Consider the following 72,089-nt stretch of genomic DNA (forward strand, 5'->3'; position numbering starts at 1 on the left):
GTCCCACTATAAATCATTGATCACCACCATTACTAGTATAAGAAAAAATCCAGTATATATATATTGTAGTTTGTAGATGCTATAACCTTTGCGCCAACCAACATATCAACATATGATTATTGGGATTTTTTCAAACCAAAAACATGTAGCAGAATACGTTTTGGCCTAAATTTATGAAGAAATTAGATTTTTTTTTTTTTGGGGATATGATTTCTAACAGAAATTTATTTTTTTTTAAATATCGATCTTTTTATTATTTATAGTGCAAAAAAAAACCCTGAAGTGATCAAATACCACCAAAAGAAAGCTCTACTTGTGGGAAAAAATGACATAAATTTAATTTATATAATAGAGTGTTGCATGACCGCGCATTTGTCATTTAATGTAACCCAGTGGCGTATAGCAAAAAATAGCCTGGTCATGAAGGGGGGTGAATCTTCTGGAGCTGAAGTGGCTAGAGATGGCTGATGGTGCGAAGTTCTCAATGGTGAGCACTTTGGCAGTTCATTCATTCTTCCTGCTGTCAGGTAACTGCCTGCCAATACAAGGTATACTGAGAGTATGCAGGAGCCTGAGACTGAATCTGCAATCTGCTGATTGTGGGTGCAATGCTCCTTAGAAAAAAATGTGCATTTATTATTTTTTTGAAAAGGTGAACCTATCCTTTAAAGCCTACTTTCATCTTTTTTAAAAAAAAAAAAAGTGAGGCCCAATATATACAAAAAATAAAAAAGTATCTCTGACTGCAATACTCACCTTCTGTTGTTTCTTGCAGTACCTATTCTCCCCCACAAGATGCCAGGTTTTGGGACTAAATACCATCTATTGTCATTCAAACCACTTCCTGTTAGCCTAGGCTGTCATGGACACACCTCCAGGAAGCTCACTTATAGACAGAACAGCGCTCAAACGTTATTGCATGCCATGCTGTCCTAGACTGAGGATCTGTAACATCAGCAGACCAGCCAGGAGGATGCAATAAATAAATAAAAAAAATACATAATTTGATATTTTTTTTTAAGCTGGGTTGGAAGCACAATTTTAACCGCTTCCCAACCTTGCCAAAAGATGGCTATAGCATGGCTCTCCAGTTCCAGGAGGGCATCCAAGGACCATATGATCAGAAGTGTCTAATCACAGCTGGTCACATGTACACAGACTTGCCAGTTATCGGTATTCATTTCTTCACAGGCTGTCTCTGTTTGAGGAAAGGAGAGCCGATAACCAGCAAGTCTGACAGGGCACAATGAGTACATTGTTTGCACTCATAACCCGGGTACTAATGTGCAGCCCCATCAATGCCAATCAGTGTCCATCAGTTCAGCTTATCGGTGCCTATCAGTGTCCATCGGTGCCACCTATCAGTGCCTCCTCATCAGTGCAGTCCCATCAGTGCCCATTGGTAGAGCCTCATCAGTGCTCATCAGCAGGACCATGGAAAATGGGGTGCCACCAATCCTCCTGTACAGGGCTCAGGGCAGAAGGGGACCCAGGGTGAATGGGATATGGGCAGGGAGGGTGAGTGGAATGGCGGGGGGGCAATTACTGGAACCTGCTCTCTGCAGTAGCTGAAAGTTGGCTTCTTATCTTCTCCCTCCCCTGGATTTAAGCTGTTGCAGAGCGCACCATGCAGGGGGTCTGTTCCAGTAATTGCCCTCCCGCCGCACCCATCACCCTCCCACCGCACCCATCACCCTCCCTGTGCACCATACGTCCCCTGCTGCTCAGGCCCCACCCACCTCCCCGATTGTGCCCCCTACCCTAGTGCTGCAGGCTTCCTTTCTCTCTTTCCCATTGGCAGCTTTAAGCACACAATAAAAACTTTCAGTATGGAGAGTGGGGGAAGGGTCTGGTAACCAGGTCACATTTACCAGCCCCTTCCTTTCCTGAATGAACACAATGCGTAATCTGTATCGATCACTCACTGTTCATTCATAGTTAAAGCATAGTAAACTGTGTTTTGTTTGAGGGGGGCTGTCAGGTTGGCTGTATGGTGCCTCTTGGTTTTCAACAGCAGCCCTGCCCATCAGTGCAACCTCACCAGCGCCCATCAGTGCAGCCTCATCCGTGCCCATCAGTGCAGCCTCATCAGTGCCCATCAATGCAACCTCATCAGTGCCCATCAGTGCAGCCTCATCAGTGCCCATCAGTGCAACCTCATCAGTGCCCATCAGTGCAGCCTCATCAGTGCCCATCAGTGCAACCTCATCAGTGCCCATTATTGCAGCCTCATCAGTGCACATCAGCGAAGAGAAAAAATTACTTATTTGCAACATTTTATGAAAGAAACAATTTTTTTTTCAAACTTTTCTGTCTTTTTCATTTGTTTAGCAAAAAATAAAAAAACAGTGGTGATTAAATACCATCAAAAGAAAGCTTCAACTGTCCCAAAAAAATGATAAAACTGTAATTTGGGTACAGTATTGCATGACTGTGACAGCGCTGAAAGCTGAATATTGGCCTGGGCAGGAAGGGGGTGATGTGGTTAATTAATTCCCCCCTGTTGTCTCTGTGAGGTCCTCCTGTAGTCACTGCTAAAATGTTCTACTACCCATGGTCTATGAAGGAGATATAATATTTAACCACATGCCACCCATCCACTGTGGAAATACGGCGGCAGGACGGCACGGCTGGGCAAAACCACGTTTTAAAACGTGTGTTTGCAAAACAGGTAGGGGGCGCACGCAAGGTGCGCCTCCGCCCTACCTGTCCCGCCGATCACGGCCACGGATGTCAGTCGCCGGGTCACAGCCAGTCGTTACCGGCTGTGTCCCGCTGATTAGCGGCAATCACTAACAGAGAGCAGGGCTGCAGTAGCTCTGCTCTCTGTCTGTTCCCTGTCAGCTCCTGACATGCTGAGCCGGAGAGAAGAGTTTATCTCTCCCGATCAGCGTGTCCCCCTTGCAGTGCACACCCCCACCCCCTAGTAAAACACTCCCCTCACACAGTTAACCCTTTCAGTAAATATAAAAGTTACCACTTCCTCCCCAGTGCCATTAGTACAGTGTCAGTGTTTTTTTTTTCGCACTGATCACTGTATTGGTGTCACTGGGGATGTCAGTGACCCCAAGCCAGTTCCCCCCCAATGTCAGAATGTCTGACGCAGTCCCGCAGTCCCGCCATAAGTCGCTGATCGCCACCATTATTAGTATAAAAAAAATTAAAAATCCCAGTATCTTTCCCGCCATTTGTAAAGGCTATAACTTTCATGCAAACCAATTAATTTACATGTATTGGGGTTTTTTTTAGTAAAGACACGTCGCAGAATGCATTTTGGCCAAAATTTATGACGAAATTTGATTTTTACATTATTTTTACTGGACATGTTTTATAGCAAAAAGTCCAAAATATTGTTTTTTTTTCTCAAAATTGTCAGCCTTTTTTTTTCTATAGTGCAAAAAATAAAAACCGCACAGCCGATCAAATACCACCGAAAAAAAGCTCAATTTGTGTGAAAAAAAGGACATAAATTTTATTTATGTACCATATTGCATGACCGCGCAATTGTCCGTTAAACTAGCGCAGCGCTGTATAGCAAAAAAATGGCATAAATTGCAGTATCTATACCATAGTTTGTAGACGCTATAACTTTCACACAAAGCAATCAATATACACTTATTGGGGTTTTTTTTACCAAAAACATGGAGCAGAATACATTTTGGCCTAAATTTATAACTAACTTTGAGTTTACTATATATTTTTATAGTTGAAAGTAAAAAATATCGTTTTTCTTCAAAATGTTTGGTATTTTTTTGTTTATAGCGTGAAAAATAAAAAGCACGCAGGTGATCAAATACCACCAAAAGAAAGCTCTATCTGTGTGAAAAAAAGGACGTAAATTTCGTTTAGGTGCAGCATTGCATGACCGCGCAATTATCAGTTGAATTAGTGCAGCGCCAAGTAGCAAAAAAGAGTCCTGGTCATTAAGGGGGGTAAATCCTCAGGAGAACAAGTGGTTAAAGTAACATTAGAATCTGCTAGCGGGAGACATGAGAAAGTTTAACTGTGATTGGTTCTTCTAGGGAAATACCATGAGCCCTTATGAAAGACACTTTGTTAAGGGAAGTTGTCTTTGTTCTATACAGACACATCAACGCTCGTTTTTCCCACACATACAGTAAGTATCCCTGCAGTGCTATGTCTTCTTCTATACTATAGGTATAGTGAGTCATTCCTTAACCATACCACAACGATTTCCTTCCTCACTTTCAGGTTTACACTATTGAACTTTTAGCCTTTTGCTAGTTCTCATGCCCTTAAGGGGATAATACTTGATTCAACTGGGCAGGCTGATTTTCATTTTAATGATGATAAATCTATAGGAGGCCAAGTCAGCACATAAAATGAGAAAAAAAAAACGTGATATGAAATAATGCACTCTCAGTTGGGAAGGACAGCAGCAATCATGGTTGGACCTCTATGACATATTTGGCCCAAAAGTATTCGCACCTTTTTCACTCCATGTCGTTACTTATGTAGCGCTACCTCCAAAAGGGCCGCTGGATATTGGGGATTTTCTCCCACATAGTACCCACAGGCAGGCAACAGGAATTTTCTACACATTCTAAATGGCTCCAGAAAACAGTCTAGGGGATTTGGGTTTTTCGTTATTTTTGGGTAGAAGTTGTATAGGCATTAGGGGTACATGGGATGCCCCAAACTGAATAAATGCTGCAGACTATTCACCCATAGTTGAGGACCTGATAAAGTCTCTGACTACTGTAAACTGCAGCACAGTGGCTACATGGTTAGCATTTCTGCCTGGTAGTACTAGCGTTGTTGGTTCAAATCTCAGCCATGGCACCTCCTGTCTGGAGTTTGCATGTTGTCCCTGTGCCTGTGTGGGTTTCCTTCTACACTCCAAAGCCATTCTGTGTCCAATCACAGCTGATCACATGTAAATAGGGAAATGCCAGTTATCGGTATTTCTCTCCTCACGAGCTGTCACGTTTAGTTTTACTTTTAGTTAAAATTTTAACTTTAACATATGTGTAGCAGGCTCCTTGTACAAGAGGATTCAGAAGGAATCACATGTTCAGCAGTCAGTCCTTTCTCTCTCTCTCCTGTTTGTAAAACCTGGGCATTCTGCCAAGTTGATGACTCATCCACTACACAGCAAAGAACGCTGAGTGGGGGAGGAAGCAGGAAGTGAAGGAGAGAACAGAGAGACACGAGGCTGGAGAAAAGACAGGGACATGTGGAGCCCGTCCAAGCAGAGGAGGAGGCACTACAGCACCCAGCGCGGATAGAGGGACCCTGCTGTGTGTTTAGAGTCTGGTGAGCTGTCCCCCTGGAGAGAGTAAGACACACCATTTACACTTTGCATATAGACTGGGACATCCGCATCCCACTGCTGGGATCTCACCCATCCGGGGCCCTGTGCAAGCCACAGATCCCCATGCCTGCTTTGCCCCTCACCACCAGTGTAATTGAGACTGTCTGCCCCAGGGACTGACACATACTGGGAGATTGCATCCTGCGACTGCCCCTGGTCTTGGGGTGCTTTGTGTTGCTTTTAGACACTGAGGTTGGACCCTCTCAGTCCAGAAACCTAGTGAAATTGGATGTAACCCACACCAGCTGAAATTCCAAAGAAGCCTTCAGCTGCTATTTACTTCATTGTAAGGACTAAACGTGCACCAACTAGAGCTCCACCGTTACAAGGACTGAAGTGGGGGAATCTGGTTTAGTAGCCTTATTAGAGGTACCTCTTTATTGCATCCTGTTCTGACTCTGAGGTGATTTTTGGCTAACGCCCCTCAGAAGCAGAATCATACCCCGGTGTGGGTAATACATTTCATTGATAGAGTATAAGTAAGTTTATTTGTTTGATATCAGTTGTATTCTGCTTAAAGTGCAACTCTGCCATCCGGAGACTCTTGGCTGTGAAGCCCTCTAGTGGCAGACCAAATTTACTGCATTGCATAAAAGAAGAAAAGTAAGTTTTGAAGTTGAAAGGGGAACCCCACCCCTCTACACTGCATTTCATTCTCCATAAAATTGTTCTTGTTTTATTTAACCCTGTGTCAGCAAATTTCTTGGCGGGGTATTTGCTATTCATTACCAGTTGTGCCAGAGGGATTGGGTTTGCTTAGGGTTGGATCTATTGAGCGCAGGACCCATAATATATTACAGCTTGTCCCAAGGGGCAGTGCTACACGTGGGGGCTCGTCTGGGATTCTTGCTGCTCAATTACCCAACAACCACTCAAGCAGTGCCCTATACCAACTCCTAAGATGGACGTCGCAGCCGCGACCAAGTGGTGCAGCAGGGAAAATGCTTGCCCAGAACGGAGTGTAGTGATCGAGTTCCCCAGAGAAAAGGGGACCAAAGAACAGATTAACAAGATAGTGAATGCACTACCCACAGAGGGGAAGAAAACGTGCGTGATAGATGTGATACCCGCCTCAGACACCACCCTGGCATATGCCCTGCTAGAGTGGAAGAAGGGGATCCCTGACAGTTTCCAAGGAGCCAATATCCAAATAGAGGATGGGACAAGGCTCCAGTTACTTCAGTTGAACACCGCAGGGCCTAGTTGTGCAAAACCTGAGAGGGAAGAACCCCTGTCGCAGACACCTCTAGCCACCATAGGCCCGGAATTCCTCACTGCATTGGGGGACTTCATGTTAAAATGCCACAAAGACCCCTCTCCATACACAGGGATGTATCGGAAGCTCCGATTCTTCTCGGGTAGGCAACCAATACCTACCGGGGAGGATGGCTTTGAAGAGTGGCTAGACCAAGCCATGCAAGGACATTCCTGAGGCCCACAAGAAACAGAGGATTACGGAGAGCCTAAGGGGCCCTGCATTGGAGGCCATTCGCAACCTAAAACTTAGCAAACAGGATTGCACTGCTCAGGACTATCTAGATATTTTACAAGATGTATTTGGGCGTACTGAAAAGGCTTCAGACCTCATCTATCAGCTAGAGCATACCTACCAAAATGAAGGGGAGAAACTCTCCAGTTACATGGGACGTCTAGACAAGATAATATACCAAATTCTGCTAAAAAGGGGAATAGGCCCTGAAAGAGTAGATGAGGTTCGGGCGCAACAAGTCCTACGGGGAGCCAGGCCCCTAGACCCCATTGCTATTCTATTACGAACTCGGCGAGATGGTGGCCTCCTGAACTATCCAGACTTGATCCGCACTGTGAGAGAGGAGGAAGCCATGTTGGATGACAAAGAGAGACAGTCAGACTCTGTTGTAGGGGTCCGGGTAGTCAATGTGGGAGGTGACACCCCTGAAGTTGAACTCCTTAAGACTCAGGTGTCCCAACTAATGGAGATGGTGACCTTACTAATGGCGGGACCGTCGGGTTTAGCGAGAGAGACGAGAGCAGTTTCTGAAAACCTGTCAGGAGTTGCCCCAACGCAAGCAACTAGTCCCACCATTCAAATGACCTGCTTTAATTGTGGAGGGACTGGACATGTCAGGAGAGTCTGTCCGAGCCCCAGGAAGCCTGAAGCTAAGCGCCAAAAACCGGCGAAAAACTTCAGAGGGCCCTGGTGAAGGAGCAACCCAGGGACCCCACCACCGTAGCTAGCTCCACTCAACCAAGTAAAAGGGGGGCGAGGAGAAAATCTGGTCCTATCCAGAAGGACCCCACCATCCCTTACAAACAGCCTAGGGAAAATGCCACTTCACCTCAGGGAGTCAGTGCACACCTCAAACCTTGGAGTCAACCACGGCTTAGGCCGAGCCAAAACTCCCCCAGGAGGGGAGTAAGGATAAGAACTGCAGAACAGAAGAAGACGGCTACCTGTTCACCACTCCCTGAGAATTTAGTGGGACCCTCCCCTGTCGTCCCGATTCAGGTAGAAGGGATTTATACCAGGGCTCTTCTGGACACCGGAGCCCAAGTAACCCTTCTGTACCGAGACTTCTATGACAAGCATCTGAAGCATTTGCCTTTGCAGAAGCTGGAAGACGTGGAAATATGGGGCATAGGAACCCAGAAGTTTCCCTATGATGGTTACCTATCGGTCAGACTAACTTTTGATCCTTCCATGACAGGGAAGGCTGAGACTTTCGAAGCCTTAGCCGTCATCTGTCCCCGGCCGCCTGGGGCCAATAGGAGTCCCCTAATCATAGGGACCAACACCAATCTTGTCAGAAGGCTGTTGGCGCCATTGGTCGAAGAGCCCAATGATCAACCCACTTCTGTACATCCCATGCTGAGGCAAGCATATCAGCGCCTGGTACAAGAGAGGAGAGCCCCAGCGGAAAGAATAGGGAAGATATGGCGCCTGGATCAACATGAGAAGGTGCTACAACCTGGAGAGGTGGCGTGTTTACAAGCATCAGTCAAATTGACCTGGAAGCAGCCAGGCCCCTTCATTGTCCTTGAGGCTGGTGGCTGTGAAGAGAACACAGGAGTGGAAATCCTCCCGGAGGTAGTGTCAACAAAAGCGCTACGGAGGAGCCACGGAAAGGTTTCGGTCAGTGTTCATAACCCAACTGCTGCCCCAGTGAAAATCCCAGCTCGGGTGCTGTTAGGACATGTGGATCCTGCAACCCCAATCTTGCCCACTGAGCTAGGGGACGGAAGAGAGAAAGAAATCCCTGTCGATGCGTTTTACCCAAGGAACACCCCCCTTTCCCCGGAATGGAGAGAGAGAGCGAAGAATCAACTCCTAAGGTGGCGGGCTGCATTCTCCAGAAGTGAGTTCGATGTGGGGTGTGCAGAGAGTGCCCATCATTGGATTCGGCTTCGAGAAGACGCCCCATTCAGGGAAAGGGTTCGACGAGTTCCATTGGGAGATTTGGAAGACCTGCGTGAGCAATTGGCAGAGTTGAAGAGGACAGGCATCATCAGAGAGTCCCAAAGCCCATACGCCTCTCCGATAGTGGTGGTCCGGAAGAAGAACGGATCATTGAGATTGTGCATCGACTACCGGACGCTAAACCGAAGAACTGTTCCTGATCAGTATACCACCCCCAGGATAGAGGATGCTTTGCAAAGCCTATCAGGGGCAAAGTGGTTCAGTGTGCTGGACCTGAAGAATGGGTATTACCAGATCCCCATGCACCCGGAAGACCGAGAAAAGACCGCGTTCATAACCTCAATAGGGTTCTTTGAATTTGACCGGATGCCTCAAGGTTTGTGCAACTCTCCAGCCACCTTTCAAAGGCTGATGGAGAAGACAGTGGGTGATATGAATTTAATTGAAGTACTGGTATACTTGGACGACATCATTGTGTTCGGGAAGACTCTGGAGGAACATGAGGAGAGATTGGAGAAGGTGCTCAAGAGACTTCATGATGAGGGACTAAAGTTGTCTTTGGAGAAGTGCCAGTTTTACCAACCCTCGGTCAATTACCTGGGTCATATCGTATCTGCCGACGGAGTGGCCACTGACCCCAAGAAGCTGGAAGCTGTCACCTCATGGCCAAGGCCCACAAATGTCACAGAGCTCAGATCTTTCCTGGGGTTTTGCTCCTATTATCGCAGATTCGTCCAGGGCTTCGCTCGGATAGCCCGCCCACTCAATGAACTGCTCAGAAACGAAGAAGACAATGATGATGCAGATCTTTCTAGACCTGCGAAGCCAGCAGTGGGACCCAGGAGGCCTAGGGAATCTATTCAAGGACAATGGACAACCCAGTGTGAAGAGGCCTTTGAACGGCTGAAAAAGAGTCTAACCACCGCCCCAATCCTGGCCTATGCAGATGCAGCCAAGCCGTACGAATTGCATGTGGATGCAAGTAGAGATGGGTTAGGGGGAGTCCTCTATCAAGAACAGAATGGATGCTTGCGACCTGTCGCCTATGTGAGCCGGGGTTTGGCGTCCGCTGAGAAGAACTACCCCACCCACAAGCTTGAATTCTTGGCCTTGAAGTGGGCAGTAGTGGACAAACTTCAAGATTACCTATATGGAGCAGAATTCGTGATAAAAACAGATAATAACCCCCTCACATACATTCTCACTACAGCTAAGCTGGATGCTACTGGCCACAGGTGGTTAGCTGCCTTATCGGAGTTCACTTTCAGCCTCAGTTATCGGCCAGGGATTGGGAATAGGGATGCAGATGCCTTATCCCGAAGACCTCACTGTTCCAAGGATTCCCCAGAAGAGTGGACTCAGGTGCCCTCTGAAGGGGTACGAGCCTTACGCCAAGGAGTGGAACACCGAACAAGAGGTGGGTCCAGGGCAGAAGACATTGGGATTTCGGCGTCTGGCGTTCCCAGGTGTTATTGCAATGTCACCCAGGTTGGGGGTGAAGGCCTGCCCAAGCTTTCCAGGAAGGATCTGCGAAGAGATCAGTTGGAAGACCCCCTCTGCGGCCTAGTATTGAAGGCTTTAGAAAGCAAAAGCCCTAATTTGCTTCTTACATCGTCAAGGGAGGCCCGGCGGCTACATCGTGAGTGGGATCGGCTAGAGTTACGCCACGGAGTGGTCTACCGAAGGGGCCCCTCTGATGATCCTGAAGAGAAATGGCAGCTATTTTTGCCCGCAAAACACAGAGAAACGGTGCTGACTGCTCTCCATGATGACCATGGCCATCTGGGACCAGAAAGAACCTTTTGTTTGGTAAGAGACCGCTTCTACTGGCCCTGCATGCGGACAGAAGTTGAAAGTTACTGTCACTCCTGCATCCGATGTATTCAGAGGAAGACTCTGCCTCAACGAGCTGCCCCAATGGGCCACCTTCAAAGTCAGGGACCCATGGAGTTGGTGTGCATTGACTTCCTGTGCCTGGAGTCGGATCAGAGTGGACAGGGAAATATCCTGGTAGTGACTGACCATTTTACCAGGTATGCCCAGGCTTTTCCTGCTAGAGATCAGTTAGCATCAACTGTGGCAAAGATTTTAGTAGAAAGGTTCTTTGTGCTTTACGGACTACCAGAACGTATCCACTCAGACCAAGGGAGAGATTTCGAGAGCAACCTCATCAAGAGACTCTTGAGTCTACTAGGTATCCAAAAGTTGAGGACTACTCCATACCATCCTCAGGGAGATCCTCAGCCAGAGAGATTCAATCGTACCCTTCTGAATATGCTCGGGACTTTGACTTCAGTGCAAAAGCAACACTGGAGTAAGCATGTAGCAGCCATCGTACATGCCGGCTGATGTTCGGCCGGGAAGCCCGACTGCCAGTAGACTTGGCTTTTGGAACCTCTGTAGACCATACCTCTGCAGCTTCCCATAGAGGATATGTGGACCGCCTAAGGAAAAGCCTGAAGATTGCTTATGAGAAGGCTCAAGCCACCTCAGATGCCAGGGGTCGGAGAAACAAAGAGAACTTTGATCTCAGAGTGCGAGTACAGGACTTACAATCTGGAGACAGAGTCTTACTGAGAAATCTGGGTATCCCTGGAAAACACAAGTTGGCGGATCGGTGGCGATCAGAGCCCTATGTCATCTGCAAACAATTGCCTGGATTGCCAGTTTACCAGATTCGACCGGAAAAGGGTGTTGGCCCACTCAAAACCTGGCACCGCAACCACCTTTTGCCTTTGTCAGATGCAGTCCGTCTACCATCACAATCTGATCCACAGTCTACCCCCTCAACTTCTCAGAGGACTAGACCTGTGACCAGGCCTCAACCCACACCACCTCCTGCAAATGAAGAGGACAGTGAGAGTGAGGAGGTAGGGACAGATTTGCTGTGGCCATCTGACATTTCCGAACCCACCACTCCTTTTTCCACTGGAGTGACTGACGTAGTTCCTCTTAGGCCAGAGGCTCCTGAATTTGTGCCTCAGGCCCAACCTACAGAAGACTTGCAAGAGCCTGAGCCTTCTCTACCCGAGTTAGAACCTGAAGACTCTGGGTCCATTGTTGATGAGGGAGAAGATGTGGAGGAAGCTGAACTGGGAGAGACAGAGAGCGTCGAGCAAGAAGCAAGGGTTGATGAGTCATTAGTGTCAGAACCAACATCGGAAGCAACGCCAGAACCATTGCTAGAGCCCAGGGAACAGAGAGAGCGTAGAGTTATTCAACCCAAAAAGACTGACATATGATGTGTTGGGTGAAAACTCTGAGGAAGTAGTACATGCTTCTAGAAGGAATCTCGTGATGCCTGGTTCTCCTACAGCAGTTTCGGTAGAGAACAGCCCCAACTCACCCCCTGGCACATCTGGTTGGGCCATTCCCATTAGTGTGGCCTATGGGCAGGACAACCCTCACTCTGCTACATGGTGGGAGGTTCCTCTGCCAGATTCTTATGCCAGTGTGAATAATTTAATTTCCTGTGTGTACTAACTTTGCTTTTTCTCCGCGTGTATATAAAAAGCATGTAACAGGTTGCTTTTACTGCTGTCTTTGGAGGACCAAAGCTTCTCTGGTGGGGGGAGTGTGTAGCAGGCTCCTTGTACAAGAGGATTCAGAAGGAATCACATGTTCAGCAGTCAGCCCTTTCTCTCTCTCTCCTGTTTGTAAAACCTGGGCATTCTGCCAAGTTGATGACTCATCCACTACACAGCTGAGTGGGGGAGGAAGCAGGAAGTGAAGGAGAGAACAGAGAGACACGAGGCTGGAGAAAAGACAGGGACATTTGGAGCCCGTCCAAGCAGAGGAGGAGGCACTACAGCACCCAGCGCGGATAGAGGGACCCTGCTGTGTGTTTAGAGTCTGGTGAGCTGTCCCCCTGGAGAGAGTAAGACACACCATTTACACTTTGCATATAGACTGGGACATCCGCACCCCACTGCTGGGATCTCACCCATCCGGGGCCCTGTGCAAGCCACAGATCCCTCTGCCTACTTTGCCCCTCACCACCAGTGTAATTGAGACTGTCTGCCCCGGGGACTGACACATACTGGGAGATTGCATCCTGCGACTGCCCCTGGTCTTGGGGTGCTTTGTGTTGCATTTAGACACTGAGGTTGGACCCTCTCAGCCCAGAAACCTAGTGAAATTGGATGTAACCCACACCAGCTGAAACTCCAAAGAAGCCTTCAGCTGCTATTTACTTCATTGTAAGGACTAAACGTGCACCAACTAGAGCTCCACCGTTACAAGGACTGAAGTGGGGGAATCTGGCTTAGTAGCCTTATTAGAGGTACCTCTTTATTGCATCCTGTTCTGACTCTGAGGTGATTTTTGGCTAACGCCCCTCAGAAGCAGAATCATACCCCGGTGTGGGTAATACATTTCATTGATAGAGTATAAGTAAGTTTATTTGTTTGATATCAGTTGTATTCTGCTTAAAGTGCAACTCTGCCATCCGGAGACTCTTGGCTGTGAAGCCCTCTAGTGGCAGACCAAATTTACTGCATTGCATAAAAGAAGAAAAGTAAGTTTTGAAGTTGAAAGGGGAACCCCACCCCTCTACACTGCATTTCATTCTCCATAAAATTGTTCTTGTTTTATTTAACCCTGTGTCAGCAAATTTCTTGGCGGGGTATTTGCTATTCATTACCAGTTGTGCCAGAGGGATTGGGTTTGCTTAGGGTTGGATCTATTGAGCGCAGGACCCATAATATATTACAGCTTGTCCCAAGGGGCAGTGCTACATATATGTTTACATATAATTGTAAATGCATTTATTTATTTATTTTTAACGACATACAGTATATTTGAAATGTATTTTTAAAATATTTGTAATAAAAACGCATTTCAACACGCAGTATAGATATTTCAAAATATATTTCAATAAATATATATACTGTATATATATATATATATATATATATATATATATTTATTTATTGAAATGTATTTTGAAATATATGGAATATGGCCAAAATTGTAGCATTTCAAATATATGTCAATATATTTGTGAAGAATATTTAAAAAATATATTTCAAATATATTTTAAGGGATAAAATATATGGGATATTATTATTATTATTATTATTATTATTATTATAAAACCTTCCTCATCTGAATAACAGTTGCTTACAATTATATTTATCATTTGAATTTTGTTATCTGGGGGGGGATATTTTATCTGTTAAACAGTCAGCATCAGAAATGACTCCTTTAATGGTATAGAAACTATTAAATGTACTTATGTGAATGTTGGAAAATCTTTTTTCACATTGAGGCTGATTTACGTTAGATGTTTTGTGGTAAGGTCAATAAGCAGTTCATACCCTGAAAAGTCAAAATGAAAGTGCTGATTTGATTTCAAATTGTCATTTCATCCACACTGATGATTATGTATTCAGTTTACATAGCCTAAGGTTTGCTCAAGTTTGTTTTTTTTATATATTTATGTTAGAGAATTATCAGTGATCTGAGTGTGAAGTATGACAAAGATGCAGCCAGCAGTATCTGTATCAAAGAGGTGAACACAAAACAGGGGCCCCTGGGCAATAGGGGATCATGGGGCCCCTGTGTCCTTGCCCACACTCAAAAAAGCCTATAAAAAAGGTACCAGGGGCATTTCACGGGGCCCCCTACTGACCCCGGGCCCTCGGGCAGTGCCCGAGTGCTCGAATGGTCAGTCCGCCCCTGACACAAAACATGTTGCTCACTTGCATTCTGAGTTTATTGTGTCAAACAGAAATGGATCACACTAAACAGATAATTAGTTTCTCCATAGTGGCAGCACAGGCCACATGGAAAAGTGCATCAATTTGTGTTAGAAAGTTACCATTACTAACATATAGGATACTAAACAGAGGAAATGAGTGTCAGAGCAAACACGAAACTGAACAAAGATAGCATAAGCAAAGTGTGACTTAACTGTATCAAATAGGAGAACACAAAACACATGTTGCTCACCTGCATTCCGAGTTTGAGGTGGTAGTAAACTCTTTTTTTCTATTTTTACCTACATGTGAGCTTATAATAAATCTTACCTATAGGTAAAATAAACATCTCCTAATCGTTCACTGTTTAGGAGATATTCTACAGAGCAGCAGCTAGTGACATCACTGGTGCATGAGCTCTGAAGGAACCGCATATTCATGTCGTTCCTTCAGAGCTGTGTGCAGTGGCCAGAATGAAGAGTGACATCATTGGCAGCTCAACCATTCAAGCAGCCGCAGCCTGCGGACCTGTTAGCAGTGACAGCGCACCACTGGAGGGCTTCATTCTAAGGTAAGTCTTTCATAATGTGCTAGTGTACCCCAAAGAGCCCTCCATCCCAGACTCCCTGTGACACAGATGCCAAGGCAGTTAACCTTGAACTTACACCACCATTAAAGCATGTAAGCTGGTTCCTTATGGTAGCCTGCATACGGTAGGTCCAGCCCTGGACAGAAGGGTTAGGGTTAATGTTATTTTCAGGTTTTCTTTGGCAGGATTTCTTGGGTCCCACCAACTGGTCCTGTGCCTATAAAAAGGAACAGTGGTCTGGAACTGTGGAGCCGTTGGGTTATCTGAGTCCTATTCTGTGAGTTCTGGATACTGGAGTTCCTGGCCTATGAGCTGGGTGTCACCACCGGTGGCAGAGTCTGAGGTTGCTTACCTTTCAAAGCCTTCCAATATGTAGGGGGACTGTTAGTCTACCATGAAGATACCAGCTGTTGGATTCTGCCAACCATGGACTATGCCATGAATGGACTCTACCTATGCAGGTAAGACGGGGCAGCACACAAGCCTGAGACAGGGACTAGGAAAGTAGGGAAACAACTGTATTATACTTTAAACTCTGTTATGTTCAGAATTTTTCAGTAAAGCTTTTAAACCTTGCCTGGTCTGAAGTTACTAAAGGAGTGTATGCAAGTAACCAGCACACACATTCTATAACTTGGGTCAGTAGACACATTGGGGTAGGAAGACAGTCAGTGGTTGCCAAGGATAATGGAAGCCATTGGTCAGTCAAGCAGCCTGTCGTGGAGTGGAGTGGGGAGGAACCTGTCAGGGCAGGGCTGTGGAACGGACAGGTAGGCCTAGTGGCAGGGTAACGCACTGACTGACGACAACCACCACCAACAGACCGAAGTCCCTCAGGGCGCGGAGTCTAAGTCCCAGGCTGCCCTTCACCAGGGCCCCTGATGGTGGGGATGGACTTGACGCAGCCAGGAACCAGGTCACGCCCCCCGAGACACCCCGGCTGCGGTAATGGCCGCCGCCAATGGCGTGTAGCTGGTAGGAATGACAATAGCGTAGTCAGGCAGGCCGGGTCGGAAACAACGGGACAAAACAGTACAGAACAGTAGACAAGAATCACAGGTCACGGGCCGGGTTCAGCAACGGAAGGTCAGATCAAAGGAAAACACAGAGAATGGTCTAGTCACAAGCCGAGTCAGATACCAGAAGAGTCACGAGAGTATACACAGAGCTGTAGCGACACAAGACACAAGTGCAAAGAGCATGTGCAGATCACAGGCTTATATGTACTCAGCCACACCCCTCTGGGGGATGGACCTCAGAGACCTGAAGGCATAAAAGACTCCCACCATGCTCTGCAGAAACCCAAGATGGACGCCAGTACATGAAGCTGCACAGTCACTGGGAAAAGGTAGGACCTTGACAGAACCATGTCCCTCTGAAATGCAACAAGTAACAGTGCAGGTTTACATGGACATGGGAACAAGAGAGTTAATTGGAAAACCGTTTAGATCAGTGGTCTCCAAACTACGGCTCAGGGGTCGGATGTGGCTCTTGGCTTGCTTTTATCTGGTCCTTGGGGCAATATTCCACCAACTGACAATGTTGATAGGGCACTATTCTTCCCATTGATACCAACAATGGCGCACTATTCCTTCCATTCAAACCAATGATCGGGCACTATTTCTTCCTTTCAAACCAATAATAGATCACTGTTTATGCCCACTGATGATGCTAGCATCTTCTACTCTCACTGGTCACAGTCCAGCCCCCCTAAAGTCTGAAGGATTGTAGACAGGCCTTTTGTTTAGAGAGTTTGAAGACCACTGGTCAGGGGCGGACTGACCATTCGAGCACTCGGGCCCGGGTTCAGTAGGGGGCCCCTTAAAATGCCCCTGCTACCTTTTTTATAGGCTTTTTTGAGTGTGGGAAAGGACACAGGGGCCCCATGATCCCCTATTGCCCGGGGGCCCCATGAGTTGTCAGTCCGCCCCTGCCCCTGGTTTAGAGGTTCAAATGTACCCAGTGAACAAACAAAGCAATGTTACCCCATGTGCAAGGCAGTGACTCTGTTCAAGTTGCCTAGCATAGACTAGAAGAACCCACCCTAGGGAAGGCCTCATATGTGACATACACTGGACTCCCAACAAGGAGGGAAGCATGGAGGTAGTGGTATTGAACCCAAATTCAAAAATCTAAATATATTGCAGCTTACCAATCATTAGATGTGGTGGCTGCATTCATTTTCTTTTCTTAGGCTTTTCTTTTTCCCCATGGACAGAAACAAAAATATATTATTTTCAGTAGATTATGAAAAGCTAGAGCCCCGTCAGGTTTTTTTTGCTTTCTGCCTTGCTGTTGCAGACTTTCCCTTGTTGCTTGTCTGGTGAAACCAACGTCAGCAGAATAGGAAATGAGGTAATATCTAATTAATGAATTCCCAGGGTGCATTACTGCTGGGCTCATCAGTTTAAATTGGTATTAAACTCAAAACCAAAGATGTAATATATCGCAGCCAAGGGCAGACTGACAACTCGTGGGACCCTCGGGCAATAGGGGATCATGGGGCCCCTGTGTCCTCGCCCACATTCAAACCACACCCAAAAAAGCCTATGAAAGGTACCAGGGGCATCTCATGGGGCCCCCTACTGACCCCGGGCCCTCGGGCAGTGCCCGAGTTCCCAAATGGTCAATCCGCCCCTGATTGCAGCTTATCATTCCTTAGATGTGGTGGTGATTTCTTTTTTTGGCTTTTTTCCTCTGTTTTTACCTGGTGATCTGATCAGTAATACACCTCCTGTATTAAAGTGCCCCCACTCTGAATGAAGGAGTACAGGGGACACCTGTAGACAGCAGCATTGCCACTTTGGATGGGGGAGTTGTTAGATGTACTAACAGATATAAAAACTAAACAAATTGAGGACATGTTCTTTTGATAAACAACAGGCTAGATTGCTAGGTGAAAATTAAAATGGAGTACCACTCACCCTGTGAAAAATTATGTCAGCAGCTACAAAAACTGTAGCTGCTGACTTTTAAAAAACAGCCACTTACCTGTTCCTAGTTCCCGTGGTGTGTCCCACGCAGCCCGTTTCACCAGCCATCCTATATTCCAGGAGGCCGGCATTTTCAGTGTGGGCACCCGGCTGTGATAGCTTGCAGCTTCACAGCCAAGTACCCACTGCGCATCCGCAAGTAGCACTGCGCTTCATGAATGGTCCTGTAGTCTTCTGGGACCTGTCACGTGTCCCAAAAGACTATAGGGTGGGAGGGAGGACACCTTCCGCTTCCGATCACCTAGGCGATCCGACCGGAAGTGGGAGCGGGTACCTGTCAAATTTGGGTACCCGCTCCCCAAAGGTGCCAATCCTTAATGGGGAGTGGGGGAGCAGTCCTTAAAGCAGAACTTCCCCTTTTGGATGGAGCTCCGCTTTAAGGAGAGAAAGCCTAAAAAAGAAAACTAATGCAGCCACCACATCTAAGAATTGTTAAGCTGCAAGATATGAAATGGTTGCTTTTGGGACTAATACTGCTTTAAGAAAACAATAGCCAACAAGAGAGATTCCTACCATCTGCAATTTTTTTTTTTCCTGTCAGCTAATAGAAAAGATTATTATTCACTGCTGGGGGGGGGGGGCTAAAGTAAACTTAATATTTTGCCATATATGGGCAAATCGGGTTCACCTTAGGACCATCACTGAGTGTTTTCCCAGCTCACTGAGTACCTGTAGTGCTATAAACTGTCTGTGGTTCCTAGAACTGTTTTTAAGCAACTGAGCGCAATAAGTCATGAAACCACAAAGGTGTTTTTTTTGTTTGTTTGTTATATTTTTACCACTGAAACTGTTTAGTAGTTATACAGCAGAAAACTGAGAACCTGCATAGACACCTGTTTAGAGTGGTTTACACAAGATCTTCGGGGTGATGCAATCTCTGGACTGTGTAGAGCTAAGGGATTACCTCTGTGGCACCATCCAGATGGATTCTACTGGAAACTTTCAAGTTATACTAAAGGTTTATTTTTTTGTTCTTTTTTAATAACAAACATGTCATGCTTACCTGCGTTGTGCAAGGGTTTTGCAGAGAGCACTCCTGATCATCCTCTTTTCAGGTCCCCCGCCAACACTCTGGGCTCACCCCCCCCTGCTGAGTGCCCCCATAGCAAGTTGCCCGTGGTCCTTGTGTCCTTGTGTTTGACATACAGTCAGGTCCATAAATATTGGGACATTGACACAATTCTAACATTTTTGGCTCTATACACCACCACAATGGATTTGAAATGAAAAGAACAAGATGTGCTTTAACTGCAGACTGTCAGCTTTAATTTGAGGGTATTTACATCCAAATCAGGTGAACGGTGTAGGAATTACAACAGTTTGCATATGTGCCTCCCTCTTGTTAAGGGACCAAAAGTAATGGGACAATTGGCTTCTCAGCTGTTCCATGGCCAGGTGTGTGTTTATTCTCTCATTATCCTAATTACAATGAGCAGATAAAAGGTCCAGAGTTAATTTCAAGTGTGCTATTTGCATTTGCAATCTGTTGCTGTCAACTCTCAAGATGAGATCCAAAGAGCTGTCACTATCAGTGAAGAAAGCCATCATTAGGCTGAAAAAACAAAACAAACCCATCAGAGAGATAGCAAAAACATTAGGCGTGGCCAAAACAACTGTTTGGAACATTCTTAAAAAGAAGGAACACACCGGAGAGCTCAGCAACACCAAAAGACCCGGAAGACCACGGAAAACAACTGTGGTTGATGACCGAAGAATTCTTTCTCTGGTGAAGAAAACACCCTTCACAACAGTTGGCCAGATCAAGAACACTCTCCAGGAGGTAGGTGTATGTGTGTCAAAGTCAACAATCAAGAGAAGACTTCACCAGAGTGAATACAGAGGGTTCACCACAAGATGGAAACCATTGGTGAGCCTCAAAAACAGGAAGGCCAGATTAGAGTTTGCCAAACGACATTTGAAAAAGCCTTCACAGTTCTGGAACAACATCCTATGGACAGATGAGACCAAGATCAACTTGTACCAGAGTGATGGGAAGAGAAGAGTATGGAGAAGGAAAGGAACTGCTCATGATCCTAAGCATACCACCTCATCAGTGAAGCATGGTGGTGGTAGTGTCATGGCGTGGGCATGTATGGCTGCCAATGGAACTGCTTCTCTTGTATTTATTGATGATGTGACTGCTGACAAAAGCAGCCGGATGAATTCTGAAGTGTTTCGGGCAATATTATCTGCTCATATTCAGCCAAATGCTTCAGAACTCATTGGACGCCGCTACACAGTGCAGATGGACAATGACCCAAAGCAGACTGCAAAAGCAACCAAAGAGTTTTTTAAGGGAAAGAAGTGGAATGTTAAGTCAATCACCTGACCTGAATCCGATTGAGCATGCATTTTACTTGTTGAAGACAAAACTGAAGGGAAAATGCCCCAAGAACAAGCAGGAACTGAAGACAGTTGCAGTAGAGGCCTGGCAGAGCATCACCAGGGATGAAACCCAGAGTCTGGTGATGTCTATGCGTTCCAGACTTCAGGCTGTAATTGACTGCAAAGGATTTGCAACCAAGTATTAAAAAGCGAAAGTTTGATTTATGATTATTATTCTGTCCCATTACTTTTGGTCCCTTAACAAGTGGGAGGCACATATGCAAACTGTTGTAATTCCTACACCGTTCACCTGATTTGGATGTAAATACCCTCAAATTAAAGCTGACAGTCTGCAGTTAAAACACATCTTGTTCGTTTCATTTCAAATCCATTGTGGTGGTGTATAGAGCCAACAATGTTAGAATTGTGTCCATGTCCCAATATTTATGGACCTGACTGTATGTGCATTATAGTGTTTGACACTAAAGGAAAATTATCACTGAGACTTTGTAGGAACACATACAGTTGCAAGAAAAAGTATGTGAACCCCTTGGGATTATGTGGAGTTTTGCATGAATTGGGCATAAAATGTGCTCTGAAAGTCACAACAATAGAAGAACACAGTCTGCTGAACATAATACTACACAAACATTAGATGTTGCCATGGTTTAATTGCACATAACATGTAAACATTCACAGTGCAGGGAGGAAAAAGTATGTGAAACTTTGGACTTAATAACTGGTTGACCCTCCTTTGGCAGCAATAACCTCAACCAAACGTTTCCTGTAGTTGCAGATCAGACCTGCACAACGATCTGGAGTAATTTTGGACCACTCCTCTTCACAAAACTGTTTCAGTGTAGCAATATTCTTGGGATGTCTGGTGTGAATCGCTCTCTTAAGGTCATGCCACAGCATTTCAATCGGGTTGAGGTCAGGACTCCAGAAGGCGTATTCTGTGCTGTTGCAGCCATTGTTTTGTTGAATTACTTGTATGCTTTGGGTCATTGTCCTGTTGCATCACCCATCCTCTGCGGAGCTTCAGTTGGCGGACAGATGGTCGTACGTTTTCCTGAAAAATGTCTTGATAAACTCTGGAATTCATTTTCCCATCAATGACAACAATCTGTCCAGGCCCTGAGGCAGCAAAGCAGCCCCAAACCATGATGCTCCCTCCGCCATGTTTTACAGTGGGGATGAGGTTTTGATGTTGGTGTGCTGTGCCTTTTTTTCTCCACACATAGTGTTGTGTGTTCTTCCCAAACAACTCAATCTTGGTTTCATCTGTCCACAGTATATTTTGCCAGTAGTGCTGTGGAACATCCAGGTGCTCTTTTGCAAACTTCAAATGTGCTGCAATATTCTTTTTGGACAGCAATGGCTTCCTCCGTGGTGTCCTCCCATGTACTCCATTCTTGTTTAATGTTTTCCTTATTGTAGATGTGTCAACAAAAATGTTAGCATGTGCCAGAGATTTCTGTAGGTCTTTAGCTGACACTCTGGGATTCTTCTTTACCTCATGCAGCATTCTGCGCTGTGCTCTTGCAGTCATTTTTACAGGACGACCGCGCCTAGGGAGAGTAGCAACAGTGCTAAACTTTCTCCATTTGTATACAGTCTGTCTTACCGTGGACACATGAACATCAAGGCTTTTGGAGATACTTTTGTAACCCTTTCCAGGTTCATGCAAATCAACAATTCTTGATCGTAGGTCTTCTGAGAGCTCTTTTCTGCGAGGCATGGTTCACATCAGTCAGTGCATCTTGAAACCAGTAAACCCAAAACAGGTGTGTGTTTTTAAGGGCAGGACAGCTGTCAGCAACACATCAAATATCATCACACTGATTGGAGTCAAGGTTGGCTCACTCCTGGCTCCAATTAGCTCTGGGAGAAGTCATTAAGCTAGGGCCTCACAAACTTTTTCCTCCCTGCACTGTGAATGTTTATATGTTATGTGCAATTAAACCATGGCAACATCTAATGTTTGTGTAGTATTATGTTCAGCAGACTGTGTTCTTCTGTTGTTGTGACTTAGATGACGTTCAGAGCACATTTTATACCAAATTCATGCAAAACTCCACGTAATCCCAAGGGGTTCACATACTTTTTCTTGCAACTGTACACTAGAACTTTTGTTTCAAATGTAGATAATTTATTCAAAGATACAACTTAAAATATGTCATAAAACACGGCTGATTGTATTATGGTTGACGACTGAATACATCCTCAATATCTACTCACCCCTATCTTATGTACATCATAGATCCATATCTATTATGTCAAAGAACGTGGGCTGGGTCACACTCTGAGTACAATGGAGTTCTGATATTTGTCCCTAGACCAGGGGTGGGCAACTGTGGCCCTCCAGCTGTTGTAGAACTACAAGTCCCATGAAGCATTGCAAAACTGACAGTTACGAGCATGTCTCCCAAAGGCAGAGGCATGATGGGACCAACAGCTGGAGGGCTACAATTGCCCACCCCTGCCCTAGAGTGTGTGCACTTGGTGTGTGTAAATATATGTGTAAAAGTAATGAACTCTAAATTCATAGCAGTTCCGCTCAACAAAGAAAAATGGTGGTGGCTACAGTGCTGTGTTTTTTCTTCTTCATAGGAATGCCCATAAATTGGGCTTCAGTTTGGGGAGGAGGTATAGCCACCATCTAAGCTCCACCATCGACTGAAATCACTCAGCCGATCCAGGCTCTAAGAGATCCTGACCATATGGTCCGGATCCACCCAGAAGCCTGGACAGGTGATCTGCAGAGAGCCTGATCAAGCCCTCCTGCCCCTTCACAGCCCAACGCTCCAGTGCGTGCAGGAAGTACAGGGCAGAGAGCCCTGACAGTCCCAGCTCTCTGCTCAGAGTGGAGGGGAGAACTGAGCAATCAGCATTGTTTGATTGCTCAGTTATGACTTCAGAGCCAGCAGTGGACACATGCAGCATCCACTTAGGCGAGTGATTTTCATTTTTAAGGCCATACTTCACTTTTAAATATAAACCCTTAAAAATCCATCCACTGCACATGTATGGCTTCTTCATGCTTTACCTTAACAAGTTGCAAATTTTGTGCATGGGTTTCAATTGAAACCTCCAGACATCTGGAAGACATCTCTTATTAAGATAAAGTAGCGGTTATCTTTACTGTATATGTATACTGTATGTGTGTTTTGTTGCTGTTTAACCAATGAACAGGTCCAGGCATATCAGATGTCTATGTGCATACTTTTTTACTCAGAAGTTGCAGAACATCGTAACGCCTGGTCATCATTTGGTGAATAGTTTCACTTTGAAATACAGCAAATTGTGCACACAGGCACCACACAGAGTATCTGTATCTATGCCCAAACACGATAATCTGAGATATTTCAACCTGTCAATCCTTTGTTGTGACTGCATTAGTTTCCTTCTCTGAGGCCTTTTTCCTTTTTATTTTTACCTGGTCAAACTACCAGTAACACACGTCTTGTTCTAGGGTGGCAACCAGGGGCGGACTGACAACTCATGGGGCCCCCAAGCAATAGGGGATCATGAGGCCCCTGTGTCCTTGCCCAAACTCAAAAAAGCCTATGAAAAAGGTACCAGGAGCATCTCATGGGGCCCCCTACTGACCCTGGGCCCTCAGGCAGTGCCCGAGTTTCCAAATGGTCATTCCACCCCTGGTGGCAACACTCACACCTTGTATTTATGGAGGAGCAATGTTCACTCATTGTATTTATGTGTAGCACCCCTCTGGTTAGCTAGAAGGAACTAGATAGGTTTTCAGCTAGAGGCTGGATAGCAGCCTGGTGTTAGTCAGCCTGAGATGAATCAGCCAGGTTCACTTTAGGTCAGGGCTGAGGGCTTTGCAGGTCAGTTCCCTGATACCTCCCCCTCTTCTAGAAGCTTGAGAAGTTTCTAGAAGGCAGTGGGTGAAAGTGAGTAGGGGCTGATATGCATACTCAGGGGATGGCTTGGCATGGGGTCGGGCAGCCCTTAAGTATGGGAGAGCCTGGTAGGAGTAAGTCAGTGTCGGGTGAAAGATGATGTGAGAGGGCATGAGTTTGGAGCCTGGGAGGGGCCCAGGGAGGGGCCTACCTGCAGGCAGGAACTAGGAAGGATGATCTCCCAGCCTAAACCGTCCCCTGAGAGAGGACAGCCTGGGAAACAGGGAAGGCGCCAGCCTAGTTTGGGGCATGAAGGCAGTCACCGAACCACAAGATTACAGGAGAGGATGGGGTGGGTGGTACTGAGCACCCTGGGCCGGGTAGAGGGAGAAGGCGGTCTGGTAGCTAACCCAACTGGCTGCTCATCTGGGGCTGCTTTGCTAAAGTGGCAGATTCTGGATCCCCTTGCTCAGGGATTCCCTCAGACACCTTGGTGGGGAGTTCATCTGGGTTCTGGTTAGGGGGGTGCACCGAAGGGGCTGGAGAGCTCTTCAAAGGACAGACTTTCATTCTCTTATTCACATCTGTGCATAGTTGATAAGGAGTTTGCCCTCAAGTTTCTGCAGTTCCTTGGGCATTCCATGCACCCCTCAACCCCATCCAGGTTCATTGCCCCTAATGGAACTGCAGGGACAGGCTCAGGGACTGTTTGCTGTCTCCAGTGTGCAAGTGTGGAAGAGGGGTGCTTGTTGCCTGGCTGTGCAGGACTATAGGGGGACCAGAAAACTCAGTGACTCCTAAGGGGGTAGTGCTATGGAGGAACAGCGATCACTCGTATTTTTGAAGTAGCAGTGTTATCACCTTATGTTGCTTTCCTGTTTTGAACTACAAACATCTTCCCCACTCCTTTTCTCTCTAGGGAGAGGCATTTTTTGTAGTTCACAGAGACTAGCTGGAAAGGCTGATAACATTTTTTTAAGACTTCATTTTCGTGCTCAGGAAGTTATGACGACACCAGGTTCTGACAGGATCAACAGATATATTTTTGCACTTTCAAAAGAGTACTTAGCCTGAAAAAAGAAAACTAATGCAACCACCACATCTATGGACCGGTGAGATGCAACATAATTACATACATTTGCGGACTGACCATTTGGAAACTCGGGCACTGCCCGAGGGACCGGGGTCAGTAGGGGGCCCCATGAGATGCCCCTGGTACCTTTTTCATAGGCTTTTTTGAGTTTGGACAAGGACACAGGGGCCCCATGATCCCCTATTGCCCGGGGGCCCCATGAGTTGTCAGTCCACCCCTGATTACATATGTTATTGTGTTTAGATATACTTAAAGGGAATCAGTTTAGGACAGAGCTGTATTCTTTCAAGAAGTTGCTTTTAGTTTGAAAGTAAAAGCTTCACAATGACTCACCTGTTAAATGTTCCTTCTCCTTTTACTATGATCCTCTCTGCTTACATTTCCTAATAAACTGCTTTCTGAACATCTTTTTACATTTTTCTATGCAACCATGTGACAGCAAAGCTCCATCTAGTTCAGTGATGGCGAACCTATGGCACGCAGAGCCATCTCAGTGGGCACGCCAGGAGGAAGAGAGGAAGAGGAAGAGAACGCGCTCTCCTGCGCACCTTCGGGGGCGCGCACCGGGCGATCTCCGTGATCGCTGTGTCCTGCGGACACAGCTGATCACGTGACATGGTAAAAGGCCAATCACAGCGGCCTTTTAGCACGTGATCAGCCATGTCCAATGACACGCTGATCACCGGGAAATGCAAATGCCGGTTCTCGGCTGCACTTTCCTCACGCTGTCAGATCGTGAGGAAAGTACTGCCGAAAACCGGCAGTTGTCAGAACAGGGATCGGCACCGACCATCAGGGTCACTGATCATCAGTGCCCTGATGATCGGTGTCCACCTGTGCCACACACAAGTTCCGCCCACTTGTGCCCAGCAATGCGCCCACCTGTGCCCAGCAGTGCGCCCACCTGTGCCCAGCAATGCACCCACGTGTGCCCAGCAGTGCGCCCACCTGTGCCCAGCAATGCACCCACCTGTGCCCAACAGTGCGCCCACCTGTGCCCAGCAATGCACCCACCAGTGCCCACCTGTGCCGCCCACCTGTGCCCACCAGTGCCACCCACCAGTGCCCATCAGTGCAGCCCAGCAGTGCTGCCAGTCAGTGCCACCAGTCAGTGCCCAGCGGTTGTGCCAGTCAGTGCCCAGCAGTGATGTCAGTCAGTGCCACCTATCAGTGCTGTCTATCAGTACCCATTATCAGTGTCGCCTATCAGTGCCACCTATCTGTGACATCTCATTAGTGCTGCCCATCAGTGCCACCCATCAATGATGCCCAGCAGTGCCGCCGGTCAGTGCCGTCTGTCACTGCCTCCAGTTGGTGCTGTCAGTGCCGCTTATCAGTGCCCATCATTTCCTGCATATCAGTGCATCATCAGAGCCTCCTCATCAATGCTCACCAGTGCCGCCTCATCAGTGCTACCTATCTGTGCTGCCTCATCAATGCCCATCAGTGCTGCCTATCAGTGCAGCCTCACCAACGCACATCAAAGAAGAAATATTACCTGTTTGCAAAATTTTAGAATAGAAGCAAAGGAAACCTTTTATGTTTTTAATTTTTTGCTCTTTTTTCATTTATAGTGCAAAAAATAAAACACCCAGTGGTGATTAAATACCACCAAAAAAAGCTCTATTTGTGTGAAAAAATGATAAAAATTGCATATGGTTACAGTGTTGCATGACCGCACAATTGTCTTTGTTAAGTGCAACAGCACTGAAAGCTGAAAATTGTCCTGGGCAGGAAGGGGGTAGAAGTGCCCGGTAGGCAAGTGATTAATTCCAGTGTTGGCACTTTGAAATAAAAAAGTTGGTTTTGTGTTGCAGTTTGGGCACTCGGGCTCAAAAAGGTTCGCCATCACTGATCTAGTTTGTGTGTCCCATGGAAGGCTGATAATGCCAGCGTCCATAGCTCTTCGCATTGTCTGTCAAAAGAAAGTTAATGCCCAGCAACCTGTGTAGCTATGGCTATGTTGGGTGATTTTATAGCTTGGATATGTGAACTGCTTGAAGATTTTAAGACCATGTGTTTTTAGAAGCTAGACCTCCTCTATTGATATGCTAATTAACCTGTTGGGCTGCTTTATGAAGCTCAATACAGGAAATGAGATAGCAAGAGTAGAGGGAGGGAAGGAGGATTTTTGGGTCATGTGCTTAGGAAGAAAGGGAGTTGTTCTGGAGACTTCATAGAAGAAACAGTTGTTATCAAGACTATGAGAAGGAAGGAACCATAAGAAGACTCCATCAAAAACCAAGTTAAGTAGCTGCTTAGTATACTTATTGCATTCATTATCCATGCTAGTTTGCTGGGAAGGATAGATAGTTTGGGCATGTGTATATTATATGTGTATTTTGTGATACTTTGTATACTATGAATTGTGTATCTTGCAGTTGGATGTGGAGCTTTTCTGTTTGATAAAAGTATTGATATACTGCAGAGTTTTAATTGCTTTCCTGCCTTATAATGCAAATAGGCTTAATAGACACAAAGCAAAACATTCCGACACATTTTCTACCCTCCTGTCCAAAATCTGGTCCCCACAAAGTCTAAAGAACAATAAATTGTCTCTATGTTTAGAAATATTTAAGAGCCCTGCTTTAGAACAAAGCTAGGTGTTCTAATTTCAAAATGTCAGGGAGTTGCTGTGAAAAGCAGAACTCAGCCCATGGTTCCCATACTTTTTATGAATATTTTATAGTGTCAGTTTGTATAGCTGTAAGTTTCTCATTGAAAATAACCGGAGAATTCCTGTGCTTGACTTCCATGAAAGGTGGTGTTGGACTTCCAGGTTCTGGCTATAACTCTTATGACTTCCCTCAGCATTTGAGTTACCATGCATCTTTGGAAAAAGGGAGCCCTTCACATAAAAAAATGAAAAGAAAAAGCAGCTCTGGCTGCAATATCCACCTTCTGTCCAGAGTTGTTTCCTGCAGTATCCCTTCTTCCCAAAGGATGATGATAGTCTTTGGGATAAATACCTTCTAGTGTCATTCAACTCACTTCCAGCGAACCCAGGATGCACCCCTAGAAGGCTCACAGGTTTGGTGTACCAATACCCAATTTTAGCTGGTCACCCAAATTCAGATGGAAGTCATATGGATCGAAGCCTGGAAGTTCCCCACACTACCTTCTGTGGAAGTCAAACACCAGGTTTCTTGCGTTATTTTGTATGAGAAACTTATATAGAAATACAGACTGCCACTATGAAAAAGAGGTGAAAAGTTTGGGAACTGTGGATCAACTACTACCTTCTTTCTATGTTAGGGCTATGTACGGGCTGCCAGCAGAAATCTACAGGAGGGGACAGATACAAATTCAGTCACCTTGCACCAGAAGTGAGAGCAGCAGTGACCGGTCTTCGTTACAGGAAGCTCCTGAAATTGTTGATGCAACAGGGTAAGCAGGACAACCAGTTAAATAGCATTTTTCAAAAGAGAACAGAGCAATGGTAGCCCCTATGCTTCTTTTATGGCAGGTTTCTTTTAATGTGCACATCAACTCTAGTCTAAGAATGAGGAATACAGCTACAGCTATTGGAAATGTTGGTTGTATCATTAAGCTATGCAGGGGCGGACTGACAACTCATGTGGCCCCCGGACAATAGGGGATCATGGGGCCCCTGTGTCCTTGCCCACACTCATAAAAAGCCTATAAAAAAGGTACCAGAGGCATTTCATGGGGCCCCCTACTGACCCCGGGCCCTCGGGCAGTGCCCGAATGCTTGAATGGTCAGTCCGCCCCTGAAGCTAAGCGGCATCAGTTATTTATTAAATACCCTGTAAAGCCTATGAAATACCTGCTAAGGCCACCTAATAACCAACAAAAGTGTCAATATAGCACAAGTAGAAGTACGCATGGACCTGCACATTAAGTGGTTACCTTGATGTTATTATCTGACTTCTCTGAACTAAAGGTGTCTATACAGATTCTCTGTCTTTAGCTGTATCACTACAATAGCTGCATGGCTTGGTAAAGTTATAACGATCTCCTTTTGTAAAAAAAACCCTGGTGGCTTAAAGACATTTTTGCATTTTGTTATGCACACAAGAGTCCTAAAAATCAAAGGCAGTAAAAGGAATTCGGACACTCGGAGATGCTGGGAACATGCACTATGCTTTATTTTACGTTTGCTTAGGTATAATATTGGCTTCAGTTATTCTCCATAACGTTCTTAATCCAGTCAGAATAGATGCAGACTTTGTTGTAGACACCAGGAAATCCACGCAGGGCACAGTTTCTACCCCAGGAGACCACTCCATACAGCTGACCATTGCAGACCAGTGGTCCACCAGAATCCCCCTGTGAAAAAAGAGATACATCAATGCAGGAAAGTACTTTAAGAATACGACCACTAATAATCAAGTTTTGTATTTACTTGTATGGAATAAACCATCCTACAACTTCTGAAAGTATATATTTACTTTCAGAAGCTGTAGGATGGTTTATATTTACCATTGTACCCAAAAATTCACTTTATCTCTCAGTGGCTATAATGTTATGGCTGAATGGAGGTATATGTCAACCCCATTTTTTCAATTTGAATGTAGTGCTGCTCAGACACATTTGTCCCACACAGGATTTGATATTTCACCAGAACATTGTTGTTGTTTGTAAACGTGGAAACTGGCATAGAAAGTCTTCCACTACTCGCCTCCTCTGCCTTTCTCTGCGATAGATGTCATCAGTCGGAGCTGCAGTTGTAGTAGTGGAAGCCATCGAATAGTGGAAGCCTTCCTCTTCCGGCTTATGTGTTTACCAATCACAGTGGCAAACAAGTGAGCCATCAAATCATGTTCCATCCTGTGCTAATGGAGGTCTGGATCGGGCTGGGACACACAGCTTCCTCCTTACCCCTCACTTGACAAAACTGTGCCCGGCAGCTATGCCTACTGAACCCCCCAAATATCCTCTTTTCTTGGCTTGGTGACATCAGCAGTCTACATTACACTGTTACTAATGAAGCTTGAGAAAGAGGGGGTTACAAATATACAGTGCAATTATAACACCCCTTTTCCCCACTTCATTGATGGCCGTGATAATGTTTCAACTCCTCTTGGGAGGAGAAAATTCGACATTTCCAAGTCCTGCACTTGCCTCACTTTGACAGAGAAGAGGGAGGGGAGAAACAGCACAATACTATCAACTGGGCAATAACTTATGACTCCAGCCAGTTGATAGTTTGACAGTTTGATTGAGAACCCTAGGGTAGGTGTCACCCGGTGCGGTAACACTTGGTGACACCCCCTCCGACGATCCCCGCAGAATGGATCGGATCTGCGGATTGAGCATAATGGATCGGACTCTGATCCATTATGCTCAATCCGCAGATCCGATGCATCCTGCGGGGATCATCGGCTTTCTTTACAACTTACCTTTTCTTGGAGCAGGTCCGGTGTCACCCCGTATAGGTTGCATGCCGACGAGGATCAGATCCATCCTGCGGGGATCGTCGGCTTGATTTACAACTTACCTTTTTGTGGAGCGGGTCCGGTGTCACCCCATGCGGACCGCACATCCCTCATCTGCCTCGGGACGCCACTGATTGAGAGCACAACCAACTGTAACAGTTATTCATCGTATTGATGGCTTCAGTTCTGCTTTAAGTGACACAACTTACTCCTTCTGGTCCTGAATGGGCCCCTTTCTGCCCTGGGTACCATAGTCCAGTTGGTAGTTCTGCCATTGGTCCTATAGCAGTCACATGGTCTGCTATGGATATAACTACCATCCAAAAATATAATATAAAGATATTTATGACTATTCATTTTACTATATATCTTTAATACTCACCTGGCATGAGTCTTTTCCCCCTTCTAGGTAACCAGCACAAAACATATTTGAAGTGATCATGTCTGGATAAGAAGATTTACAGCTGGAGTCCGACAAAACAGGGAGATCGAGACACTGCAATTTTGTAGCATATTTCACTAAAAAAAAGTATAATATATTGTTATCAATTACAGTATAGTTCAGTAACGCAACTTAAAAGATGAAAATAATATATGAGATAGACTCATTACATGCAAAGCAAGATAGTTCAAGCTGTGATTTGTCATAATTGTGATGATTATGGCTTACAGCTCATGAAAACCTCAAATCCACAATCTCAGAAAATTAGAATATTACATGCAATCAATAAAACAAGGATTGTACATAGAACAATATCGGACCTCTGAAAAGAAGAAGCATGCATATGTACTCAGTACTTGGTTTGGGCCCCTTTTGCAGCAATTACTGCCTCAATGCGGCGTGGCATGGAAGCTATCAGCCTGTGGCACTGATGAGGTGTTATGGAAGACCAGGATGCTTCAATAGCGGCCTTCAGCTCTTCTGCATTGTTTGGTCTCATGTCTCTCATCTTTCTCTTGGTAATGCCCCATAGATTCTCTATGGGGTTCAGGTCAGGCGAGTTTGCTGGCCAATCAAGCACAATAATCCCATGGTCATTGAACCAGGTTTTGGTGCTTTTGGCAGTCTGGGCAGGTGCCAAGTCCTGCTGGAAAATGAAGTCAGCATCCCCATAAAGCTCGTCTGCCGAAGGAAGCATGAAGTGCTCCAAAATCTCCTGGTAGACGACTGCATTGACCCTGGACTAAATGAAGCACAGTGGACCAACACCAACAGATGACATGGCTCCCCAAATCAACACAGACTGTGGAAACTTCACACTGGACTTCAAGCATCTTGCAGTGTGTGCCTCTCCATTCTTCCTCCATACTCTGGGTCCTTGGTTTCCAAATGCGATGCAAAAGTTGCTCTCATCAGAAAAGAGGACTTTGGACCACTGAGCAACAGACCAGGTCTGTTTTTCTCTAGCCCAGGTAAGACGCTTCTGATGTTGTTTGTTGTTCAGGAGCGGCTTGACAAGAAAAATACGACAATTGAAGCCCATGTCCAGGATCCGTCTCTCTGTGTGGTGGCTCTTGATGCACTGACTCCAGCCTCAGTCCACTTCTTGTGAAAGTCCCCAACACTTTTGAATGGCCTTTTCCTGACAATCCTCTCCAGGCTGCGGTCATCCCTGCTGCTTGTGCACCTTTTTCTTCTACACTTTTCCCTTCCACATAATTTTCTATTAATGTGCTTTGATACAGCACTTTGGGTTCATCCAATTCTTTTGCAATTACCTTTTGAGGCTTTCCCTCCTTATGGAGGGTGTCAGTGATGGTTTTCTGCACAACTGTCAGGTCAGCAGTCTTTCCCATGATTGTGATTCCTACTGAACCAGGCTGAGAGACCATTTAAAGGCTCAGGAACCCTTTGCAGGTGTTATTGCTTAATTACCGTATTTTTCGCTCCATAAGACGCACTTTTTTCCCCCCAAAAAAGGGGGGAAAATGTCAGTGCGTCTTATGGAGCGAATATAAAGTGGCCAGTCCAGTATTTTTGCGGCCACCATGTCAGAATACCGGGCCGGCCGCTCAGCTGTTGTCTCCTGCAGGGCCTAACCTGTTCCTCGCTCCAGAGCTGCACAGTCTTCCCGCGCTGGCTTCTGTGACAGCCGGGTGCCCACTGCGCATGTGCTGCGCTTTGTGAATGATCCGGTGTCTTCTGGGACACATGACAGGTCCCAGAAGGCGCCGGGCCATTCACAAAGCGCAGCGCTTCTCACACATGCGCAGTGGGCACCCGGCTGTCACAGAAGCCGGCCCGGGAAGAAGAGGTAAGGACAACTCCGCGGAAGTGGGAGCGGGTACCTGTCAAATTCAGGTACCCGCTCCCCCTCCCTCCCCAAAGGTCAGCAGTCTCTGGTCATTCCCTGCACTGTCTGCAGTCTCTGGTCATTCCCTGCACTGTCTGCAGTCTCTGGTCATTCCCTGCACTGTCTGCAGTCTCTGGTCATTCCCTGCACTGTGTCCGCAGTCTCTGGTCATCCCCTGTACTGTGTCCGCAGTCTCTGGTCATCTCCTGTATTGTGTTCGCAGTCTCTGGTCATCCCCTGTACTGTGTCCGCAGTCTCTGGTCATCCCCTGTACTGTGTCCGCAGTCTCTGGTCATCCCCTGTACTGTGTCCGCAGTCTCTGGTCATCTCCTGTACTGTGTCCGCAGTCTCTGGTCATCTCCTGTACTGTGTCTGCAGTCTCTGGTCATCCCCTGTACTGTGTCCGCAGTCTCTGGTCATCTCCTGTACTGTGTCCGCAGTCTCTGGTCATCTCCTGTACTGTGTCCGCAGTCTCTGGTCATCTCCTGTACTATGTCTGCAGTCTCTGGTCATCTCCTGTACTGTGTCAGCAGTCTCTGGTCATCTCCTGTACTGTGTCTGCAGTCTCTGGTCATCCCCTGTACTGTGTCCGCAGTCTCTGGTCATCTCCTGTACTGTGTCTGCAGTCTATTGGTTCAGAATATTTTTTTTTCTTGTTTTTTGCCTCTAAAACCTAGGTGCGTCTTATGGTCAGGTGCATCTTATGGAGCGAAAAATACGGTGGCTGATTAGAGTGGGACACTTTGAGGCGAGAATATTGCACCTTTTCCAATATTCTAATTTCCTGAGGTTGTGGATTTGGGGTTTTCATGAGCTGTAAGCCATAATCATCACAATGATGACAAATTACGGCTTGAACTATCTTGCTTTGCATGTAATGAGTCTATCTCATATATTAGTTTCACCTTTTAAGTTGCATTACTGAAATAAATGAACTTTTGTATGATATTCTAATTTTTCAAGTTTCACCTGTATATATGTAAAGTGCTGCATAAAGTGAATGCACTATATAAGTACCTGTAATAATAATAATAATAATTATAATAATAATAAGAGCTGTCCTGTGTCCTCTGCACACTTCCTATGTTAACTTAAAGATCTCTTTTGCCCTCCCAGTTTTCACGTTGATGTATGTTTCCAGCTTGGGCTAATTTATGTTTAATAATCTTAAAATTTCATGAAATTGTATTTGCTGTTACAAATATATTGATAAGTGATGAATTATGGTAGGGAATGGTTGGGGTATTTGTTTTTATTGGTAATTGACTTAAAAATCATTATGAATGATGTACATTCTTCTAATTCTTGTAGGTAATGCGGTTCATGGGTTTGCATTAATTGATCTTATTGGTCAGGGAGGAAGGTTACTGTGTAAATCATTTTTGAAATAACCACGTTGTTAAGGTTAAGACCTTTTACTTATAGGTTGTAGTGGTTTTGGTGGTTTGCTTTGGGGAAATACTTAATTTTGTGTTGTGGTGTGCCCATTGGTGATTGACCTTTCCTACCATGCCCGGCATTGCAAAACATTACGAGTTAAATACTGCTTAGACTTCTGAACAACCTACCAGTTCTGAAAACCTACCAATGCCTATAAGATCTTATTTTTACAGACATCATTTTTAAAAAAGGATATTCCTACAATGCAAGAAAGAGGAGTAGAACTCTGGAAGCAAAGTTGCAGTAGCTGCACTAATTTGGGCAAGTCCAGTAACATATCAATAAGTGCATGCATTACTAAAATATTGTAGAGAATTGTGAAGGATCTATAACCAAGGGCGGACTGACCATTTGAAAATTCAGTAGGGGGCCCCATGAGATGCCCCTGGTACCTTTTTCATAGGCTTTTTTGAGTTTGAGTAAGGACACCGGGGCCCCATGATCCCCTATTTCCCGGGGGCCCCATGAGTTGTCAGTCCGCTCCTGTTTATAACTTAAGCTTTTGTGATTGTTTGGGAGCTTTTTGCATTTTTTGTATGCACTTATTGAATTTACTAATTGACAGTTATTTTTGTTGCAGTGAGCACGCTATCGGCACATAAACATCGGCCATCCAGCAATGCATATGTGCCAGTGTGTGGATGCTAAAGCTCTTTTGCCACTTTATATTTGTATAGGAGGGTTGTACAAAAGTTAAGATAACACTGGCCTGCTGACTGGACAGTAAAGGAGCAACAACACGCTGATAAGTCATCATTCTGCTGTTTTCTCCGTTCAGCATATTTGTAGTCATTACATGTGCAATGCAACACAGCCTCGCCCTACCTCTCCCAGTCTGCTGCCATGCAGGTTGTATAGGTCCAATATTAAAACAGACCCTGCCTGCACTCATTTTTTATTTGCTTTATTTTGTGTATTTATTTATCATTAGGTCCTTTGATTAACTGAATTTGATGTTTTTACTGAATGATGTTCAGCTTTAAAATGAATAATAATAAAGTCCAGAAAATGAACTTACCTCCAATGATCCTTGTGTTTCCCCAGCCTGACACCAGGCATTGGCTTCCTACTGTTGGACAGGATGTGGCTAGTGGGATGGGTTGAACGTACTTATTGAACTGGGCAGGCTCGGCTAGTTTGACCAACATGAAATCATAATCAAAGGTTTTTTCGTTATAGTCGGAGTACATTATAGCTTTTTCCACCTGGATACGTTGTTCTGTTCCTTCTTGTTTACTAACATCATGTTCCCCAAGGTGAGCAATCAGGTCCCGGGGCCTACAAGAATAAAGAGGAACAGTAGATATCAAAGTACTCCAATGATCATAGGGTGACTACAGATAATGTGCAAAATGTAGAGGATTTCTTTAAATAACATTCATGGCTAAACAATTAAAAAAAAATAAATGCGGCAACTAAAGAAAATAAACATAATCACCTAGATGGCTTCAGAATGATGCATCTGTCCCCCATCAGCTATGAGATCTGAGTGATCAAAGACCACTGATCGCTGGGTTCTTGGGTCCTCTCTGAGCACAGAGTAGTGACTGTTAGTCACAGCTCTATGCTTTCCCCCTCCAGTGCTCATTAGAGTGCCAAACATTATTGCCAGGATCCCTACGGAGCCTGGACATCAGTCGACACTGAGCTTTAGCCCACGGTCAGCTGAACCTGGATCACAGAAGGGAAAGACTAAGTGTGCTCCTCTGACCCACAGGAGAATTATGGCAAGGAGTGCTTTGGCCATACTTGTCCATTAATAACTTTGCAGGACCTTGGATATAAAAATGGAAGGTGTACATTGTTGACTGTGTTTTTCTAGCTTAAGTCTTTTTGGTAGAGCAAAAAACATGGTCCACCATGCATTGGCTATAAATAAAAAGTCCCTTTGACCACCACCCACTGAATATTCTTTGTATGATATTACAGTAAAGATGAGGATGATCTTACAGCCAACCTTGTTCAATCTGCTACATAATACTCGTTTCTAATCATTATTCTCTATCCTATGTTTGGCATTGGGTGACTTTTTGGGTGCTTCTGCTACTTAAAAGCATCATAAACATAATATACAGACAATGTATCCAATAAACCATAGACAGAAGATGGTAGTTGGGTTTGTGGGCATAGTCCTACATCTTAAAAGATTTATTATATGAACAATATGAACAAAAGCCAGCCATTGTAAGCAACCCTATCAGTGTTAGAGGATAAATTCACCTTTGGGAACATGTTACATGTTCCAGCCATTTTTAGGGTTCCCATATATGTTCCCATAGCCGCAGCCACATCCGCCCCCCTCCTTCTGACAGATAATACGGGAAGAAGTCTCCCCGTACTATCTGTCAAATTTGAAAACACACAGCCCACACAGCCTCATCATTCATCCACAGACTTCCATGAACGAATGAACTGCAAGTCCTGACAGCCGCTTGTAGTTTTCAATGAACTACCACGGCGCTGTGGAGCACCATGGTAGTTCATTGATGCTTCCTGTCAGAATATCTGCTTGACCGTACATCTCGTATGGCAAGCAGATATTCTGACAGGTCTTCAGGAGACCTGCATGGCATCAGCAATCTACTGATCGCTGGTGCAATGCTTTACAGACTCCTGTAGACAAAAATAATAAATGCACATTTTTTACCTGCAAAAAAAGTGTATGTATTATTTTTGTCTAAAAGGTGAACTTAACCATTAAATGTGTTGCCCACACTTCTTTAGCCTCCACTTTTGCTGGAGCACTTGGCCTGTTAAAAAATGGAAAAGTAATGAAATATAAAACACTCTGGTGTTAATGTTAATGACAAACTGCATGAAATACAGTATATATTTTTCAATTTTGCCCATAGCTACACTTTTATGGAAAGCATGGAGAAAAGCGGGTGTACTTACAAAGTAATGGATGGATTGCCCACTGCTATGTTTGTTCAGAAAACTACAGATCGCCCTTCTATGGCTGACTTAAGATTCTATGATCTATTCAGAAACCCATACTAATTCAGCCCTAGGCCACTGGATTGATCTGCATTCTGGATTGACAAGTCTTACTTATATACAAAGAAGAATCATGGAACTTACGGTTGATAGCAATGAGCTGCAGATATGATCCACCGTGATGTGATCAGGGAGCCACCACACCATTGTCCTCCACGAGTGGTGAAATAAACCTGCCAAGGTTGGGAATTGGGGGCACACTCATAACCATTAATGATCTTATCATCATCGGACCAAGGAGCAGCAGCTGCAAAGGAATCAAAAAGAGTTTATTTACAAATACTTGGAGCAGAGACCCAAAGTTAGCTACCAACTTTTTGGGAAAGTGAAAAGTTTAGTGCCACTTCCCAAGAGCATGTAATCATCTTCCCTTTGCTCCCCCACTGCTATGTTCAGCCAGCAAGAGCAAACAATTATACTCATGTATACTGACTCTAGGGGGTTTATTTACTAAAGCTGGAGAGTCCAAAATCAGACTCCCTTCTGCATAGAAACCAATCAGCTTCCAGGTTTCATTGCCAAAGCTTCATTGAACAAGCTGAGGTTAGAAGCTGATTGGTTTCTATGCAGAAGGGAGTCTGATTTTGGACTCTCCAGCTTTAGTAAATAAACCCCTATGTGACAGCGCTGAGCAATTCACCAAGTGCTAGACTTGTGACATCGGGAGAATCCATAACCTTGGGTCACCTACAACTTGATTGACTAGGTGCATTGACAGGGCAGTTCCTCTTGTCCCCAGCAGCTGAATTGTGTGAAGATGGAGTGATGGATGGGGCAGTATGTGCTTCTGGAGGGAAGGGAGGGGCAATTGAGGATTAAAATGTATCTTTCGTTTGAGAGAGTCTGCTATTTCTGAATGCAGCATCACAGTAGGCATCATCCAACCCCATGCATAAAAACAAGAAGTCCTGGGCAGGTGGGCTATCTAATCTGTAGGCATTATAAGGTTCCTTTTATTACTGTTTCATCATACCCTTGATCATCAGGTTTACGGTGTTTTTAAATGCCGATGGCAGCTCTACAGTATATGCATAATGTACAAATGTACCGTATTATGTAACTGTCTATAAAGATATTTTTCTTTATGTAGCATGTAGGAAATGGTTAATATATCCACCATTTTATTATATTATTATTTCTGTGCCCTGTTAAAGAGATTTACCTTCCCTTCCTGTCTCAGAATGACAACTTTAAAATGTTGGGTTTCCCAACACTAACCATCATGAACAAATAGAGAAGGTGAGTCTACCAAATTTAAAAAAATTAAAAGTTATGTTTCTAATCCTTCTGCATTTTATCGAACCAGAAAGAAAAATGTTTTGAATATACCTGCATTTCAAGACAACACAATTTCTAATTCAAGCCACAACAGAAATGATATGAGGTGTGATGGTGATTACCTGTAAGCCCCAGGAACATGCATATCCAGATATAAAGCATAGTGAGCTGATGGGAACTCTTCTTCTTTGAGTTGTTGAAATTTTGAGAGGACTGTTGCTAGCTCTGGACAAGGTTTATAAAGGTCTGCAAAGTGGACAGATTGTCTGTTCCCATTACTCACTTCCAGACACCTGACCATTCCCATGTTATCTGCACAGATATTTCAGCTAACTCATAGGAAACAGTGACTGCTACGTACAGTATATTTGTCATCAACGTGTTTGATTCTTATTTACTTGGGGTATTTTTATATTTTTCTATATTAACTGCACAGTTATTAAACAATATTTGGTGAAGCAAAGTTAAACATTTAAAGATGGTAATTCCCCATCTATTTATATCTCAGCAACACATCCCAGGTAAGTAAATGCCAAAACTATGGCTTATGTTAGGCTTACGTCAACCTGTTGGAAACATTGATATGGACTTTTGGTGTGCATATATTTATGAGAGGATCAGAGAATTCACAAACAATGTAAAATCCATACACTTTATTTTAACATTAAAACTGGCCATTGGTTACAAGTCATAGCATCTTCCATATACAGTACAATAAACTGCCTACCCCCCTAGTTGATAACTTAGCGATTGTACATATGTCTAGAGATCTTAGAGAACATATCACAGTATTTTCTAGTAGGGAGGATGGCAAGTGATAGATAGATTCTCCATCCTCATGCAGGCATGGATGTGGATATAGAAAACAAAGAGAGGGCGCACAGGCACAGAAATGTAAAATCAAATTAAATTGGGAAGCATGTCGCAAGGGATGCAGAGTGGTTCAGGAGCCCCTGTGAGTGGTCTGGTGGGGGAATGTGAGCCTATGGATAGCTGGTGGCTGCCGCGTTTCGAGGTTGTTCCTCTTCTTCAGAGCCATGGATGTGGCTATGAAGGAATCAATGACTTGCCACGTGAACCTCGACTCCCCTGTGGGACTGCAGGAGAGATAGGAGCACGATAATGGCCTGCTTAGATATAGTTCTTTTACATAGCCCAGTGTGTAGGTGGAGATGCATCTGCCAAATTGCCACAGGGTGGCAAAGTGAAGATCTTTCTAGTATATCTATAACTCCCGGATACTGCTTAAGGCTGCTGTTGCCTGTAAAAGTCAAAGTTTTGCTGAAGGATGCCATAGCACAAACTCCAAAAACAATGATAGGCTTGCAAGTGTGCCATTGACTCTAATGAGGAAAGTGGAGAGACAGCGCTGGACCCGCAGGTACACTTCACTGGTATTGTTATCTTAAGATATTAATATTGGTGTAAATGATCTGGTCCCTGGGCAGGATAATTATAGTACTACTGACAATATTAGTCATACTCACTAAATACATTCTTGGCAGTAAACTGATCCATAAGGAATAGATGTATGTATATGAGTAAAATGAACCATGTATAAATTGAACCATAGATTATACAATCTGATTGTACAATGGCAAAATTGTACGAAAGGTAATGAAAATTATATTAGTGTTAATACTGCTAAGAATGATGATACTTGTTATAAAATAATACATTCTGGTTAAAAAAAAATTGGGAACTAGTAAAATGTATATTTAACAACCTCTTATTACCAATAATAGAACTGCAGACATTATAGTACCATATGTGAATTGATGTAATATCTTATTCGGCCACAAGATGCCACTAGCAACAGTTTCAGATCCAGCTCTATGATTGGCTTGGGACAGGAAGTCTATGGAGGAGGAGACAGGAATAAAGAAAAGGAGGGAGACGATTTGGTGAGTGGAGGTGAAGGTCAGTGCAGAGGGGCTGGCGGAAAGAGGAACCCGTGGTCGTCATTGTTGGACACCAGAGACAGCGCTGCAGGACCTTAGAGGACTGAGAGGAGGCTGAACAGTTGAACTGAGTGAAAGATCATATAGGACGTGAGTACTGCTGTTTGCAACTCCCCCCATGAGGTCGGTGTTACTCTGCTGAGTCGCCATTTTAGAGACACACTGACACAGAGAGAGATACCCAGTGCAATTTCCCGCCAAGTCGCTGTACTGATCTTACCAGCACCAGAGACTAGCAAAGTGTGTGTCATCTCCCTCGGTTGTCTGCAAAGTTTGAATACATATATCGGAGATAATGAAATTACAGAATAATCCCTAAATGAGAGATTTGCGCTGAAGTGAGAACAAGCCATTTACCCAGGATTGTTACTATATTTTTCAAAGACATTTTTGTAGGATTTGCTGATGAAATCAGCCACATTCTGTTTAACAGTTCACCTATGTTAAAAAGAGCTCCAACGGGCCCCATCTAGAGACTGCATTTGGAACTTTTGTTCTGGTCAGATATCAGGAAACAAGGGGAGTGTTTGGCACTCATTATAGTTAAGTGCTGGTAACTATTTTATGCAGTAACGTTTATACTTGTTAATATATGTGTTTGGTATAGGACATCTTATGTCCATAAGTTAATATACATGATTATCCAATACGATTACTATGATTCACTACGCTTAGAGTCATAGGTGATATTTGCACCCTGTTTCTAGATGGAATAAATCCCCCAGGGAAATTTTATCTCTTAAAGCCAGTATGTGTTTCATTGTATTCTGCTGTGTCGTCAGTCCAGGTAAGAGCTGTGAAACCCACATCATATACCAATATATTGCTAACACCCACGGGTGTGCTACATATAGAAATGATAAAATATATCCAAAGTATATTATGAAATATATCAACTCTTTGGATATATTTTATAGCACTTTCTAGTCCTGATGAAGGGAGCACTTAGACGCCCAAAATGCATTGTCTACTTCTCGAATTTTACCCCCGACCTTTAATGGAATAAAGTTGTATCTGGACCTCTTAGCAGTGGTGCGGCGCTTCAGTTTCAACTCTTCTTACATTGACTATAATAACACGGATGAACATGGAATTTGTCTTCATTTAAAGTGCAATGGATCTTTCTATTGGAATCAGCTAAACACATTCTAGTGGCATCAAAACAAGAGTAGTGCAAAGTTTAACAGTTTATTTTCCTTAGAAAGTAGCCACAACTTGAGTACAAAAGCCTAACCCATGTCAGCATGTTACAGGTAAGGACCCTTTCTCTCTGTGTGGCAGCAGTGGTCTCTCTGCAGAGGTCCAACACACCTGTTTCTGTGTCTGACCTATAACTCTGTGATCAGCAACACTTGTGCTCCCTGCTGGTCAGAGGGATTTAGCTCTAACTCTGCAGAAGGTGATTAGGCCTCTGCAGAGCCAACCACATCCACACAGAGAGCAAGAGTCCCGCTATGCAGCTTGCTGACAGGGGACAGGCTTTTCTACTCAGGCTGTGACTGCTTTTTAAATATCAACATTTTAATAAATAGATCAGGGGTCTCCAAACATTACATACAAATGGCCAGTTTACTGTCCTGCAGACTTTAGGGCGGCTGAACTGTGGCCAGTGAGACTAGACAAAGCTCTATCTTTGGTGACAGTGGAAGGAATAGTGCCCCATTTTTGGTGTCAGTGGCAAGAATTGCAACCCATTGTTTGCACCAGTGGGATGAACTGTGCCCCGCCGTTGGTGTTATTGAGAGGAATTGTGCCCCATAGTTGGTGTCATAGGGAGGAATTGTGCCCCATTGGTGTCATTGGGAGGAATTGTGTCTCGTTATTGGTGTTACTAGAAGGAACTGTGCCGCTTAGTTGATGTCAGTGGGAGGAATTATGCCTCATTGTTGGTATCAGTGGATGAAATAGTGCCCCAAGGGCCGGATAAAAGCAATCAAATGGCTGCAGTTTGAAGACCACTGAAATAGATAAGAATGGCTCATGCACATGGGTTCTCTGGCCCTCACAGTATGGCTTGTTTGAGTGGCTGGAGCCACCTGTTACTCTATGGGAACGCAACAGCTGTACAAACACAGCCGGGGCCCTGTCAGGTAGGCTGTATGGGGTCCCATGATTTATAACAGCATATATACTGTATATTCATATAGTGCTGCATATAAGGACTTTGTTTACTAAACCTGAAGCAAGAAGTTAATGTTTAAGCTGTTTTTCATCCTACTGGTGGAATATAAATGCAATTCTGTCTGAATGAACTCCTGGCAATCTCACGTGATTCATCCCTGGGTTAAAACTGTGTTCTGTGGATGCCTCTACCCATGCAAAGGTAGTCTCCCTCTTACTATTTATTTATAAAATAATTCCTCCCACTGATACCATTGATGGGGCCACTATTTCTCTCCCTGATACAAGACACTATTCCTCCTCCCACTGACCACAGGCACTATGTTGTTTTTAACTCCCACTGACCACCAGTCCGAGGCATTGTTTACTCTCACTAATACTGATACATTTTCTACCCCGCTGTCCACAATCTGGTCCCTTTGAAGCCTGAAGAACCATTTTTTTCATAGTGCCAGTTTGTATAGCTGTAGATTTCTCATAAAGACAATATCCCGAGAAATTTATTGCTTTACTTTCTTGAATTGTAGTGTGGGGGAGCTCCAGGCTCTGGCTATAACTCTTATGACTTCCCTCAGCATTTGACCAGCTTAAAGGATAAGTTCACTTTTGGAACCCCTATCTAGGGTGGAACATGTAACATGTTCCCACAGCTCCAACCATGTCTACCGCACCCCGTCCCGACAGCTTTAGCAGCTGTTGGCTTGTAGTTTTCAATGAGCTACCATGGCGCTGCGGAGCGCTGCGGAGCGCTACGGAGCAACCTGATAATTCATTGATGCTTCCTGTCAGAATATCTGCTTGACCGTACATCCCGTACTGCTAGCAGATAGTCTGACAGGCCTGCAGGAGACCTGCATGGCATCAGCGATCTACTGATCACTGGTTCAATGCTTTCCAGGCTCCTTTGGACAAAAATAATAAATTAGCATTTTTTTACCTGCAACAAAATGTGCGTTTATTATTTTTTCCAAAGGTGAACTTATCTTTTAAATTGAATATTGGTATACTACACCTGTTTACTGAAGCCTACCTTCATCTTTGAAACAAAGGGAGCCCAGTATGTAAAGAAGTAAAAAAACAGTTCTTGCTGCAATACTCAGTTTCTATCCAGAGTGGTTTCCTGCAGTACCTGTTCTTCCCCAAAGGATGCTGATAGTCTTTGGGATTAAATACTATCTAGTGTTATTCAGCTCACTTCCAGTGAGCCCAGGGCATCATGGACACACCCCAGGGGGCTCGTAGGTTTAGTGTACCAATACTCAAATTTAGCTGGCAACCCAAATTCCGATGGAAGTCAAAAGGGTTATAGCCAGAGCCTGGAAGTCCCTCACATTACCTGTCATGGAAATCAAGCACCAGGTTTTTCAGGTTATTTTACCAGAGAAATTTACAGCTATACAGACTTACACTAAGAAAAATGTCTTAAAAGTTTGGGAACTGTGGGTCAAGTACTACTTTCTTGTATGTTTCCCAGGGAAGCCCCTACAATCTGAAACTAGAACACATAACTTTGCCCCAAACGATTGTAGTTTTTGCTGGCTCTGCCCCTCACTGTTACCTATTCATCTCCCTACTCATCCTTTGTCATCTTTTCATTCCTTTTCTTCACCACAACCCTCTTACTCTTCTCTTTCTTTCCCTTCCCCACTTCCCTTGATAAACCTAATCCCTGCAGATTAGCACAACAATAGTGCGCACAGAGCTTCATGGAATCGGTTTCTATGGCCAAGTAGCTGCATCCAAGCCTTACATGACCAAGTGCAATGCAAAGCTTCGGATGTAATGTTGTAAAGCACGCCACCACTGGACTCTAGAGCAATGCAGACGTGTTCTTTGGAGTGATGAATAATGCTTCTCTGTGTGGCAATCCGATAGACATCTCTGGGTTTGATGGTTTCCAAGAGAACGGTACTTGCTTGACTGCATTGTTCCAAATGTAAAGTTTGATGGAGGGAGATTATGGTGTTGGCTGTTTTTCATGAGTTGGATCTGGACCATTAGTTCCAGTGAAGGGAACTCCTAAGGCATCAGAATATCAAGACATTTTTGACAATTGCATGCTCCCTACTTTGTGGGAAGAGTATGGGGATGGCCCCTTCTTGTTCTAACATGACTGTGCATCAGTGCACAAAGCAAGGTCCATAAAGACATGGATGAATGAGTTTGGGGTGGAGGAACTTGACTGGCATGCACAAAGTCCTGACCTCAACCAAATAGAACATCTTTGGGATGCATTAGAGTGAAGTCTGAGAGCCAGGCCTTCTCATCCGACATCAGCACCTGACCTCACAAAAGCGCTTCAGGAAGAATGGTCAAACCTTCCCATATACACCCTCTTAAACCTTGTAGACAGACTTCCCAGAAGAGTTGAAGCTATTATGGCTGCAAAGAAAAAGGACCTCTCTGCTGCCGAAAAGAGTGAAATAGTTCAATGCCTTGGACGAGGTATGAAAACATTAGATATTTCACGAAAACTTAAGCGTGATCATCGCACTATTAAGAGATTTGTGGCTGATTCAGAGCACAGACAGGTTCGTGCAGATAAAGGCACATTGTGGAAGATTTCTATCAGATCCATGCATCGGATCAAGAGAGCAGCTGCTAAAATACCATTACATAGCAGCAAACAGATATTTGAAGCTGCTGGTGGCTCTGGAGTCCTACGGACATCAAGGTGTAGAGTCCTCCAGAGTCTTGCAACTGTGCATAAACCTTCTATTTGGCCACCACCAGCGCTCACAAGCAGAAACAGCTGCATTGGGCAGAAAAATACATGAAGACTAATTTTCAAACAGTCCTGTTCACTGATGAGTGCCGTGCAACCCTGGATGGTCCAGATGGATGGAGTAGTAGATGGTTGGTGGACGGCCACCCTGTTCCAATAAGGCTGCGAAGTCAGCAAGGCGGTGGTGGAGTCATATTTTGGGCCGGAATCATGGGAACAGAGCTGGTCGGCCCCTTTAGGGTCCCCGAAAGTGTAAAGATGACCTCTGCAAAGTATGGGGAGTTTATGACTGATCATTTTCTTCCCTGGTACAGAAGGAAAAACTATGCTTTCCATAATAAAATCATCTTCATGCATGACAATGAACCATCTCATGCTGCAAAGAATACCTCTGCATCAATGACTGCTATGGAGAGAAAGTCATGGTGTGGCCTCCATCCTCCCCTGACCTCAATCCTATTGGGAAATTTTGGAGCATCCTCAAGCAAAAGATCTATGAGGGTGGGAGGCAGTTTACATCCAAACAGCAGCTCTGGGAGGCTATTCTGACATCTTGCAAACAAATTCAAGCAGAAACTGTCCAAAAACTCACAAGTTCAATGGATGCAAGACTTGTGAAGCTGCTATCAAATAAGGGGTCCTATGTTACAATGTAACATGACCTGTTAAAATGTTTAAAAAGTTAAAATGTTGTTAAAAGTTTGATTGAAATAGCTTTTGACTTCAGTAAATATGCTGCAAACACGACAAAGGACAATTTTTCAGTTCTTTACAACCTATAAAATGTTTTGAAACTTACTGTGCGGAATAATTTGGAACGGTGCATTGTAAGTGTTTTATGTTTAAAGAAATTAGGAGGTTTGTTCAATAAAATTTGAATTGTACTCTTAATAGTTGATAACATGAGAATTATGCTGACTGTTATTTACATTAGGTAAATGAGAAAAATATAATTTGCATAATAATTTGGAACAGGGTGTATATATTTATTCTGCTTTATGTAGAATCCATGAGGGGAGCAAGATACCAAAGGCTTTGTAATGGCTGTGGCATGAAGACAATATACTGGTCCCCAAGCAAAACCCAGCAAAAATATTACTATCATATTTACATATTTTAAGTTCTGAGCAGATTTGACCAAAACCAAAAGGTGTGTGGGCTCCATATCCATTGTATTCATAAAGATCGTAAGAGTTTTTTTCAAAGCACTGATCATGTAAGAAGGACATGTTTCTGTTAAATGTAAACCTGTTATGAGAGGGGGGACCTTGCTAACCTGTTCTGCAAATGCCAGTTTATTGGCTGATTCACTGACTTCTATTCTGTTAGAATTTCTAAAGTCCAGGCACATAAAAAATACACATTTAATGTCATTGCATATTTGTTAAAATGATTAAATGTATTTTGAAACTGAACTTATATAAACTTTCATCTACTGCCATGCACCCTATTGTTCTTTTTCCTGCTTAATTCATCTTTTATTTGATCAAAATGTCAGTAACCAATTTTTAGGAAGATACAAGGAGGCACCTCAATAAGGAAGATACAGTATACTGTACATATGAGTGGGAGAAAGCTGGTTGTGTTTCTCCAGGGCTTTGTCATGAGTGCCTGGAACCAGATGATCACCGTTCCAGGAAATTGACTGATCTGATCAGAAGTTGATGATTCCCTTGGATTGGAATGTTGCTATGTATATCTAATTTATTATCTGTAATGTATATTTAATCCAAGCTAAATAAATGTATTTTATTTTACATTTTTGTCAGTTGTTGAATTATTGCAGCGCACCCATCTATCTGAAAAGTTGTAAACCTCTGAAATAAAAAGCGAACAAAGCATATCCTTCTACAGCACAAGTGTCAAACTGGCGGCCCTCCAGCTGTTTCCAAACTACAAGACCCATGAGGCATTGCAAGACTGACAGTTACAAGCATGACTCCCAAAGGTAGGGGCCCCCTACTGACCCTGGGCCCTCGGGCAGTGCCCGAATGCTCGAATGGTCAGTCCGCCCCTGAAGCTAAGCGTCATCAGTTATTTATTAAATACCCTGTGAAGCCTATGAAATACCTGCTAAGGCCACCTAATAACCAACAAAAGTGTCAATATAGCACAAGTAGAAGTACGCATGGACCTGCACATTAAGTGGTTACCTTGATGTTATTATCTGACTTCTCTGAACTAAAGGTGTCTATACAGATTCTCTGTCTTTAGCTGTATCACTACAATAGCTGCATGGCTTGGTAAAAATATAACAATCTCCTTTTGTAAAAAAAACCTTGGTGGCTTAAAGACATTTTGCATTTTGTTATGCACACAAGAGTCCAAAAAACCAAAGGCAGTAAAAGGAATACGGACACTCGGAGATGCTGGGAACATGCACTATGCTTTATTTTACGTTTGCTTAGGTATAATATTGGCTTCAGTTATTCTCCATAACGTTTTTAATCCAGTCAGAATAGATGCAGACTTTGTTGTAGACACCAGGAAATCCACGCCAGGCGCAGTTTCTACCCCAGGAGACCACTCCAGACAGCTGACCATTGCAGACCAGTGGTCCACCAGAATCCCCCTGTGAAAAAGAGATACATCAATGCAGGAAAGTACTTTAAGGATACGACCACTAATAATCAAGTTTTGTGTTTACTTGTTTGGAATAAACCATCCTACAGCTTCTGAAAGTATATACAGTGGGGCAAAAAAGTATTTAGTCAGCCACCAATTGTGCAAGTTCTCCCACTTAAAGAAATGAGAGAGGCCTGTAATTGGCATCATAGGTAGACCTCAACTATGAGAGACAAAATGAGAAAAAAATTCCAGACAATCACATTGGCTGATTTGGAAAGAATTTATTTGCAAATTATGGTGGAAAATAAGTATTTGGTCAATATCAAAAGTTCATCTCAATACTTTGTTATATATCCTTTGTTGGCAATGACAGAGGTCAAACGTTTCCTGGAAGTCTTCACAAGGTTGGCACACACTGTTGCTGGTATGTTGGCCCATTCCTCCATGCAGATCTCCTCTAGAGCAGTGATGTTTTGGGGCTGTCCCTGGGCAACACGGACTTTCAACTCCCTCCAAAGGTTTTCCATGGGGTTGAGATCTGGAGACCGGCTAGGCCACTCCAGGAACTTGAAATGCTTCTTACGAAGCCACTCCTTCGTTGCCCGGGCGGTATGTTTGGGATCATTGTCATGTTGGAAGACCCAGCCACGTTTCATCTTCAATGCCCTTGCTGATGGAAGGTTTGCACTCAAAATCTCACGATACATGGCCCCTTTCATTCTGTCGTGTACATGGATCAGTCTTCCTGGTCCCTTTGCGGAGAAACAGCCCCAAAGCATGATGTTGCCACCCCCATGCTTCACAGTAGGTATGGTGTTCTTTGGATGCAACTCAGCATTCTCTCTCCTCCAAACACAACGAGTTGTGTTTCTAGCAAACAGTTCTATTTTGGTTTCATCTGACCATATGACATTCTCCCAATCCTCTTCTGGATCATCCAAATGCTCTCTAGCAAACTTCAGACGGGCCCGGACGTGTACTGGCTTAAGCAGGGGGACACGTCTGGCACTGCAGGATCTGAGTCCCTGGTGGCGTAGTGTGTTACTGATGGTAGCCTTTGTTACGTTGGTCCCAGCTCTCTGCAGGTCATTCACTAGGTCCCCCCGTGTGGTCCTGGTATTTTTGCTCACCATTCTTGTGATCATTTTGACCCCATGGGGTGAGATCTTGCGTGGAGCCCCAGATGGAGGGAGATTATCAGTGGTCTTGTATGTCTTCCATTTTCTAATTATTGCTCCCGCAGTTGATTTGTTCACACCAAGCTGCTTGCCTATTGCAGATTCAGTCTTCCCAGCCTGGTGCAGGTCTACAATTTTGTTTCTGGTGTCCTTCGACAGCTCTTTGGTCTTCACCATAGTGGAGTTTGGAGTGTGACTGTTTGAGGTTGTGGACTGGTGTCTTTTATACTGATAACAAGTTCAAACAGGTGCCATTGATTCAGGTAATGAGTGCAGGATAGAGGAGCCTCTTAAAGGAGAAGGTACAGGTCTGTGAGAGCCAGAAATCTTGCTTGTTTGTAGGTGACTATATACTTATTTTCTACCATAATTTGCAAATAAATTCTTTCCAAATCAGCCAATGTGATTGTCTGGATTTTGTTTTCTCATTTTGTCTCTCATAGTTGAGGTCTACCTATGATGCCAATTACAGACCTCTCTCATCTTTTTAAGTGGGAGAACTTGCACAATTGGTGGCTGACTAAATACTTTTTTGCCACACTGTATTTACTTTCAGAAGCTGTAGGATGGTTTATATTTACCATTGTACCCAAAAATTCACTTTATCTCTCAGTGGCTATAATGTTATGGCTGAATGGAGGTATATGTCAACCTCATTTTTTCAATTTGAATGTAGTGCTGCTCAGACACATTTGTCCCACACAGGATTTGATATTTCACCAGAACATTGTTGTTGTTTGTAAACGTGGAAACTGGCATAGAAAGTCTTCCACTACTCGCTTCCTCTGCCTTGCTCTGCGATAGATTTCATCAGTCGGAGCTGCAGTTGCAGTAGTGGAAGCCATCGAATAGTGGAAGCCTTCCTCTTCCGGCTTCTGTGTTTACCAATCACAGTGGCAAACAAGTGAGCCTTCAAATCATGTTCCATCCTGTGCTAATGGAGGTCTGGATCGGGCTGGGACACACAGCTTCCCCCTTACCCCTCACTTGACAAAACTGTGCCCGGCGGCTATGCCTACTGAACCCCCCAAATATCCTCTTTTCTTGGCTTGGTGACATCAGCAGTCTACATTACACTGTTACTAATGAAGCTTGAGAAAGAGGGGGTTACAAATATACAGTGCAATTATAACACCCCTTTTCCACACTTCATTGATGGCCATGATAATGTTTCAACTCCTCTTGGGAGGAGATTATTCGACATTTCCAAGTCCTGCACTTGCCTCACTTTGACAGGGAAGAGGGAGGGGAGAAACAGCACAATACTATCAACTGGGCAATAACTTATGACTCCAGCCAGTTGATAGTTTGACAGTTTGATTGAGAACCCTAGGGTAGGTGTCACCCGGTGCGGTAACACTTGGTGACACCCCCTCCGACGATCCCCGCAGAATGGATCGGATCTGCGGATTGAGCATAATGGATCGGACTCTGATCCATTATGCTCAATCCGCAGATCCGATGCATCCTGCGGGGATCGTCGGCTTTCTTTACAACTTACCTTTTCTTGGAGCAGGTCCGGTGTCACCCCGTATAGGTTGCATGCCGACGAGGATCATATCCATCCTGCGGGGATCGTCGGCTTGATTTACAACTTACCTTTTTGTGGAGCGGGTCCGGTGTCACCCCATGCGGACCGCACATCCCTCATCTGCCTCGGGACGCCACTGATTGAGAGCACAACCAACTGTAACAGTTATTCATCGTATTGATGGCTTCAGTTCTGCTTTAAGTGACACAACTTACTCCTTCTGGTCCTGAATGGGCCCCTTTCTGCCCTGGGCACCATAGTCCAGTTGGTAGTTCTGCCATTGGTCCTATAGCAGTCACATGGTCTGCTATGGATATAACTACCATCCAAAAATATAATATAAAGATATTTATGACTATTCATTTTACTATATATCTTTAATACTCACCTGGCATGAGTCTTTTCCCCCTTCTAGGTAACCAGCACAAAACATATTTGAAGTGATCATGTCTGGATAAGAAGATTTACAGCTGGAGTCCGACAAAACAGGGAGATCGAGACACTGCAATTTTGTAGCATATTTCACTAAAAAAAAGTATAATATATTGTTATCAATTACAGTATAGTTCAGTAACGCAACTTAAAAGATGAAAATAATATATGAGATAGACTCATTACATGCAAAGCAAGATAGTTCAAGCCGTGATTTGTCATCATTGTGATGATTATGGCTTACAGCTCATGAAAACCCCAAATCCACAATCTCAGAAAATTAGAATATTACATGCAATCAATAAAACAAGGATTGTACATAGAACAATATCGGACCTCTGAAAAGAAGAAGCATGCATATGTACTCAGTACTTGTTTTGGGCCCCTTTTGCAGCAATTACTGCCTCAATGCGGCGTGGCATGGAAGCTATCAGCCTGTGGCACTGATGAGGTGTTATGGAAGACCAGGATGCTTCAATAGCGGCCTTCAGCTCTTCTGCATTGTTTGGTCTCATGTCTCTCATCTTTCTCTTGGTAATGCCCCATAGATTCTCTATGGGGTTCAGGTCAGGCGAGTTTGCTGGCCAATCAAGCACAATAATCCCATGGTCATTGAACCAGGTTTTGGTGCTTTTGGCAGTCTGGGCAGGTGCCAAGTCCTGCTGGAAAATGAAGTCAGCATCCCCATAAAGCTCGTCTGCCGAAGGAAGCATGAAGTGCTCCAAAATCTCCTGGTAGACGGCTGCATTGACCCTGGACTAAATGAAGCACAGTGGACCAACACCAACAGATGACATGGCTCCCCAAATCAACACAGACTGTGGAAACTTCACACTGGACTTCAAGCATCTTGCAGTGTGTGCCTCTCCATTCTTCCTCCATACTCGGGGTCCTTGGGCCTCTCCATTCTTCCTCCATACTCTGGGTCCTTGGTTTCCAAATGAGATGCAAAAGTTGCTCTCATCAGAAAAGAGGACTTTCGACCACTGAGCAACAGACCAGGTCTGTTTTTCTCTAGCCCAGGTAAGACGCTTCTGATGTTGTTTGTTGTTCAGGAACGGCTTGACAAGAAAAATACGACAATTGAAGCCCATGTCCAGGATCCGTCTCTCTGTGTGGTGGCTCTTGATGCACTGACTCCAGCCTCAGTCCACTTCTTGTGAAAGTCCCCAACACTTTTGAATGGCCTTTTCCTGACAATCCTCTCCAGGCTGCGGTCATCCCTGCTGCTTGTGCACCTTTTTCTTCTACACTTTTCCCTTCCACATAATTTTCTATTAATGTGCTTTGATACAGCACTTTGGGTTCATCCAATTCTTTTGCAATTACCTTTTGAGGCTTTCCCTCCTTATGGAGGGTGTCAATGATGGTTTTCTGCACAACTGTCAGGTCAGCAGTCTTTCCCATGATTGTGATTCCTACTGAACCAGGCTGAGAGACCATTTAAAGGCTCAGGAACCCTTTGCAGGTGTTATGGCTTAATTACCGTATTTTTCGCTCCATAAGACACACTTTTTTCCCCCCAAAAAAGGGGTGAAAATGTCAGTGCGTCTTATGGAGCAAATATAAAGTGGCCAGTCCGGTATTTTTGCGGCCACCATGTCAGAATACCGGGCCGGCCGCTCAGCTGTTGTCTCCTGCAGGGCCTAACCTGTTCCTCGCTCCAGCGCTGCACAGTCTTCCCGCGCTGGCTTCTGTGACAGCCGGGTGCCCACTGCGCATGTGCTGCGCTTTGTGAATGATCCGGTGTCTTCTGGGACACATGACAGGTCCCAGAAGGCGCCGGGCCATTCACAAAGCGCAGCGCTTCTCACGCATGCGCAGTGGGCACCCGGCTGTCACAGAAGCCGGCCCGGGAAGAAGAGGTAAGGACAACTCCGCGGAAGTGGGAGCGGGTACCTGTCAAATTTAGGTACCCGCTCCCCCTCCCTCCCCAAAGGTCAGCAGTCTCTGGTCATTCCCTGCACTGTCTGCAGTCTCTGGTCATTCCCTGCACTGTCTGCAGTCTCTGGTCATTCCCTGCACTGTCTGCAGTCTCTGGTCATTCCCTGCACTGTGTCCGCAGTCTCTGGTCATCCCCTGTACTGTGTCCGCAGTCTCTGGTCATCTCTTGTACTGTGTCCGCAGTCTCTGGTCATCTCCTGTATTGTGTCCGCAGTCTCTGGTCATCCCTTGTACTGTGTCCGCAGTCTCTGGTCATCCCCTGTACTTTGTCCGCAGTCTCTGGTCATCCCCTGTACTGTGTCCGCAGTCTCTGGTCATCTCTTGTACTGTGTCCGCAGTCTTTGGTCATCTCCTGTACTGTGTCTGCAGTCTCTGGTCATCCCCTGTACTGTGTCCGCAGTCTCTGGTCATCTCCTGTACTGTGTCCGCAGTCTCTGGTCATCTCCTGTACTGTGTCCGCAGTCTCTGGTCATCTCCTGTACTGTGTCCGCAGTCTCTGGTCATCTCCTGTACTATGTCTGCAGTCTCTGGTCATCCCCTGTACTGTGTCCGCAGTCTCTGGTCATCTCCTGTACTGTGTCAGCAGTCTCTGGTCATCTCCTGTACTGTGTCCGCAGTCCATTGGTTCAGAATATTTTTTTTTCTTGTTTTTTGCCTCTAAAACCTAGGTGCGTCTTATGGTCAGGTGCATCTTATGAAGCGAAAAATACGGTGGCTGATTAGAGTGGGACACTTTGAGGCGAGAATATTGCACCTTTTCCAATATTCTAATTTCCTGAGGTTGTGGATTTGGGGTTTTCATGAGCTGTAAGCCATAATCAGCACAATTATGACAAATCACAGCTTGAACTATCTTGCTTTGCATGTAATGAGTCTATCTCATATATTAGTTTCACCTTTTAAGTTGCATTACTGAAATAAATGAACTTTTGTATGATATTCTAATTTTTCAAGTTTTACCTGTATATATGTAAAGTGCTGCATAAAGTGAATGCACTATATAAGTACCTGTAATAATAATAATAATAATAATAATTATAATAATAATAAGAGCTGTCCTGTGTCCTCTGCACACTTCCTATGTTAACTTAAAGATCTCTTTTGCCCTCCCAGTTTTCACGTTGATGTATGTTTCCAGCTTGGGCTAATTTATGTTTAATAATCATAAAATTTCATGAAATTGTATTTGCTGTTACAAACATATTGATAAGTGATGAATTATGGTAGGGAATGGTTGGGGTATTTGTTTTTATTGGTAATTGACTTAAAAATCATTATGAATGATGTACATTCTTCTAATTCTTGTAGGTAATGCGGTTCATGGGTTTGCATTAATTGATCTTATTGGTCAGGGAGGAAGGTTACTGTGTAAATCATTTTTGAAATAACCACGTTGTTAAGGTTAAGACCTTTCACTTATAGGTTGTAGTGGTTTTGGTGGTTTGCTTTGGGGAAATACTTAGTTTTGCGTTCTGTTGTGTTGTGGTGTGCCCATTGGTGATTGACCTTTCCTACCATGCCCGGCATTGCAAAACATTACGAGTTAAATACTGCTTAGACTTCTGAACAACCTACCAGTTCTGAAAACCTACCAATGCCTATAAGATCTTATTTTTACAGACATCATTTTTAAAAAAGGATATTCCTACAATGCAAGAAAGAGGAGTAGAACTCTGGAAGCAAAGTTGCAGTAGCTGCACTAAATTGGGCAAGTCCAGTAACATATCAATAAGTGCATGCATTACTAAAATATTGTAGAGAATTGTGAAGGATCTATAACCAAGGGCGGACTGACCATTTGAAAATTCAGTAGGGGGCCCCATGAGATGCCCCTGGTACCTTTTTCATAGGCTTTTTTGAGTTTGAGTAAGGACACCGGGGCCCCATGATCCCCTATTTCCCGGGGGGCCCCATGAGTTGTTAGTCCGCTCCTGTTTATAACTTAAGCTTTTGTGATTGTTTGGGAGCTTTTTGCATTTTTTGTATGCACTTATTGAATTTACTAATTGATAGTTATTTTTGTTGCAGTGAGCACGCTATCGGCACATAAACATCGGCCATCCAGCAATGCATATGTGCCAGTGTGTGGATGCTAAAGCTCTTTTGCCACTTTACATTTGTATCAGAGGGTTGTACAAAAGTTAAGATAACACTGGCCTGCTGACTGGACAGTAAAGGAGCAACAGCACGCTGATAAGTCATCATTCTGCTGTTTTCTCCGTTCAGCATATTTGTAGTCATTACATGTGCAATGCAACACAGCCTCGCCCTACCTCTCCCAGTCTGCTGCCATGCAGGTTGTATAGGTCCAATATTAAAACAGACCCTGCCTGCACTCATTTTTTATTTGCTTTATTTTGTGTATTTATTTATCATTAGGTCCTTTGATTAACTGAATTTGATGTTTTTACTGAATGATGTTCAGCTTTAAAATGAATAATAATAAAGTCCAGAAAATGAACTTACCTCCAATGATCCTTGTGTTTCCCCAGCCTGACACCAGGCATTGGCTTCCTACTGTTGGACAGGATGTGGCTAGTGGGATGGGTTGAACGTACTTATTGAACTGGGCAGGCTCGGCTAGTTTGACCAACATGAAATCATAATCAAAGGTTTTTTCGTTATAGTCGGAGTACATTATAGCTTTTTCCACCTGGATACGTTGTTCTGTTCCTTCTTGTTTACTAACATCATGTTCCCCAAGGTGAGCAATCAGGTCCCGGGGCCTACAAGAATAAAGAGGAACAGTAGATATCAAAGTACTCCATTGATCATAGGGTGACTACAGATAATGTGCAAAATGTAGAGGATTTCTATAAATAACATTCATGGCTAAACAATTAAAAAAAAATAAATGCGGCAACTAAAGAAAATAAACATAATCACCTAGATGGCTTCAGAATGATGCATCTGTCCCCCATTGGCTATGAGATCTGAGTGATCAAAGACCACTGATCGTTGGGTTCTTGGGTCCTCTCTGAGCACAGAGTAGTGACTGTTAGTCACAGCTCTATGCTTTCCCCCTCCAGTGCTCATTAGAGTGCCAAACATTATTGCCAGGATCCCTACGGAGCCTGGACATCAGTCGACACTGAGCTTTAGCCCACGGTCGGCTGAACCTGGATCACAGAAGTGAAAGACTAAATGTGCTCCTCTGACCCACAGGAGAATTATGGCAAGGAGTGCTTTGGCCATACTTGTCCATTAATAACTTTGCAGGACCTTGGATCTAAAAATGGAAGGTGTACATTGTTGACTGTGTTTTTCTAGCTTAAGTCTTTTTGGTAGAGCAAAAAACATGGTCCACCATGCATTGGCTATAAATAAAAAGTCCCTTTGACCACCACCCACTGAATATTCTTTGTATGATATTACAGTAAAGATGAGGATGATCTTACAGCCAACCTTGTTCAATCTGCTACATAATACTCGTTTCTAATCATTATTCTCTATCCTATATTTGGTATTGGGTGACTTTTTGGGTGCTTCTGCTACTTAAAAGCATCATAAACATAATATACAGACAATGTATCCAATAAACCATAGACAGAAGATGGTAGTTGGGTTTGTGGGCATAGTCCTACATCTTAAAAGATTTATTATATGAACAATATGAACAAAAGCCAGCCATTGTAAGCAACCCTATCAGTGTTAGAGGATAAATTCACCTTTGGGAACATGTTACATGTTCCAGCCATTTTTAGGGTTCCCATATATGTTCCCATAGCCGCAGCCACATCCGCCCCCCTCCTTCTGACAGATAATACGGGAAGAAGTCTCCCCGTACTATCTGTCAAATTTGAAAACACACAGCCCACAGGGCCCCATCATTCATCCACAGACTTCCATGAATGAATGAACTGCAAGTGCTGACAGCCGCTTGTAGTTTTCAATGAACTACCACGGTGCTGTGGAGCACCACGGTAGTTCATTGATGCTTCCTGTCAGAATATCTGCTTGTCGTATACATCTCGTATGGCAAGCAGATATTCTGACAGGTCTGCAGGAGACCTGCATGGCATCAGCAATCTACTGATCGCTGGTGCAATGCTTTACAGGCTCCTGTAGACAAAAATAATAAATGCACATTTTTTACCTGCAAAAAAAGTGTATGTATTATTTTTGTCTAAAAGGTGAACTTAACCATTAAATGTGTTGCCCACACTTCTTTAGCCTCCACTTTTGCTGGAGCACTTGGCCTGTTAAAAAATGGAAAAGTAATGAAATATAAAACACTCTGGTGTTAATGTTAATGACAAACTGCATGAAATACAGTATATATTTTTCAATTTTGCCCATAGCTACACTTTTGTGGAAAGCATGGAGAAAAGCGGGTGTACTTACAAAGTAATGGATGGATTGCCCACTGCTATGTTTGTTCAGAAAACTACAGATCGCCCTTCTATGGCTGACTTAAGATTCTATGATCTATTCAGAAACCCATACTAATTCAGCCCTAGGCCACTGGATTGATCTGCATTCTGGATTGACAAGTCTTACTTATATACAAAGAAGAATCATGGAACTTACGGTTGATAGCAATGAGCTGCAGATATGATCCACCGTGATGTGATCAGGGAGCCACCACACCATTGTCCTCCACGAGTGGTGAAATAAACCTGCCAAGGTTGGGAATTGGGGGCACACTCATAACCATTAATGATCTTATCATCATCGGACCAAGGAGCAGCAGCTGCAAAGGAATCAAAAAGAGTTTATTAACAAATACTTGGAGCAGAGACCCAAAGTTAGCTGCCAACTTTTTGGGAAAGTGAAAAGTTTACTGCCACTTCCCAAGAGCATGTAATCATCTTCCCTTTGCTCCCCCACTGCTATGTTCAGCCAGCAAGAGCAAACAATTATACTCATGTATACTGACTCTAGGGGGTTTATTTACTAAAGCTGGAGAGTCCAAAATCAGACTCCCTTCTGCATAGAAACCAATCAGCTTCCAGGTTTCATTGCCAAAGCTTCATTGAACAAGCTGAGGTTAGAAGCTGATTGGTTTCTATGCAGAAGGGAGTCTGATTTTGGACTCTCCAGCTTTAGTAAATAAACCCCTATGTGACAGCGCTGAGCAATTCACCAAGTGCTAGACTTGTGACATCGGGAGAATCCATAACCTTGGGTCACCTACAACTTGATTGACTAGGTGCATTGACAGGGCAGTTCCTCTTGTCCCCAGCAGCTGAATTGTGTGAAGATGGAGTGATGGATGGGGCAGTATGTGCTTCTGGAGGGAAGGGAGGGGCAATTGAGGATTAAAATGTATCTTTTGTTTGAGAGAGTCTGCTATTTCTGAATGCAGCATCACAGTAGGCATCATCCAACCCCTTGTATAAAAACAAGAAGTCCTGGGCAGGTGGGCTATCTAATCTGTAGGCATTATAAGGTTCCTTTTATTACTGTTTCATCATACCCTTGATCATCAGGTTTACGGTGTTTTTAAATGCCGATGGCAGCTCTACAGTATATGCATAATGTACAAATGTACCGTATTATGTAACTGTCTATAAAGCTATTTTTCTTTATGTAGCATGTAGGAAATGGTTAATATATCCACCATTTTATTGTTTTATTATGTCTGTGCCCTATTAAAGAGATTTACCTTCCCTTCCTGTCTCAGAATGACAACTTTAAAATGTTGGGTTTCCCAACACTACCCATCATGAACAAATAGAGAAGGTGAGTCTACCTAATTTAAAAAAATTAAAAGTTACGTTTCTAATCCTTCTGCATTTTATCGAAAAAGAAAGAAAAATGTTTTGAATATACCTGCATTTCAAGACAACACAATTTCTAATTCAAGCCACAACAGAAATGATATGAGGTGTGATGGTGATTACCTGTAAGCCCCAGGAACATGCATATCCAGATATAAAGCATAGTGAGCTGATGGGAACTCTTCTTCTTTGAGTTGTTGAAATTTTGAGAGGACTGTTGCCAGCTCTGGACAAGGTTTATAAAGGTCTGCAAAGTGGACAGATTGTCTGTTCCCATTACTCACTTCCAGACACCTGACCATTCCCATGTTATCTGCACAGATATTTCAGCTAACTCATAGGAAACAGTGACTGCTACGTACAGTATATTTGTCATCAACTTGTTTGATTCTTATTTACTTGGGGTATTTTTATATTTTTCTATATTAACTGCACAGTTATTAAACAATATTTGGTGAAGCAAAGTTAAACATTTAAAGATGGTAATTCCCCATCTATTTATATCTCAGCAACACATCCCAGGTAAGTAAATGCCAAAACTATGGCTTACGTTAGGCTTACGTCAACTTGTTGGAAACAGTGATATGGACTTTTGGTGTGCATATATTTATGAGAGGATCAGAGAATTCACAAACAATGTAAAATCCATACACTTTATTAGAAACATTAAAACTGGCCATTGGTTACAAGTCATAGCATCTTCCATATACAGTACAATAAACTGCCTACCCCCCTAGTTGATAACTTAGCGATTGTACATATGTCTAGAGATCTTAGAGAACATATCACAGTATTTTCTAGTAGGGAGGATGGCAAGTGATAGATAGATTCTGCACAGGCCTAGTGCATTACCTTAGAAAATGGGATTTATTAATAAATAGTAAAATACTCCCAAAGAAATGTAAAATCAAATTAAAATGGGAAGCATGTTGCAAGGGATGCAGAGTGGTTCAGGAACCCTTGTGAGCGTTCTGGTGGGGGAATGTGAGCCTATGGATAGCTGGTGACTGCCGCGTTTCGAGGTTGTACCTCTTCCTCAGAGCCATGGATGTGGTTATGAAGGAATCAATGACTTGCCACATGAACCTCGACTCCCCTGTGGGACTGCAGGAGAGATAGGAGCATGATAATGGCCTGCTTAGATATAGTTCTTTTACATGGCTCAGTGTGTAGGTGGAGATGCATCTGCCAAACCACCACAGGGTGATCAAGTGAAGAACTTTCTAGTATATCTATAACTCATGGATTCAGCTTAAGGCTGCTGTTGCCTGTAAAAGTCAAAGTTCTTATGTTTTGCTGAAGGATGCCATAGCACATACTCCAAAAACAATGATAGGCTTGCAAGTGTGCCATTGACTCTAATGAGGAAAGTGGAGAGACAACGCTGGACCCGCAGGTTCACTTCACTGGTGTTGTTATCTTAAGATATTAATGTTGGTGTAAATGATCTGGTCCCTGGGCAGGGGGTCCAGGTACAACTTTATTTCATTAAAGTTTGGGGATATAATTCGAGAAGCAGCCAGCGCTTTTCGGGGATCTAAGTGCCCCCTTTATCAGTGCTAGAAAGAACATAAGAAGATTTCCATTTCAATCTGATATCAATACAATGTCATCATTAAAACCAGCCAATCATATTGAGAGTCAAAATTCTGAATCAAAATAAAAATGAGAATATGGTGCTGAAAAACAAACAAAAGGAATAAAAAGTAAAAATATTTAAATAAATTACATATATATATATAAAATCAGCATCATTATCACCATCATCATCATCATCACTATTATAAAAATTATATACTATTAATGATATAATAACTTAATAAAAAAGAGAAGAAAAAAAGTTGGTTAAAAACGTGTATGTGTATAATTTGAAACATACATTATACAATCTAATTGCACAATCATAGGGCATAAAAAAATAAAAAACACAAAAGAAATCCAATAAATAAATGATAAATAATAGGTAAAATAAAAAAATATAGCAAAATAGAAACAATAATAATATTAAAAATAATATTAACAGTACTACTGACAATAATAGTAAAACTCACTAAATACATTCTTGGCAGTAAACTGATTCATAAGGTATAGATGTATATATACGAGTAAAATGATCAATGTATAAATTGAACCATACATTATACAATCTGATTGTACAATGGCAAAATGGTACGAAAGGTAATGAAAATTATATTAGTGTTAATACTGCTAAGAATGATGATACTTTTTATAAAATAATACATTCTGGTTAAACAAAAATTGGGATCTAGTAAAATGTATAGAAATGATAAAATATATCCAAAGTATATTACGAAATATATCAACTCTTTGGATATATTTTATATCCCTTTCTAGTCCTGATGAAGGGGGCACTTAGATGCCCAAAATGCATTGTCTACTTCTCGAATTTTACCCTCGACCTTTAATGGAATAAAGTTGTATCTGGACCTCTTAGCAGTGGTGCGGCGCTTCAGTTTCAACTCTTCTTACATTGACTATAATAACACGGATGAACATGGAATTTGTCTTCATTTAAAGTGCAATGGATCTTTCTATTAAAATCAGCTAAACACATTCTAGTAGCATCAAAGCAAGAGTAGTGCAAAGTTTAACAGTTTATTTTCCTTAGAAAGTAGCCACAACTTGAGTACAAAAGCCTAACCCATGGAAGCATGTTGCAGACACGGACCCTTTCTCTCTGTGTGGCAGCAGTGGTCTCTCTGCAGAGGTCCAACAGACCTGTTTCTGAGTCAGACCTACAACTCTGTGATCAGCAACACTTGTGCTCCCTGCTGATAAGAGGGATTTAGCTCTAACTCTGCAGAAGGTGATTAGGCCTCTGCAGAGCCAACCACATCCACACAGAGAGCAAGAGTCCCGTTATGCAGCTTGCTGACAGGGGACAGGCTTTTCTACTCAGGCTGTGACTGCTTTTTAAAGATCAAAATTTTAATAAATAGATCAAGGGTCTCCAAACATTACATACAAATGGCCAGTTTACTGTCCTTCAGACTTTAGGGGGGCTGAACTGTGGCCAGTGAGAATAGACAAAGCCCTATCTTTGGTGTCAGTGGAAAGAATAGTGCCCCATTTTTGGTCAGTGGGAAGAATTGCAATCCATTGTTTGCACCAGTGAGATGAACTGTGCCCCGTCGTTGGTTATTGAGAGGAATTGGGCCCCATGGTTGGTGTCATAGGGAGGAATTGTGCCCCATTGGTGTCATTGGGAGGAATTGTACCCCATTGGTGTCATTGGGAGGAATTGTGTCTCATTATTGGTGTTATTGGAAGAAATTGTGATCTATCATTGGTGTTATTAGAAGGAATTGTGCCCCTTAGTTGATGTCAGTGGGAGGAATTATGCCTCATTGTTGGTATCAGTGGATGAAATAGTGCCCCAAGGGCCGGATAAAAGCAATTAAACGGCCGCAGTTTGGAGACCACTGAACTAGATAGGAAAGGCTCATGCACATGGGTTCTCTGGCCCTCACAGCATGGCTTGCTTGAGTGGCTGGAGCCACCTATTACTCTATGGGAACGCAACAGCTGTACAAACACAGCCGGGGCCCTGTCAGGTAGGCTGTATGGGGTCCCATGATTTATAACAGCATATATACTGTATATTCATATAGTGCTGCATATAAGGACTTTGTTTACTAAACCTGAAGCAAGAAGTTAATGTTTCAGCTGTTTTTCATCCTACTGGTGGAAAATAAATGAAATTCTGTCTGAATGAACTCCTGGCAATCTCACGCGATTCATCCCTGGGTTAAAACTGTGTTCTGTGGATGCCTCTACCCATGAAAAGGTAGTCTCCCTCTTACTATTTATTTATAATATAATTCCTCCCACTGATACCATTGATGGGGCCACTATTTCTCTCCCTGATACAAGACACTATTCCTCCTCCCACTGACCACAGGCTCTATGTCGTTATTAACTCCCACTGACCACCAGTCCGAGGCATTGTTTACTCTCACTAATACTGATACATTTTCTACCCCACTGTCCACAATCTGGTCCCTTTGAAGCCTGAAGAACCATTTTTTTCGTAGTGCCAGTTTGTATAGCTGTAGATTTCTCATAAAGACAACATCCCGAGAAATTTGTTGCTTTACTTTCCTGAATTGTAGCGTGGGGGAGGTCCAGGCTCTGGCTATAACCCTTATGACTTCCCTCAGCATTTGACCAGCTTAAAGGATAAGTTCACCTTTGGAACCCCTATCTAGGGTGGAACATGTAACATGTTCCCATAGCTCCAACCATGTCTACCGCACCCCCCCCCCCGACAGATAGTATGGGGAGAAGTTTCCGGGTACTATCTGTCAGATTTGAAGACAGCATGGTCGTGTGGGGCTCTGCCCAGACGGCCGTGTCATAATTCTGTGAATAAGTGCCTACACGTCCCGACAGCTTTAGCAGCTGTTGGCTTGTAGTTTTCAATGAGCTACCATGGCGCTGCGGAGCGCTGCGGAGTGACCTGGTAATTCATTGATGCTTCCTGTCAGAATATCTGCTTGACTGTACATCCCGTACTGCCAGCAGATAGTCTGACAGGCCTGCAGGAGACCTACATGGCATCAGCGATCTACTGATCGCTGGTTCAATGCTTTCAAGGCTCCTTTGGACAAAATTAATAAATTAGCATTATTTTACCTGCAACAAAATGTGCATTTATTATTTTTTCCAAAAGGTGAACTTATCTTTTAAATTGAATATTGGTATACTACACCTGTTTACTGAAGCCTACCTTCATCTTTGAAACAAAGGGAGCCTAGTATGTAAAGAAGTAAAAAAACAGTTCTTTCTGCAATACTCAGCTTCTATCCAGAGTTGTTTCCTGCAGTACCTGTTCTTCCCCAAAGGATGCTGATAGTCTTTGGGACTAAATACTATCTAGTGTTGTTCAGCTCACTTCCAGTGAACCCAGGGCATCATGGACACACCCCAGGGGGCTCGTAGGTTTAGTGTACCAATACTCAAATTTAGCTGGCAACCCAAATTCCGATGGAAGTCAAAAGGGTTATAGCCAGAGCCTGGAAGTCCCTCACATTACCTGTCATGGAAATCAAGCACCAGGTTTTTCAGGTTATTTTGCCAGAGAAATTTACAGCTACACAGACTTACACTAAGAAAAATGTCTTAAAATTTTGGGAACTGTGGGTCAAGTACTACTTTCCTTGTATATTTCCCAGGGAAGCCCCTACAATCTGAGACTAGAACACCTAACTTTGCCCTAAACGACTATAGTTTTTGCTGGCTCTGCCCCTCACTGTTACCTATTCATCTCCCTACTCATCCTTTATCACCTTTTCATTCCTTTTCTTCCCCACAACCCTCTTACTCTTCTCCTCTTTCTTTCCCTTCCCCACTTCCCTTGATAAGCCTAATCCCTTCAGATTAGCACAACAACAGTGTACACAGAGCTTCATGGAATGGGTTTCTATGGCCAAGTAGCTGCAACCAAGCCTTACATGACCAAGTGCAATGCAAAGCTTCGGATGTAATGTTGTAAAGCACGCCACCACTGGACTCTAGAGTAGTGCAGACGAGTTCTTTGGAGTGATGAATAATGCTTCTCTGTGTGGCAATCCGATAGACATCTCTGGGTTTGGTGGTTTCCAAGAGAACGGTACTTGCTTGACTGCATTGTTCCAAATGTAAAGTTTGATGGAGGGAGATTATGGTGTTGGCTGTTTTTCATGAGTTGGATCTGGACCATTAGTTCCAGTGAAGGGAACTCTTAAGGCATCAGAATATCAAGACATTTTGGACAATTTCATGCTCCCAACTTTGTGGGAAGAGTATGGGGATGACCCCTTCCTGTTCTAACATGAGTGTGCATCAGTGCACAAAGCAAGGTCCATAAAGACATGGATGAGTGAGTTTGGGGTGGAGGAACTTGACTGGCCTGCACAGAGTCCTGACCTCAACCAAATAGAACACCTTTGGGGTGAATTAGAGTGGAGTCTGAGAGCCAGGCCTTCTCATCTGACATCAGCACCTGACCTCACAAATGCGCTTCAGGAAGAATGGTCAAACCTTCCCATAGACACACTCTTAAACCTTGTAGACAGCCTTCCCAGAAGAGTTGAAGCTGTTATAGCTAAAGTTAAAGTTAAATTAAAGTTGATGTGCGTGTAAAGGCAGGCGTCCCAATACTTTTGGCAATATAGTGTACACCCTGTTCCAAATTATTATGCAAATTCTATTTAAGTGTCACAAAGATTAAATATTTTGTTTTTCAGTTTAACTCATGGATGGCATTGTGTGTCAGGGCTCTTTTGATCACTGAAAACAATCTTGGACACCTGTGATAATTTAGATTGGCAGGAGAGACCAATTTAAGGAAAAACTACTAAAGGAGGGTGTTCCACATTATTAAGCAGAGCACCATTTTCAAGCAATATGGGGAAGAAAAAGGATCTCTGCTGCCGAAAAGAGTGAAATAGTTCAATGCCTTGGACGAGGTATGAAAACATTAGATATTTCACGAAAACTTAAGCGTGATCATCGCACTATTAAGAAATTTGTGGCTGATTCCGAGCACAGACGGGTTGGTGCATATAAAGGCACATTGAGGAAGATTTCTGCCAGATCCATGCATCGGATCAAGAGAGCAGCTGCTAAAATACCATTACATAGCAGCAAACAGATATTTGAAGTTGCTGGTGGCTCTGGAGTCCCACGGACATCAAGGTGTAGAGTCCTCCAGAGTCTTGCAACTGTGCATAAACCTTCTATTCGGCCACCACTAACCAATGCTCACAAGCAGAAACGGCTGCATTGGGCAGAAAAATACATGAAGAATCTTTTTCAAACAGTCCTGTTCACTGATGAGTGCTGTGCAACCCTGGATGGTCCAGATGGATGGAGTAGTAGATGGTTGGTGGACGGCCACCCTGTTCCAACAAGACTGCAACGTCAGCAAGGCAGTGGTGGAGCCATGTTTTGGGCCGGAATCATGGGAACAGAGCTGGTCGGCCCCTTTAGGGTCCCCGAAGGTGTAACGATGACTTCGGCAAAGTATGTGGAGTTTATAACTGACCACTTTCTTCCCTGGTACAGAAGGAAGAACTATGCTTTCCATAATAAAATCATCTTCATGCATGACAATGCACCATCTCATGCTGCAAAGAATACCTCTGTATCAATGAATGCTATGGGGATAAAAGGAGAGAAAGTCATGGTTTTGCCTCCATCCTCCCCTGACCTCAATCCTATTGGGAAATTTTGAAGCATCCTCAAGCAAAAGATCTATGAGGGTGGGAGGCAGTTTACATCCAAACAGCAGCTCTGGGAGGCTATTCTGACATCTTGCAAACAAATTCAAGCAGAAACTGTCCACAAACTGACAAGTTAAATGGATGCAAGACTTGTGAAGCTGCTATCAAATAAGGGGTCCTGTGTTACAATGTAACGTGACCTGTTCAAATGTTTAAAAAGTTAAAATGTTCTTAAAAGTTTGATTGAAATAGCTTTTGATTTCAGTAAATATGCTGCAAACACAACAAATGACAATTTTCAGTTCTTTACAACCTATAAAGCGTTTTGAAACTTACTGTGCGGAATAATTTGGAACAAAAATCCTGTTATCATTAGGAGGTTTGTTCAATAAAATTTGAATTGTACTCTTAATAGCTGATAACATGAGAATTATGCTGACTGTTATTTACATTAGGTAAATGAGAAAAATATCATTTGCATAATAATTTGGAACAGGGTGTATATATTTATTCTGCTTTATGTAGAATCCATGAGGGGAGCAAGATACCAAAGGCTTTGTAATGGCTGTGGCATGAAGACAATATACTGGTCCCCAAGCAAAACCCATCAAAAATATTACTATCATATTTACATATTTTAAGTTCTGAGCAGATTTGACCAAAATCAAAAGGTGTGTGGGCTCCATATCCATTGTATTCATAAAGATCGTAAGAGTTTTTTTCAAAGCACTGATCATGTAAGAAGGACATGTTTCTGGTAAATGTAAACCTGTTATGAGAGGGGGGCCCTTGCTAACCTGTTCTGCAAATGCCAGTTTATTGGCTGATTCACTGACTTTAATTCTGTTAGAATTTCTAAAGTCCAGGCACATAAAAAATACCCATTTAATGTCATTGCATATTTGTTCAATGATTAAATGTATTTTGAAACTGAACTTATATAAACTTTCATCTACTGCCATGCCCCCTATTGTCCTTTTTCCTGCTTAATTAATCTTTTATTTGGTCAAAATGTCGGTAACCAATTTTTAGGAAGATACAAGGAGGCACCTCAATAAGGAAGATACAGTATACTGTACATATGAGTGGGAGAAAGCTGGTTGTGTTTCTCCAGGGCTTTGTCATGAGTGCCTGGAACCAGATGATCACCGTTCCAGGAAATTGACTGATCTGATCAGAAGTTGATGATTCCCTTGGATTGGAATGTTGCTATGTATATCTAATTTATTATCTGTAATGTATCTTTAACCCAAGCTAAATAAATGGATTTTATTTTACTTTTTTGTGAGTTGTTGAATTATTGCACTGCACCCATCTATCTGAAAAGTTGTAAACCTCTGAAATAAAAAGCGAACAAAGCATATCCTTCTACAGCACAAGTGTCAAACTGGCGGCCCTCCAGCTGTTGCCAAACTACAAGTCCCATGAGGCATTGCAGGAATGACAGTTACAAGCATGACTCCCAAAGGTAGGGGCCCCCTACTGACCCCGGGCCCTTGGGCAGTACACGAGTGCTCGAATGGTCAGTCCGCCCCTGAAGCTAAGCGTCATCAGTTATTTACTAAATGCCCTGTGAAGCCTATGAAATACCTGCTAAGGCCACCTAATAACCAACAAAAGTGTCAATATAGCACAAGTAGAAGTACGCATGGACCTGCACATTAAGTGGTTACCTTGATGTTATTATCTGACTTCTCTGAACAAAAGGTGTCTATACAGATTCTCTGTCTTTAGCTGTATCACTACAATAGCTGCATGGCTTGGTAAAATTATAACAATCTCCTTTTGTAAAAAAAACCTTGGTGGCTTAAAGACATTTTTGCATTTTGTTATGCACACAAGAGTCCTAAAAACCAAAGGCTGTAAAAGGAATACGGACACTCGGAGATGCTGGGAACATGCACTATGCTTTATTTTACGTTTGCTTAGGTATAATATTGGCTTCAGTTATTCTCCATAACGTTCTTAATCCAGTCAGAATAGATGCAGACTTTGTTGTAGACACCAGGAAATCCACGCAGGGCACAGTTTTTGCCCCAGGAGACCACTCCATACAGCTGACCATTGCAGACCAGTGGTCCACCAGAATCCGCCTGTGAAAAGGAGATACATCAATGCAGGCAAGTACTTTAAGGATACGACCACTAATAATCAAGTTTTGTGTTTACTTGTATGGAATAAACCATCCTACAGCTTCTGAAAGTATATATTTACTTTCAGAAGCTGTAGGATGGTTTATATTTACCATTGTACCCAAAAATTCACTTTATCTCTCAGTGGCTATAATGTTATGGCTGAATGGAGGTATATGTCAACCTCATTTTTTCAGTTTGAATGTAGTGCTGCTCAGACACATTTATCCCACACAGGATTTGATATTTCACCAGAACATTGTTGTTGTTTGTAAACGTGGAAACTGGCATAGAAAGTCTTCCACTACTCGCTTCCTCTGCGTTGCTCTGCGATAGATGTCATCAGTCGGAGCTGCAGTTGTAGTAGTGGAAGCCATCGAATAGTGGAAGCCTTCCTCTTCCGGCTTTTGTGTTTACCAATCACAGTGGCAAACAAGTGAGCCATCAAATCATGTTCCATCCTGTGCTAATGGAGGTCTGGATAGGGCTGGGAGACACAGCTTCCTCCTTACCCCTCACTTGACAAAACTGTGCCCGGCAGCTATGCCTACTGAACCCCCCAAATATCCTCTTTTCTTGGCTTGGTGACATCAGCAGTCTACATTACACTGTTACTAATGAAGCTTGAGAAAGAGGGGGTTACAAATATACAGTGCAATTATAACACCCCTTTTCCCCACTTCATAGATGGCAGTGATAATGTTTCAACTCCTTTTGGGAGGAGATTATTCGACATTTCCAAGTCCTGCACTTGCCTCACTTTGACAGGGAAGACGGAGGGGAGTAACAGCACAATACTATCAACTGGGCAATAACTTATGACTCCAGCCAGTTGATAGTTTGACAGTTTGATTGAGAGCAGAGGCGTCCCTAGGGTAGGTGTCACCCGGTGCGGTAACACTTGGTGACAGCCCCTCCGACGATCCCCGCAAAATGGATCGGATCTGCGGATTGAGCATAATGGATCGGACTCTGATCCATTATGCTCAATCCACAGATCCGATGCATCCTGCGGGGATCGTCGGCTTTATTTACAACTTACCTTTTCTTGGAGCGGGTCCGGTGTCACCTCGTATAGGTTGCATGCTGACAAGGATCATCGGCATGCAACCCATACGGGGTGACATCCCTCACCTGCCTTGGGACGCCACTGATTGAGAGCACAACCAACTGTAACAGTTATTCATCGCATTGATGGCTTCAGTTCTGCTTTAATTGACACAACTTACTCCTTCTGGTCCTTAATGGGCCCCTTTCTGCCCTGGGCACCATAGTCCAGTTGGTAGTTCTGCCATTGGTCCTATAGCAGTCACATGGTCTGCTATGGATAAAACTACCATCCTAAAATATAATATAAAGATATGTATGACTATTAATTTTACTATATATCTTTAATACTCACCTGGCATGCGTCTTTTCCCCCTTCTAGGTAACCAGCACAAAACATATTTGAAGTGATCATGTTTGGATAAGAAGATTTACAGCTGGAGTCCGACAAAACAGGGAGATCGAGACACTGTAATCTTGTGGCATATTGTACTAAAAAAAGTATAATATATTGTTATCAGTTACAGTATAGTGCAGTGTAATTTAGGACATGGGTGATATCACTTCAACATGTTTACATTATCATTTACATTATTTTGGGAGATGACAAGAGACATTAAAAAAAAGCATGTTTTAATTAAAGTGGAGTCCCAGCTAATACTAATCTGTTCAGTTTTGCATTAATGAGATTTCCGCCACACTTCTTGTAATGTACTGGTGACCACACAGAAAGTGAAAATAAACTTAAAATTAAGAAATGGGCAACAATAAAGACTTGACAGAATGTATAACCCTTCCTTGTTTTATACTAAAATCATCAAAAAATGGTGACAGAGAAAGCGTGAAAAAGACAAAAAAACTGCCAGGAACCAGAACAATAAACCAAAGACTGAAGAACCCAAAATGCTTTTAAGTCAACCTGTGTTTTGCAGGACACAGCAATAGTTTTCCCTTAAAGTGTATGGAAGCTCTAACTTTCCTTTTTTTTGCCCTTTTCTATTTCACAAAAACTTTATTATTATTTTTTTTTTAATATATATAAATATTTATTAATTTTTCAAATCATATACAAAGCATTTCAACATTTCTATTAAAATAGTTATCAAAACCGTATTTTCTCCTTATATAATTTATTTATATATAACTTCCTTACCATCCCCCCACCCATACCCCCCACCTCTATTCCCCTAATTCCTCCCCTCCTCCCCCCTCCCTCCCACGCTCCACATTTTCTCTTCTCTGTTAAAGTCCATATTATTCTGTTGTTCCTAAACCCAATTCTAAACCCACTTCCAGGGATATTATCTCTTCATATATTTCACCTTTTCTCTATATTCTTCCCAGCCTTTCCATTTTTTATTATACATCTCCAACTTGTCCTCATGTGTATAGTACAATCTTTCTGTCCCTGAAATATGATTTACTCTACCCATCCAATCCTCCTCAGTTGGCACCTCTCTTTTCTTCCAGAACCTGGGTATCAGGCTCTTTGCTGCGGTAAAGTAATGCCATATCCCCGAACTCTTATATGCTTTCACTGAGAGTTCTGAGATATGGAGGAGACATAGTTCTGGATCTAATCCTATATTGATTTTGGTAATTTTCCCTATCAAATAAACTATCCTCTGCCAGAACACCTGTATTTCTGGACACTCCCACCACATATGATACCACGTGCCCACCTCTCCACAATCTCTCCAACACATCTGTGAAATTTCCGTATTCATCTTGTGCTCCACATTAGGGGTAATGTGCCATCTATTCAAACACTTTTAATTTCTATTTCCCTCATACTAATATTTTTGTGAATTAATGTGAGCATTTTCATCTGCTCCTCCTCCTCTATTTTTCTTCCCATATCTCTTTCCCATTTCTCTATGTGCATTAATTTTGTGTGGGTGTCAAGTTCCATTAGTATCTTGTGTATTTTTGCCGTTCCGTGTCTACCATTTCCGCGAGACTCAAATATTCTCTCAAATGGATTCCAGTCTTTTCTAGTTCTTATAGGCTTTGGAAGGCTCTCAAAAAAGTACTTCAGTTGGTAATATCTTAGTCTATCCATCTTATTAAAGACTTCTCCCTTTCTTTCCTCCATATCCTTGTATGACCCAATTTCCTCTCCTACCATTATATCTCTCAATTGCGCCTCCTGTTTTATAATCCATTTCCCTGCTGTGCTATCCTTACCCGGGGTGAAATAACAAAAACGTTATTATTATTTTTTTTTTTTTAGACAGCATGAGAAGATGCATAACAATGGCACATAGAATTACAGTATGTACAATGGTGTAGCTAAACCACTGATGAAGGACATCGGAGCTCAATGTGAAAAGGCATACAGGTGAAACTCGAAAAATTAGAATATCGTGCAAAAGTTAAAAAATGATTTACACAGTAACCTTCCTCCCTGACCAATAAGATCAATTAATGCAAACCCATGAACCGCATTACCTACAAGAATTAGAAGAATGTACATCATTCATAATGATTTTCAAGTCAACTACCAATAAAAACTAATACCCCAACCATTCCCTACCATAATTCATCATTTATCAATATATTTGTAACAGCAAATACAATTTCATGAAATTTTAAGATTATTAAACATAAATTAAACCGAAGCTGGAAACATACATCAACGTGAAAACTGGGAGGGCAAAAGAGATCTTTAAGTTAACATAGGAAGTGTGCAGAGCACACAGGACAGCTCTTATTATTATTATTATTATTATTATTAATATTATTACAGGTACTTATATAGTGCTGTCAATTTATGCAGCACTTTACATATATACA

At 43.5% G+C, this 72,089-nt stretch overlaps 3 protein-coding genes across 3 annotated transcripts in view; all 3 read right to left on the minus strand.

Annotated features, from left to right (window-relative positions):
• Window positions 1-29,382: 29,382 nt before the first annotated feature.
• Window positions 29,383-38,930, minus strand: LOC149443867 (trypsin-like). The gene is made up of 5 exons (XM_089655192.1): window positions 38,828-38,930; window positions 37,512-37,674; window positions 35,449-35,708; window positions 31,079-31,215; window positions 29,383-29,587 (listed from the first exon to the last, which is right to left on the minus strand). The coding sequence occupies exons 1-5, from the start codon at window positions 38,865-38,867 to the stop codon at window positions 29,438-29,440; spliced, it is 750 nt and encodes a 249-aa protein (XP_089511318.1). The 5' UTR covers window positions 38,868-38,930; the 3' UTR covers window positions 29,383-29,437.
• An 8,949-nt stretch (window positions 38,931-47,879) lies between these two features.
• LOC149443868 (trypsin-like) lies at window positions 47,880-59,135 on the minus strand. Its single transcript, XM_089655193.1, has 5 exons — window positions 59,012-59,135; window positions 57,696-57,858; window positions 55,632-55,891; window positions 51,178-51,314; window positions 47,880-48,084 (listed from the first exon to the last, which is right to left on the minus strand). Exons 1-5 carry the CDS (start codon window positions 59,049-59,051, stop codon window positions 47,935-47,937), a joined length of 750 nt encoding a protein of 249 aa, XP_089511319.1. The 5' UTR covers window positions 59,052-59,135; the 3' UTR covers window positions 47,880-47,934.
• Window positions 59,136-68,002: 8,867 nt separating this feature from the next.
• The window catches only part of LOC149443869 (trypsin-like), a 7,869-nt gene continuing 3,782 nt past the window's right edge, over window positions 68,003-72,089 (minus strand). Inside the window, exons 4-5 of the mRNA XM_089655194.1 lie at window positions 69,649-69,785; window positions 68,003-68,207 (exon numbers count right to left, since the gene is read on the minus strand). Of these exons, the coding sequence (XP_089511320.1) occupies window positions 68,058-68,207; window positions 69,649-69,785 (287 nt within the window). The 3' untranslated portion in view covers window positions 68,003-68,057. The remainder of the gene's footprint in view (window positions 68,208-69,648; window positions 69,786-72,089) is intronic.

Source organism: Staurois parvus, unplaced genomic scaffold (genome assembly GCF_062004578.1).
Source record: "Staurois parvus isolate SC_StPar_1 unplaced genomic scaffold, SC_StPar_1.0 ptg000827l, whole genome shotgun sequence".
Classification (NCBI taxonomy): Eukaryota; Metazoa; Chordata; class Amphibia; order Anura; family Ranidae; genus Staurois; species Staurois parvus.

Coding starts and splice junctions, on each gene's coding strand:
- LOC149443867 (XM_089655192.1), bottom strand. CDS start 38,867: ATGCTTTATATCTGGATATGCATGTTCCTGGGGCTTACAG. Junction 35,709..37,511: donor GCAGCTCATTGCTATCAACC/GTAAGTTCCATG, acceptor TTATTCTTGTAG/GCCCCGGGACCTGATTGCTC. Junction 31,216..35,448: donor AAACACAAGGATCATTGGAG/GTAAGTTCATTT, acceptor ACTTTTTTTTAG/TGAAATATGCTACAAAATTG.
- LOC149443868 (XM_089655193.1), bottom strand. CDS start 59,051: ATGCTTTATATCTGGATATGCATGTTCCTGGGGCTTACAG. Junction 57,859..59,011: donor CATGTTCCTGGGGCTTACAG/GTAATCACCATC, acceptor ATTCCTTTGCAG/CTGCTGCTCCTTGGTCCGAT. Junction 51,315..55,631: donor AAACACAAGGATCATTGGAG/GTAAGTTCATTT, acceptor ACTTTTTTTTAG/TGAAATATGCTACAAAATTG.